This window comes from Dasypus novemcinctus, chromosome 3 (assembly GCF_030445035.2).
Source record: "Dasypus novemcinctus isolate mDasNov1 chromosome 3, mDasNov1.1.hap2, whole genome shotgun sequence".
NCBI lineage: Eukaryota > Metazoa > Chordata > Mammalia > Cingulata > Dasypodidae > Dasypus > Dasypus novemcinctus.
The window spans coordinates 170,853,718-170,922,881 of record NC_080675.1 but is presented as its reverse complement, the minus strand read 5'-3'; the positions used below and the strand labels follow the sequence as shown (position 1 = coordinate 170,922,881).

Genomic DNA, 69,164 nt, shown 5'->3' with positions numbered 1-69,164 from the left:
CTCCTCCATCCACACCTTCCCCTCTTTCCAATAGAACCTCGGTTTTGTTCCCACAGCTCCCTACCTTCTCCCCACAAAGGATTCTTGATTGAACCAGACCAGTGGTTTTTGAGAAGAGCAGCAGTATCCTTAGTGGGCATTTCCATTTTTGTGGGACATTTTTTCTTGTCACAATGTTGGGGCACCTTGGATACTTCATGAGCAGGGGTCAAGGGAGTTAGTTAGGAATCCTGACAGTCCCATGGATCAAAGCTTTAGCCTGAGCCTCACGTGACTTTCAAATGTCCAACTGGACAAATCTGTACCTAGAGCCTAATCCCATGTCACACATTAGCAGAAAGGTGTGGTTTTTTTTTTTAATTTGTTGTGGGTTTTTTTTGCACAGTTTTTATATATTTAATATATACTGCAGCATCGCAACTCCTGGGTAAATTGAGGAAGCTTGTGCTTGCTTTGTTTTGTTGAGAATCTTCCCAAGAGTTGCTCACCATTTCAACACAATCCCATCACAGATAGCAATGCTACCAGAGGCATTTTAGTCACCAAAGCAATCTGCCTGTATCTGTCTGCATTCACAGTTGTCATTTGTGGATATCGTATATGCAGGTGAAAGCGCCTGCCTGTTCATGATGTCTTCTAGAATATTAGTGCCTGAGACTGCGTCTTGAAATACCTATTATTTTATTATGCATTTCCTTTGTAGTTAGAGCATTGTATTGATATTTTTGTAATTATATGTGTAAATGGCTTCTATTTCCTATGAATTTAATTTCAGGTTAGTGGTATTTGTTATGGAAAGAGGGTGCAGAACCTGATGCGACTGAGAGCGGTTGAGCCGGTTGGCAGATGGCACCCCTTGGGGGATGGTTATTGGTGCACGGATAGGAGAGGAGGCTTTTCTCCATTTTCTCCCACCGCCTCTCTTTGGCATGAAGGCGGAGACAACCACACGGCCCTGAAGGCTGCTGGAATCCATCTCGTGACCACGAGGGGACCGTGCCTGAGGATAAAGCCAATGCGGAGGAGGAGATGGAGGCACGGGCCCTTGGCGACTTCGCCGAGCCCTGTTCATGGCGTCCGATGACTCTCTGCCCCTGAATTTCCAGCTCTGTGGGATGTGTCCCAACTGTTAGAGACAATGGCATGAGGGGTTTTGGTTAAACAGCCCTTCAGCTTGTTTCCCCTTCAGAAAGAGGGAACCCCTGTGAGCAGGGATGCATTGTCCTCCTATTGTTGTTGTTTTTTTAGATTTATTTATTTTTATTTATTTCTCCCCCTTTCCCCCCACCCTCCGTTGTCTGTTCTCTGTCCACTCGCTGTGCGTTCTTCTGTGACCGCTTCTATCCTTATCAGTGGCACCGGGAATCTGTATTTCTTTTTGTTGCATCATCTTGCTGTGTCAGCTCTCCGTGTGTGCGGCGCCATTCCTGGGCAGGCTGTGCTTTTTTCACGTGTGGCAGCTCTCCTTGCGGGGGCACGCTCCTTGCACATGGGGCTCCCCTACGCGGGGGACACCCCTGCATGGCAGGGCACTCCTTGCGCGCATCAGCACTGCGCAGGGGCTGGCTCATCACACGGGTCAGGGCTTGAACGCTGGGCCTCCCACATTAGGTAGGCAGATGCTCTATCTGTTGCCAAATCCACTTCCCTGTCCTCCTATTGTTGATGCCAACGTAGCTGTTCGTGTTTCCGACCCTTTAGAGGCCATCGGGAGCGGGTCTCGGAAGGGACAGCAGCACCTGTAGACCTCTCCCTGCCATAGGTTACTCTCCACCTCTGAGAAATGCTGTGGGGCTCAAAGTGGGTCTAGCAGAAAGGCCTTGAGTCCAGGTCTCCACACTAGCTCAAGGTCGAGTATCCACTGGACAAACCAACAGAGAACCCACACTCCCAAGCCACAGCAAGGCCCACCTGGCAGAATCCCAGCCCATGAGCACCTCTAAAAGGGACCTGGGAATTACCCTGGCCAGTCCCCTTGATCTAGGACTAGCTACAGGGTACATCGTGGGGGCAATGGAGAACACCATGAAGAGTGTGCTAATTTTGTTTCACACCTAGAATACCTCTGGACAGATACAAAAGAAACAAAGCAGCATTTGCCTCTGGGGTGGGGAACTAAGGGACAGGGGGACCCATGTGGGAAACTTACTTTTTTTTTTTAATTGTGCTTTGAAAATAGAGAAGAAGAAATGTAACACCCTGGAAATGCATTCAAGATATCCTGTTACCTTGATGTGATAAATTCAGGTACAAAAATCACAAGTACAATTTGACCGCTATATTTTTTAGGAAAAAAAAATGTATACTGCATATAAATGTATAAAAAATATTGCATTCTGTGCTAATTTAACTTGGTTTCATTTGACATCTTTTTTTTTTTACTGTGTAAAGTGTATTTTCATTATGTTTGCCATATTACACATTAATAAATTTACAGAATTCAGCATGTGATCATTCCATTGTTTAATTATCAAACGTTTTTTAAGAGATTTATGTTATTTATATCTGCCCCCACCCCATTCCCCCTGTTGTCTGCTCTCTGTGTTCATTCACTGTGTGTTCTTCTGTGCCTGCTTGTATTCTCATTAGGCAGCTCCAGGAATCAAACCTGGGACCTTCCAGAGTAGGAGAGAGGTGATTACTCTCTTGTGCCACCTCAGCTCCACTGTTCTGCTATGTCTTCTTATTTTCTCTCTTCTGTGTCTCTTATTGTGTCATCTTGCTGCACCAGCTCTGTGTCAGCTGGCATGCCTGCATGAGGTGGTTTCCCATGCTGGACAGCATTCCTGCAAGTGCTGGTGCTCCATGTGGGCCAGCTCGCCACGTGGGCCAGCTTGCCCTCACCAGGAAGCCGTGGGCATCAAACCCTGGACCTCCTATATGGTAGACGGGAGCCCAATTGGTTGAGCCATACCTGTTTCCCTAATTATCAAACATTTGACATTATCTGGATGAAAATTCAAGCAATGGAGAAGGGAATTATATTAGGCAGCCAAAGCGGTGCTGATGCAAAATACCAGAAATCTGTTGACTTTTATCAAGGGGATTTATGTGGGGTAGAAGCTTGCAGTTGCCAGGCCATAAAGTGTAAGTCACCAAAGTCTGTTGCCACGTGTTGGGGCAAGATGGCTGCTGACATCTGCGAGGGTTCAGCCTCCCTTTTCCTCTTAAGGCTTCATGGTCCCAGCTTCTTCCAGTATCAGCTGTAGGCTGGGACAAGTCACATCTCTCTCCCAGGGCTCGTTTCTCTCCAGTCTCAGCAGCTCGGGTCTCTCCACAAGGTCAGCTGTAGACTATCAGGCTCTCTCGCTTCCCAGGGCCTCTGCTGTATCTATGGAACCATCCCTATTCCTCTGTGTTCTTCTCCTGTGTGTTTACTTCCCAGGGCTCCAGCATCCAAGAACTCCAACTCTCTCTTCTGCCATGTAGTCCTCTGTGAGTCCCGCCCACCAAGGGGGTGGGAACTCAACATCCTACCAATGTGACTCAAAGCCTTAATCATAATTTAATCAAGTAAAAATGAAACCTCTGAATCCAACACAATCTAATATTCCCAGAGGAACAGACCATTTCACAAACATAATCCAATATCTATTTTTGGAATCCATAAACAATATCAAACTGCTACAGTGATAAAGGAAAAAATAGAAGCCTCCATTACCACTTTCCTCAATCTACCTCCCTGTGCCTAGCTTTTTAGCACATAAAAATATTGTCAGGGAAACAGATGTGGCTTAAGCAACTGGTCACTGGAAGGTCCCAGGTTCAGTTCCTGGTGCCTCTTAAAAAAGACGAACAAGACAGAAAGCAGATGTGATGGGCTGGCATGGTGAGCTGATGCAACAAGATGACAAAGTGAGATGACACAACAAAGAGACACAGTAAGGAGACAAAATGAGAGACACAACAAGCAGGGAGCAGAGGTGGCTCAAGTGGTTGGATGCCTTCTTCCCACATGGGAGTTCCCAGGTTCGGTTTCTGGTGCCTCCTAAAGAAGATGAGCAGACAGTGAGCACAAACAATGGGGCGGCAGGGTAAGGGGAGAAATAAATAAAACTAATCTTTTTTTAAAAAGGTCATCATGGGGAGCAGATGTAGGTCAGTGGTTGAGCACCTGCTTCACTGTACAAGGTCCTGGGTTCAATCTCTGGTACCTCCTTAAAAAAAAAAAAGAAGAAATTGTCATTATCTCTGGGGGTCTGTGGATGGGGTGAGACTGCCAGGGATGTTTTCTTTGTGCCTTTCTGAATTTCTTATTTTTCTCAATAAGTATATATTACTATGGAAATAAGAAAAAAATACAGAAAGTGCTCATAGTCAAGAGAGGCCTTGAGCCCCCTTCCCTCCTTCTTCAAATGCTGAAGGAACAGGCTCAGTGAGCCCCCATCCCACACTTCCTTCCATATATCCCCCCACTTCTCATTTTGGGAAGCAGAGTGGGTGCCAGAAGTGACATTTCCAAGTTCCAGGAAAGGCCTCCAGCTCCACTGTGAACAATCCCTCTTCTCACCTCCTGCTCTGACTTTGTCACCTCCCTCTCTGCCTCCTCTCTAAGCCTCCGCCACCCAGGCCTCCCCCTGCGGAGTGGGAGCAGCACCCGAGAGTAGAAACCTGTTGCCCAGATTCTTCAGAGGAACTAAACCCAGGAATTATTCTGTCTTGTTTCTCAACAGGAACTCTCTAGAAATGGCTCTGAAATAAAGAGAACCCGGAAAATCCCACTTTCACCTAAATCTGCGGTTAAAAACAATGGGCTTTGTTAAAACCCCACCCTAATGAGCCTCCTCCCGGGCCTAATTGTCACCATGGCAATGGCCCCTGGTGGCCATCTTTAATTAACTGGGAGTAAGAGTCGCTGAATGAGTTCCTCCAGTAAATTGCTGCCCAGCCCAGGCAGTCACGCCGCCCCTCCCCTGCCCCTGGCCTTCAGAATGGGTGATGGGGCAGAAAATTCTCCTCTCCAGCTTTCCTGTCTACCTGCTGGTTCTCTGTAGCATTGCCAGTGGAAGGGTTTATTATTACCATAATAATAGTAATAATAACAGCTACGATCCTAGCGCTTTATATGTATTATCTCACTTTATCTTCTCATTTAATCTTATAGTAATTCTACAAGAGGTGCAAATATATTATTATCTACATTTTTTTTTAATGAGGAAACAGGCTCAGAAAGACCTCTTCCAGGAGATGACCCAATTGCCACCAGTTTTAGAATAGATGGGCAACTGGTTTAGGAACAAATTAGTGTGGCAGATCACAAAACTCCATCTTGCCCTGGCCTTGCCCACTGAGCATGTGTTCTTCCACCTGATTAGACCAGGAGCTCCAGGGGCCACGCCCACATTCCAACCAGAAGGAAACAAGCAAGGCCAACAGGTGCCTCCCCGCCCTTTACGGACACTTTCTGGGAGGTGCACAAGATGCTTCTGCTTACACTCTCCTGGCCAGAACTTAGTCACATGTCCATACCAAGCTCCAAGAGAGGTTGGAAAGGCAGTTCTCATTTGGGGCAGCTGTGGGGAAAAAGGAGACAACCGGCAGTCTTTGCCAGAGGCTTTCAAATCCTTCTCCACACCACCTAACTGATATTCTAAACTGCAATGTCTGACCTTGTCTAGTCTTCAGTGGCTCCCCACTGCCCGAAGCCCACACTCCAAGTTCATGAGCATAGTTTTTAGGACCCTGCAGGAACTGACGCCTACAGCTTTCCCATGCGCTTCACTCCAGCCACCCCAAACCACTGGCCATTCTCTAAACCATATTTCCACGACTCTGTGCCTTTGCCCATGCTGGGAATGCCATTTTGTCTCTTCTCCACTCCGAGTGTCACTACCGGTAGAGTCTTCCCAGAGACAGAGAGGAGAAGGTGATGAGGCTGGATAGGAAGGAAAGTGCATTCAGGCTTGTGTTGGAGCTGGAGGAGACATTCTGCTGTCCTTGGCTTAAGAAAGGCCTGAGCTGTTGTGAATGTGCCAACCTTATGTGTAGCAGCATAAGGCAAGCTGGGCCTACTGCTGGGCTTTTGAGATGGGAAAGTACCACAGATTCCAATTTGTTCTTCCATCCCCCATTTGATAGATGAGGCAAATGAGGACAAGAGTAACTTGCTCAAGATCACCCAGCAACAGAGTAGGGATTCCTGTTCCCCTGGCCACACTTCCATCACCGGGCTGTAGTCTGTACATGGATGTTTTATGCAGTGAGGGGCAGTCCTGGGAATAACAGGCTGGGAGGCACAACCTGTGCAGGGGCAGTTCTGGCAAGGGACACTCAGTGGCCTCAGTCTTTCGGCAGCTTCTAGAACCTCCCCCCACTCCCCACAGGGCCTGGAGGCTGCACTAGCCTAGCCCCGCAGTTTCCTCGCACCACTGGGAGGGGGTGAGCACAGCCTGAGAGAGGCCACGCAAGCCAAGGAGCGTCCACGGGGATCTACACGAATCCATCTCTCCTCTAGGCCCTTCTCCAGGCCCCTAGGTGCCTGACAGAGTGTGACTTGCTCCTGTCCCTGCCCGTGGCACCTGAGATTGGGGTATCAACCACCCCACTAGACAGAACTGGCGGCCACTGTTCGAAAGCCTGGCACCGAGCCAGAAAGGCCACCTCTGCTCATCAGGCCTGCTTGTCGGGGCTGCGTGGGGATCCCTCACAGTGGCCCTAGGGTCCCCGCTGGTCACCCAGGGGACATGGTGCTTTCATTGAACCCAGGGTCTATGAGAGGACAGTCTGCTACCATAGACATAAATGACCAGCCAAGCAGAGCCAGGCTGCAGTTAGGGGCATTATGTCTTTCCCACCTTGAAACATAAGGTAAAAATAGATGTCCCATGTCCACCAGAGGCCTCGTGTCCAGGCGTGTGGTATGAGGTCCAAGGTCACTCCAATAGCAACGTGCTCATTCATGGGAGACAAGTGTGTGCCCCCGTGCCCCCAGGGCTGCCCCCAACCTGGTCCCAAGGCCAGGTGCTGTGAAAGCCTGGTTCCAGACAGGCGAGCGTCAAACGGTTCCACCTGCTGGGATTTGGGGCTAGAATGGGAAGGAAAAGAAAAAGGAAAACTCCCCTAAAGATGTGTGCGCCTTTGGTTAGGTTCTGGCCTGGACTTTCAGTGGAAAGTTGAGCACTTACATGCTGCAATATTCCTCTCACCCAGGGCTTCACCACCTTCTTCCAGATTCCTTTCCTTTGACCTTCCCACCAGCTCCCAGTCCATTTTTCTTTTCTTTAGCCTGTCTGGGTGTGTCAGGTAACACTGGTTACCATTTCATCCCATTCTCCTGGTCTTCCCTCTAACCACCCCCAACTCCCCCACACTCACACACACTCTCCCCCATCCCACCAGAGGTGTCAATTCTCAGTTCTCTCCTTATTTGGTGTGTCAGGATAGTGGACACTTTTAATCCCTCCTTCCTTCTTAAAGCACTTTTTTCTTTATTCTCTTCCTATAATACTTCAAAGACTTCTCCCTCATCTCCTTAGCTGGTTCTTCCTCATATCTTCTCAAGATCAAATCAAAGTACCCCAATGTTCAGCACTGGAATATTTTTCTTCTTTCTATACCTACTCCTTAGTGATCTACTCTAATCTCATGCTTTAAAATAAGACCCATATGTCGACAACCCCCAAGTGAATATCTCTAGCTGCGACCTCTCCCTTGAATACTGGGCTTATTTTATTTATTTATTTCTCCCCACGCCCTCGTTGTTTGCATTTGCTGTGTCTGTTTGTTGTGTGCTGGGTTTTTTAGGAGGCACCAGGACCCAAACCCGGGACTTCCTTTGTGGGAGGGAGGCACCTAATGGCTTGAGATACCTCCCTTCCCTTGAATACTGGGCTTATATATCCAGTTTCCTACTGGACCTCTCCCCTTGGCTTATCAGTTAGGCATCTCAAACTTAACATGTCAGAGAACCAAAACTCTGCTCTTGCTTCTGTCTTCCCCATCTCAAGAAATATTAACTCCATCCTTCCAGGAGAGCAGTCAAAACCCCTGTGTTGGGAAGTGGGTGTAGCTCTGTGGTTGAGCATCTCCTTCCCATGTATGAGGTCCCAGGTTCAATCCCTGGTACTTCCTTTAAAAAAAACAAAAACTAGTGGCCATTCTTGACTCCATAATTCTCTCACACCCCATTTACAATCCCTCAGCAAATCTTAGCAGCTCTATCTTCAAAATATATCAGAAACAAGCTAGTTTTCACCTCTCCATCAAGGCCACCTTGGTATGTATTTGAGACGGCAGGAGTAGGCAAGGGCTAGATCATTGGGGGGTTGGCTGTGGTAAGAACTTTAGGTCTTACTCCGAATTACATGGGAAATAAGAGGGAAAAAGCACAATCAGATTTGTCTTTTTAAAAGACTGCTCTGGATGCTGGGTGGAAAATGCATTGAGGGGCCAAAACTGGAAGTGGTGAGACTGTTAAGTGGCTATTGAGGTTTGGGGGCGAGACGATGATGGCCCCTACTACCTTCTTCCATGAGGAACCCCCCACTTCGACGTCCCAGGAGCCCGTCTCAGAGGCGGGAAGCCTGCCCGGGGTGTAGCTGAGCAAGCGCATCTAGACGAGGCCGCCGCGTTTCAGCACCACCGGGTGGACAGCGCCAGCCCCGCCGCGGAGCCCGGAGCCCCGCCCCTCTTCACTCACCAGTGTTGAGCTGCGGGGTTCAGCCCCGACCCAGCGCCCCCGCAAAGGCTGGCGGCTCGGGGAAGGGGTCTTGAACTCGGCGTAAGCGAAACATTTCCTTTGGGAACTCCCGTTGGCTACCTTCTAAAATGGAGTGACACCACCTCCCTGTGAACGCGGACCAGCCAGACGGGGACGCTGGCGTCAGGCGGTGCCCGGAGGTGAGGCTTCTGGAAAGAGTTCCCATCGCAGTCTCCGGAGTTTATTTCCCTGCCGCTGGAGAATTAAACGTAAAGCCACTCTGCGGCGGCTTGGGGGAAGGGGCTTTTCGCGAGCTAGCCGGGGGCGTTTCCCGAGCAGCCTCTGGGGGCCTGCACCGCGGTGGGCCCCGTCTATGCTGAAGAAACCCGGGAGAACCAAGCTACTTCTTGGAAAGCTGGACAGCCTGCTAAATGATTCCGGACCCAGTCCAGATTTCCCCGCTCCAAATGGCAGAGTTTCTCCAGGGTGGGGCAGCAAAGAGCCACGAACCCCCTTCCTGCCCGCCTGGGAGTGGCCGCGATGGCCAAATCTGAGCTCCCCTTGATCGCGTTCGAACCGGTTTAATTTTCTGAGCTGAAGCTCAACAGGGTTCCTCTTCCCGGAGTTTGGGGATTGCCACTTGGGATCTGCAGACTAAGGAGGGGCCTCCATGTTTTGACTCAAGCTCCTGAAGGTCTGGTCAGGGGGTCAGAGAAGGTGGGAGGAGCCGTGAGATTGCTCTCTTTGAAATGATCTCTGGGTTCCCCACCCCAAACTAGAGCTTTCTCCAGGCTTCCCTGCGAGGGGAGAAAAGGCGCTGGAGGTGGGGCCCTGGCCCTAAAGCTGCTGGCAAACCACAGCATGCTCTCACCCCAGGTGTCTGCGGGGGCCCCCACCCCCACCCCACCCCACCCCACCCCCACCCCACCCCACCCTGTCCCACTCCCAAAACCTGCAATGATCGGCTCTCTGCTCTCTCAGCCCCTGCCTAGGCCCACGCAGCCTCCCCGTACCTGCCTGACCCCCTCTCCTTCCCTTTCCTCCAGGGCTGAGGACCCGTTGTCCTCTGAGAGCCTCAGGCATCGGGCCGGGGCTTGGTCCTTAAGAAGTCAGCTCTGTCCCCAAAATGGAGTCTGAGTCCAGGTTCCAGCAGAACTCAGGTTCATGCCTCCGCAACCCCAGGGTCACCGCACTCTAAAGGGACAGTGAGGTGGATACAAAAATGGGGAGTGCCTGTGGCTAGGCTTCTTGGTGTGAAGGAGTGACCAAACTTCAGTTCAAATCCCAGCTCCTCTTTCTACTCACTCATTATGTGACCTTGGGCAGTCCCTTCAGTTATTTCTTTCTTGTGGTGATATATACACAACAAAAAATATATTCAATGCTGTAAGTCACTTTTCACTTCACTTCTCAGCCGCAGTTTCCCCACCTATGAAATGGGGATAAGTAACTCCCTCCAGGCAGCTGCTGGCAGGAGTCACTGAGACAAAAGCAACCCTCTTTTGATAAGGGCTGGATAACTGGAGATCTGTTATTAAAATATGGGTGCCCCCTCCCAATTTATGGGATGCCTGCCCCCCAATCACCAATTGCCCCATCTCTCTCAGACCTCTAGGACCACCACTGGAGATTGGGCAGATATATGTTCCTACCCATTTTACAGATGGGGACTGTGAGGCCTGGGAGGTGAGCTGCCCTGCCCAGGATCCCACTTGAGTTCCTGAGACTGGGGCCCTGGAGAGAAGGGGGCTTCTGCCTTCAGCCCCCATTGCCTTCCATGCTCCTCCTCCCTCCCTGTGAGCACCCCCTTTCAGGAACTTCTCCTAAAGGGGTCTAGGGAACAACAGGAAGCTTCTGGGATGGCTACCGCATGGAGAAGAGCATCCATCTCTCCCTCCATCAAGCCCTCAGCTTCCCTGCCTATAAAATGGGGAGAATGAGGCACCTCAGGTGAGCCTGGGGATTAAAAGAAAATAACCCAGCTGGGGTCCAGCACTCCATCCTGCCAGACATCTGTTGAGGGCTTTACAGACAGACATTCTACATGAAGGAAACCCCGCCCTCCTCAAGGGCTTGTATTTTGGCACCAAAGGAGTCAAAGAGATTAAATGACCCGGTGAAGGTCACACAGCTGGAAATGTGGAGCCCGGTGGTTTGGACTCAACTTTCTGAAGTCTCTGAGCGCCTGGAAACCAGGCTTAGGACAGCGTCCTGGGCCAAAAACTGCAGCAGCGGGTGGGGAGAAGGTGGGTAGAGCCTCCAGTCCGGTACCAAGTCGCACCCTCTCCAGATCCCACCACCCCAGGGAGCCCTAACCGCAGAAGCGCACTGCCCAGTGGCCACCTGCCCCGGGGCAAGGGGAAAAACGCCTCCAAATGATTGCTCTCAATGTCTTTCCAATTCTGGCATCTTTTAAGCAGAGAAGGGACTGGTTTTTAATTAGCCTCGAAGATGGACTGGTAGCAGCTCTGATATTTAAAAATATCTATTTAAAAACTTCTAAATACACATCCATACATACAAACATATATACCGGCTCCGGAATTAGCTCTTCTCTCAGCTGCGGACCCGCCACCGGGAGGATCGTGACAGAAGAAACGTGGTGCAGCCAGAAGCGAAATCACGACTGTCACGGTCCAGGCCAGGTCCCTCGTGGCGCCCCCGCCCGGTGCCAAGGCAGGCCCGGTCTGCCACTGTCTCCGAGGAAGGGGAATCGTGGACTTCACGTCTTCCTCAGCCTGCGCAGGGCTGGGTGAAAGGCGGGGGTATGTTGGTTTTCGCTCTGGACCCAGCCTCCTGATGGGACGCAAAACTTCCATCCAGCGAGTCGTATCCGGCGCCTCCTCCGAGCAAGTCCCGGGGACTGGGCGAAGCAGAGCGCTCGGCGGCCCTCCGCGAGCACGGGTCACCGCCAACTCGGGATCACGGCCGGGGGGCCGTCCTCTGCTCCACGTGCTTTCGCGTCCAGACCCCTCCAGGCTCCAAGCCCTGCCCACGCTGCAGCGAAGAGACCTTCGTGCTGAGGAAGTCGGGTCTCCACGTCTGCTTTCGTTCCAGGGCTTCGCACTGCGCCGCGCGCACGTCCAGCTTCGCGGGCGGCCTGCGGGTGCGGCGTGGCGCAGCGCCTGGCCGCCGCACGGCGCACAGTAGGTGCTCTGGCGAGGGCTATTCGCTCCGGCTCCCCCTGCTGCAGTCGGCTACGCTGCGGGGACTCGGGCTCCCCCTCCTGGCGATTGCGGTAACCACCTGAACCGGCATCTGATGGGAAAGCTTAATTTTTCAACGCGAGAGAAGCAACAAGGAACCCTCAACCACCCTCCGCCCACCCGCACGCCAAACCCGCCTTCCGCCAAAGTTACCCGCCAGAGGCTGTCGGGAAGATCTTATTTCCCATAACTTTATCCGAAATGCAAACGAAAGGGAAATGCACTCATTTGTCCAACAAATATTTACCGAGCACTGACTTTAATATTCATCACCTCGTCTAACACAGATTGAGCACTGAAAGTATGTGAAGCATTGCTGCGCTCTTCTACATGTATTAGCTCATTTAATCCCCACAACAACCCCAGCAGGGTTATACTGATACGATTCTCACTTTACAGTGGAAGATACCCAGGCCCAAAGAGACTCTGAATTGGGTTGTCTGACTCAGGATTCAAAGCCAGTAATTGCACTACTTCATGGATCAAACACAGTGGTTTAAAAACAAACAAATAAATAAATAAGCAAACAAACAAACAAATAAATAAGACATTTGAAGTGACTTCAATGTATCCCTGTTCTCTGATTTCCCCGGGTAAGTCTTCACAGAAAGAGAAACAGGTGAATGTTTTACCTAGAAAGGGATGCCGGTGTTGTTTTCCTGGCCAAGGCTATCATTGCCTGTTCAAGAACATGTGGCATCCATGTTTCCTTGGCCATGGCAGTTACAAAAAGAAGATGGTTTCCCCACATTTTGAAGGGGAGATAAGAGAATGAGGCCGCATAGGATTCAGTGGCCTGTTCTCCTCTAAGAACCAGGAACCATGGAGACCTACTGAGATCTCTTTGACACCCCCCCCTCGGCCCCGCCACCACCAAGCAGATTCATCACTCTTTATGAGCCTCTCCTCTGTGACCTTGAATGGGCCCCAGGTGCTGCCCTTACCATGGGCCCGGGCACAGTTTTGGCATGGGGTGTTAAGTGCCGTGATGGAGCTACACTGTGAGGAGTGTGTTGGGAAGAGAACACCCAAGGGGAAGGGCGCTACAGTAAGAGAGCCGTGGATCTCAACCAGGAGTCAAGAAACTCAGAGTGGAAGTGGCCTTGGAGACCAGCCGATCCATCATTTACCCAACATGGGACTTCCTAGTTTCCTCTGGCACATCTGTGCCTTGGGCCACTCCAGTCCAAAAATACCAAAACTCAAATGGGAAAACCAGAGGCCCATTATGCCACTTTCCATCCAGCCCCAGCCTTGCCCCTACACCCTTGTACAAATTTTGAGTGCCTGGACTCCCCTTTTAAGAATATGTTCCATCGAGGACAGGCTCCAAGTCCTGAGCACAGGGCCTGACACACAGTAGAGGGCGGATTAAATAAATTCCTGACTGAGTGATCACCTTGCCCCTATTTGAATGCTCCCAGAGATGGGACACTCACTACCTCTCCATGGGGCTGCATCCCCTGTGGGTCAGTTAGTAGGTTGAAGATGGCCTTTTGCAGCCTCCCAGACCTGGGGCCATCCTCAGAGACATTCCTGAGTCCTGGGGAAAGCTTCAGATTGTACCGTAAAGCCAAGGCACCTGGCATTTGTCCTTGGAATTCAAGGGTGGACATCTGGAAAAGGGAGATTTCTCTTCCCAAATGACATGGGAACCCACCTGAGCCCCAGTGGGGACTCCAGCCGACCTATGAGATGAGTTCACAGCATGGATGGGGGCATGCCCTTGAAATCCTCCTGCATGTCTGGTGATGTCCGGGAGAGGCTGGCCTGGAAAAAATGAAACACTGTAATGGCATGCTGGTTCCATGGTATTTCTTGAGTTTTCATGTGTCAGTGTGAGCCAGGGGATGTACATGCATCCGTGCATTTGGCATGTGCACGTTAATCTCTGCATTTGGAAGCATGCTGTTCGTGGACCCAGAAATGGAGACTGAAGCAAGTCTGTAATGGAGAAGGGGGAAAAGGAGTGGACTCATCACAGTGTACACAGCAGACCAGTGCCCTGTAGCCATAGAAGAATTGGGTCTGGATGACCCTGGAGCAGGTGATAGGTGTCTATGTGTGTCTGCAGGAGTGTGAGCGTGTTCACAAGCAAATCCCAGTCTGGGAGGTCCGTGTGTGTGTGTGTACGCACATGCCTGTGTGTATACAGCCACAAACTCCTGTCTGGCTCTGTGTCTCTGTGTGTATGGCATGCATATATATTTATCAGCATTTCCCAACGCAGTTGTGTGACAGTGTGATCTCACAGGTGAGTATGCATGTGCATGTACACATGTGCATTGTGTGTTTGCACTAACAACCCCAACCCTGAGTCTGTGTGTCTGCGTGTTTAGCTGCAGCCTCAGAGGCTCTCAGAGGTACACTCCAAGCTGGGCTGTGATCACAGAGCTGGGCCCAGGCCGGTGCTGAGGGTAGCTGAGCCGTGGGAGGACGTACACACAGGTGACCGGTGCCGGTGGACAGCCTCGCCGCTCCTTTGTCTGGTGCCCACTCCCCACGGCCTCTAAATCCCGCACTCTGGCAGGACCTCTGCCATCCTTGCTCACAGACTACTTTCTCCAAGGAGTCCCTTTAACTCCCAGCCCCTTTCCTGGCCAGGGGGCTGAGAGGTGGAGGATATTCATCTCGGAGAGTTTTTGTTCCGCCTCCTGAAAGGCCTCAATGGCTGGGAATACCATTCTAATTACGGGGAAGCCCGGCTTCTGTGGGGGACACAAAGGGCTGTGGTCTCATAGCAGCTCCTTCCATCCGTCAAATAAGGCCGTCTAATGACGGGGTGAGAGCTGTGAATGCCTAAAACAAACTCAAAAAGGAGGGAAAATAAAGCCGCCGGGGGCTTAAAATATATTAAATTACCCTGATTAGGAGTCGTGGCTTTGCAGGCGCTGGTTGGAGAGGCTGAGGGGGCTGCGAGCCCAGCTATTCACGTCGGGGGAGAGGGGTCAGCAGGTCGGGGGGGTTCACAGGGCCCCAGCCCATTCTCATGCTAACACCAGGGACACACTGCCAGCTTAGTGGGCTGGAAAATAGAAATGGATTTCCCGTAATCCTCCTCCTCCTTCCCCGTCTGCCTCACTCCCTTTCTCCGCAGTCCAGAAGCACTGCCTAATTGCGGCCCGTTAGAGCCTGCTGGGCAGTGGGGCAGGGCCACGCCCTGAGGCCGGTGTCCCTGGGCTCTCTCATCCCCTCACCCCTTCTTTGGGGGGAGGGCGAGCTCAGGGCCTGAGAGGCCCTAGGAAGGAGAACAGGCCCCAGGGCAGGCGTTGCTGAAGGGGCAGCGAACGCAGCCAGCGAACAGTGCGTGTGTGTCTGTAGGGGGAGGGTGTCGGTGTGCCTGTGCATGGGTGTGCACACACTCACACTCACCCCTTTTGAGGTCACAATTATTACTGCACAATCACCCCTTAGCACACAGGCCACCCCTTCATAGCACACATACACCTTCTCACACACCTCTTCAAAGCATGCACTCCGTCTTCACATAGTTTGCAGGTACATCCACCCCTGCAGAGGGGAATACACACAGCCCTCCTCCACTTCCGCAGGCACCCACACAGCCCTACAAGGCACCCATGCACGGACACGTCCCTTCTCAGATGCTCATACGCCCTCTGCGTGCACACATGCCCACATCCCTTCAGATGCACTGCGAGAACCAGAACCAGAAAGGCCCACACACCCATCCACTACAATTTCAGTATTTTATGTGGAGGAAACCGAAGCCCAGAAGCAGTCTCCTTGTTATTGAAAGGAAGGGCTTAGACTGAATGTTCTAGAAGACCCTCTCTAGCTCTGAAGTTAGGAAGGACCATGCCCCCCTGCTCCTCACGCCTTGCACACACAAACACACACACAGTGTTGACACACACACATCTCCACAGTGCATATAACAACGATACCCCAGAATGGTAAGGAAGCTCAGGTTCAAGGCGTGATTTCCAACTGGAGGGTCCACACCGTAGGTGGCACGCTGCCCCACCCACCTGCTCGCCCTTCAGCACGCACTCATCTGTGGCTCTGTCCGTGGAACTGTGCTGTTTTGAGACACGGGGGTGTCAGGTGTGGCTCTGAACCACGCGGGCCCTTACTGTGGCGCCCCAAACCCGGGAGGAGCCCCGACACGCTCCTTTAGGGCCCCGGGCGCCCCCTGCTGGCGGATCAGGCCCAGGCGCGCGAGAAGGCCAGACGAATGCCCGTGACCTGCGACCTCGAAACGTACTCCCCCGGGGTGGCCCGCCCAGCTGAGGAAGGAGCACGGGAACCGCCAGCCGGCCCAGGACGAAGCCTGCAAGAGTACACCCAGAAGAGGCAGGCGCGTGGAACCTGCAAGGCCCAGTCCTGCCGCTTCAGGGTGCCGCCCGCCCCTTTCCCCTCCCGGTCTTTGGGACCACCTCTCCCCTTCCAGAGCCTTCCAGAGAGCCAGCGGGCCGGGGGCCGGTGCACCTAGGGTCAGCTGCTGGCGAACCTGAACCAGTCGGCCTCGGTATTCCCATCTGTGACCGGGGCGAGAGGGGCCCCGACAGGCGAAGAGAGCCAGGAGGAGGCCCCAGTGAGCGCAAGAGCCTGCCACCCGCCCACCCTACTCAGCGAAGGCACCCACCCCGCGAGTCCCCAGACAACCGCTCTCGCGGGCACTGGGGCCAGCCGAGGCCGAGGCCGGCCCACCAAGGCTGAGCTACGCCAGGTGCTGAGAGTCGGGGCAGGGGGCCTGGGGCACCCAACTCGAGGGGCTTTGAGCTGGTGGCAGGTCCCCTTAGGGGGGGTAGTTTCAATGAATTGAAGGATTTCAGAAGGCGAGACAGGCTGGCGACTGCAGGCTCTCCCCGCCCCTCCAGCGGGTTGCAAGGCTTCTGCAACGGGCAACGGGACACATCCAGGGGCTACAGGGTGGCCTGGGGAGCCCCAGTCTCGCCGAAGTCCAGTAGTGCCGTGAAACAGGCTTCCCTGCTCGCTCCCCAGCCCCGGGCCTGCTCCGCTCCTCGCCGCCCGAGCTCTCATTTCAGCGTTGATCAAGACCAACCCCCGGGAGGCCTTCTCCCGCTTTCCAGCTCCAGGCCCCGCGGCCCGCACACGCCTGGCCCGGGGGCCGAGGAAATCTTGTGCGCCCTCGTCGGGAGTGGAAGGACCCAGCCCAAACGGGGAGAGGGGGCGGGAGAGGGGGCGGGGAGGTATTGGAGAAGCAGCCACCTTGTGTGCAGGCCGCCAGGCTTAAGCCCCGCGCCGGGTCCGCGCCAGATCCAGAGCCCAGCCCGGAGGGCCTCCCACGTGAACCCCGCATTTCCCAAGCGGCTACCCTAGGTGTGGGGCCTAACTGCCCATGAGGGTGGGGAACCAGTCCCGAAGCTGCCCGGCTCCTCGCAGACCGGATTCTGCTCCTCCCTCGACTTTTAGGGGAGTTGCATTGGGACTCGGAGGGGCAGCAGGGAAGTGACCCAACGGCGTGACTGAGAATGGTGACCACGGGGACCCCGCACCGGAGAGGGGGCCGAGCTGAAGCCCTTCATCCCCACGACGCTCCAGCTGCGCTCGGGGACTTGGGGAAGCCGCCCAGGTGCCCTCTCCTCCCAGCCCCCCCAAGCCCTTCGCTGCAGCCAGCAGCCCGGAAATCGGTAGGTGCGAACGAAAGCGTACACAACGAGCCGTTATCCACACAAACACACCTAGGAGCAACGAATTCGAATTTCTGCTTTTTTTCCAAAAAAGATAAACCAAGGCTCACGTGGTGACGCGGGGCCCTTAGACTCCGAGATGGAGCCAGGGGCTGGCGGGATGCCCCGCGGGCGTGGAGGGAGCCCCCGGACACCGCCTCCCCGCCCGAGGCCTGACCACCTCGTTCCCTGGCGAGGGGGGCACCGGGCGGATCCCGCAGCCACAAAACGAGCCCGCGTGGGCTGCAGACGGCCCACGAGCCGGGACGCAGAAACGCCTGGGTTCCCCCAACGCAGGACCCGCCCGAGTCCGATTTGCAGCCGGAAAAGCCCGGGACTGGGGCATTTCGAGCCCTTCCTAGTTTAAAGCTCATCACCGGAAGTCACCACCACCGTTCCCGAGTCTGCCATCACGTAAATGGCCCACCCCATCAATTACCTCCCTTTCACCATAAAGAGAAACGGAATCTTGTTGTTTTTTCTGGAATATTCCAAAAATGAGTCGCTGTGTTGGGGGAGAATTCCAGCTGGGCCAGGCTTATTTTCTTCGGCCCGATGACACGGCTGGGGCTCGGGGAGGATCTCCGCGGGTCTGGCAGGGGCACCGAAGTGAGTGCAGGGAGGGGATGGGGGCTCGGGGCCACCAGCGTTTCCGCCCGGGACCGCAGCCCGGCGTTCCGCCGCCCAGCCCCGCAGCAGTCCCGGGTTCTCGCTCCCGCACCCGGCGCGCGCGCACGCTTGCCAAGAGGCTCCATGTCTCGGGAAGACGGGCCTCTCGCGACCGGAGCCAGGCACACCCGCCGTAGGACCCCAAGGTCGTGGGTCTGGACCCCAAGGCAAGAGCCTGGAGGTGGGCTTTTCAGAGGCTGCCCGCGTCGGGCTCCTGGAACAGTGTAAAGGGACCGCGGTGGGAAAACCCGATCTGCAGCGATTTTCTAAACCTCCCGGATCCCTGAACCGCGAGCGGCCACCGCCCCGAGCCAGGCCAAGGGCTGGGCGGCGGAGTCGGGCTTTCGGCTGTGGCTTCTGGGATTCCATTTGTAAAACACAGAAAGAAACCAGGGGAGCCGCGTGAAGACAAAGCCGGTTAGAAACGTCTGATTGGCGAACTCCGCACACCTAGAAAACGCTTTCATTTTCAGAGCGAAGGCTTCTTCCGGCCGTGTGCAGGTCCAGGAAATCGATTGTTTCCGAGCAAATTTCACCCAGAGAACTGAGTCCCGGGAATGCAAGTCCGTGTACTGAGAAAGTGCAAGGTGTCCGAAGAAAATAATGGGTGATTGAGAAGAGAGCTCTCGGAAACCTTAGCGCCGCGGCCGGAAGCTGCGGTTCGGCCCATCCGGGGGCGCAGCCACAAGAGCCACTTTTCCTAGTACCGGTGTGGGGTTTTGCAGATGGAGTTCCCTGGGTCTTTATATAATGAGTATTTTAGGCTCGTGCCCTAAGAGCCAAGACGTGGGTGTGGGGCCCCACCGGAGGAAGGAAGCAGCCAGCGGGGAGAAGGAGTGTGGAACCGGGAAGAAGAGTGCTGCGGGCGCACCCGCCCAGGGCGCACAGGCTTCCGGGGCACCTTGGGCCACTGGTTCCAATGTTTTTCCGGCACGGAGGGCGGGGGAGAGACCCACGGGTCACACTGCGTGTTTGCGCAGGTGCGTTTACACGTCCCTGTGCCCAGAACCCGGGACAATACTTTCGGAAGGCCCTGCATTCCGCGCGCTGACTTTTCCCGTCAAGGAGAGATGCGGGCTATTGACCCAGGGGCCTTAGCCTCTCCGCCTATTGTCGCAGCTCAATCACGCACTTACCAGAAGAAAAGCGAGTTTATCTTAGCCTGGAGGAGCCTCGTGTTGCGAGCGTGTGTATGTGTATGTGTGTGTGCGCGCGCGTCTCAAGGGTGGGGGAAACTCTGCCACCACGACTGTGCAGATGGGTTGAGGAAAGACACTTTCAGAAAAGGGCCAATTTCCCCTGCACAATGAGCGCTAAGTACCTGATAAATGGGGCTGGTGTTTATTCATGAGCAGGTACTCTGGAACTGGCGATTAGAGCAGCCGGCCGCGCCGCCTCGTCAAGGTACTTAAAGGCGGGCAGGTGCAGCGCGGCGCGCCCGGTGCGCACAAAGCCCCCGGCGCCGGCGCGCGGGGCGGGGCGGGGCGGGAGCGGGGGCCGCGCCGGGCCCCGAGGGCGCGCGGCGCGCAGGCACCTTGGCCCTTTGTTCCTCAACTGAGGCCAAGGCCACTTCACCGAGGGGCGCCCGGGGAAAACCTCCCCTCTAATTACTGAGAATTCCCCCTTCCTTTCTCCTCCCTGGGCCCCGCCGCGCGAGCCTCGGTCTGGCGGACGCGGGGCCTCAGCGTGCGGCCAGGCTCGGCGTTGGCGGCAGTGCTGCTTGAGTGCCGGCTCCGGCTACCCAGCTAAGTTCCTAACTAACTCAACCACTAGGAAAGACACAGAACCCAGGCCTGGGGGCCTCGCGGCCACTCGGCCCTGGCCGACCCCGCCGCCGCGGCGCCACCTCTGGCGGTGCGGGTAACCTCGGGCTTTCAGGTTTTGTTTCAACTGCTAGGGGAGAAAATTGGAGTCTGTCTCTTTCTCCAGCTGCCTGGCGCCGAGGTCGTGGGACAAACCCGATCCCGCCCTCAGGGCGGCCCCGGAATCCCTAAGAAACCCTAGATTTTGCCCACGAGCGGCGGCCTCGGTCGAGCGCGCGGAGGGAACGCAGCCGGCGCCCGAGTCTTGGGGGACCGAGGGCCGTGTCCTCGGCGCGTATGGCTCGGAGCTGCCCAGGGAACCCGCGGGACCCGTACGGGCAACCCGCGAGGTTGGAGGGCACCAGAGAGTGTTTTGAGATGCCCTCGGGCCTGGCACCCTCCCGGCAGCTAGCGTGCTTCGTGTAAGTCATGTCCCGCGGTCTGAGGTGTCGCAGCGGGAGCAGCTCGGCCTGCCTTCCCAAGGCCACTGCCAGGTGCATCAGCCTCCTATGGCGTTCGCCCCGGTTGCCTCCCTCACCCACTTCCCACCCGTCCAGGGGCCTCATTTTTAAAATATTGTTTCGAAACACAGATCCGGATAATTTCTCTCCCGTCCACCGAGAGAGGGGGGTGGGGGCGGGGAATTTGTGTTTTAAACAAGTTGGATTGCTCTTAGGGAAAAAAGTCTTTCAGAATAACCGGAAACAGGGAACAGGGACCTGACATGACCCAAGCGGAGCAGTTTTTACGTTTTCCGCTCCCAAGAAGTCGATGGCTCTGCAGCCGAATATAGGTTGACCAGGAGGCTGTAGATATTAACGTTAAGTATAGAGTCTCGAAAATTCAGAGTTAGAAAAATACTAGAGATAAAATAATCCCGATTCTCGGGGAAACCCAACATCCCAGATCTAAGCGCAACCGAAAGCGATCACCGGGGACCGCGCGGCCACCCGCTCGCCGCCAGCCAGACGAGGCCGGGGGCTCGACGCGCCGGCGCCCGCGACAAATGAGGAGGGGTCGCAAGAGAAGCAAGGCTTCCGCTCGCGTCTTTCGCCAGGACCTAAGCTGGGGTTCGAAGGGGAGGCGCCCTTCGCGGTTACCGCCCGTGCGGCCTGCGCCCCGGCTCCGAGACCACACGGCGGGAGTCCTGGACAGGCCTCGGGGCGCCCGGGGACCCCAGACCGCGCGGCGCCCGCCGCTCTGCCCTCGCCCTGCAAATAGCCTCTTTGGCACGACGGCCTTGAGTGACAGGGCACGGGACCCCGCGCCAGTCTCTGCGTCCCCAAAGAACGGAGCCGGGACCTCGGGACTCGGTACCCCCGCCCCGCCGCACGGTGGCCGGGGACCCCGGCAGGGTCTCCCAGATTTAGGCAGTCAGTAGAGGACCGGTCGGAAACGGGGCGCCAAAGCTGCCATCTCACAAAGCAGTGCTTGTCTTTTCCCTTCCCGAAACCTTTCACACACCCAGACGGTGCGGGTGTGATCAGGGCAGAGGATCGTCACTACTAAGGACCATGAGGGATTTCCCTTCGCAGGATTCAGCATCGGTAAAAATGGAACGAGTCCGATTCCTGATATGCCCGGATGTAGTCCTAGGCCCTGATTCCTCGGGTCTACGCCCCCCGCTAGCTGAAAGTTTGTTTTCTTTCTGTTTCTAACAAGGCGTTTCGGTAAATATCTTTTGCACCCGCATGAGTATCCCGGCCTCTGCCTTCTACCGCCTTCAACCGGCTTCTACCGGCTCCAACCCGCTTCTGCCCCGCCACTCCCTCGGCGCAGCCCCGCTAAGTGCTGGTGCTCCTGGGACACCCCAGTGGATTAGGGCGTGAGGATTGCCAGGCAGGAGCCTTGGGTGTAGGGCATTTGTACAACCGGCCCCCGTGCCCCCATTTCCAGCATAAGACCCTCCGGGGGTGGGGGGACTCTTTCACCCAGGAAGTGCCTCAATGCCTCATTTTTCAATTGTTTGGTGATGGAACCTATCTCCACCAGGAAACAGGCAGGGATATCCACGAACCTGGCGCCCTCCTCCTCCCCGGCCTGGTGGCTGGTATGAAGTCAGCACTAGTGAATGTCAAATTTGAACTGGAAGGCACCTTGCCCTGCTGGCTGGTGTGTGGTGGCCCCTCCTGGGCCCGTCCTCCTCACCGCAGCAAGCCCCTCAATGGGGCAGGCCAGAGGGACTTCTCAAGACGGAGCTGAGCTGGGGAACTCAGGGCAAGTCCACTGGTCCCCTGTGTCCTGACGGTCCATCCTCCCTCTGGGTTTGTGATTGAAGGTCTAAGGTTTCTTTGATCCAGAACCAATCCCCGCCCATCTCACCCTTTGCAAAGCACCTTCACACGCAGTGTCTCCGTTCCTCCACCTGCCAGGTGTGCCAGGAAGACCTCTCAGCAACCTCAACAGACCAGGAAACTGGAGCTCGAGGAGGGATGCGACATGATGACGCAGGGAAGCAGAGCCAGGACGCCTCCTGGGTTCTGATTCCAACCCAGGGTGGTCCTTGACATCCCCCAGCCCCCAAAATGCCCAGGAGGGTGGGATGATCATTCAGGGGCCTCCTGGGCAAATGTGGAAGGGACTAGTTCTATGTCCCTGCTTCCCATCATCTTCTGTTTTTCCCGGACCTGTCTTGGCACCCGGAGGTGGAGACATTCAACCGAATGCCGCCCCCACGGCTTCCCCACTTCCATGCAAGGCACATGCCGGGAGAGTGGGGGTGTCGCAAAGGTGACGCTCATGGCCTCTGACTCAGGGAAGTCAACAGAGAACATTTCCCAAAAAGCTGTCAGGAAACCTCACCCTCACAGAAGTGGTGCCCAGAGGGTGGGCGGGGCTCCGTAAGGGCAGATCCAAGTCCCCGGGGGCCGGACATGGCACGTGGGCAGGCCTGCGGGTGTGGGGCCCTTGGAGACCATTCGGGACTGTGGGGGGAAAGCGGGTGTTGCCCTCCACTGCTGGGATGATGATGAGATGGAGGTGACTGGGACCCTGAGGCATCTCCCCTTAAGGGAGCCCCCTTTCACCCCAAAACCTTGAAACGCTACCCTGCTGTGGCAGCAAGTAACCAAATGCTGGTTCTGGTGTCCATTTCGGCCGTGACCTCAGGCAAGTCCCTCACCATCTTCACTTTCTTCGGGTGCAAAGCAAGGGGGCTCCTAACACCTCCAATCTGAGCCTCCAAGAAGTGAGGGCGGGGAATGGGATCCCCCCACCCCGAGGTAAGTGGACATTTCTTTCTGAAACGTGATCCCTCAGTAAGCAGTTTGGTAGTCGGGTTAGGGTGTAGACCCTGGAGCTCCCCGCCTGGGTTCACATCTGACCCAGTTCCGCCACTTATGATCTACCCAGGCCCTCTGTGCCTCGATGTCCTCTCCTCCAACGTAGATTGATAACAGTACCTCCTTCATAGTCTTGTGGTGAAGGCTAACTGGACAAACAGAAAAATATACAGCACTTAGCAGCATGCCTGAGGCTGTCCCCACACCACGGCCAGGGCAGCTGTCCCTGGGTCCCAGCATCCGGGTCGGGAATGGCGTGGAGAGGGACAGGAGGCCTGAGCGTCTCTTTGTCTCAGTACTGTACTTATTTTCCCTCATGGAAAGAAGTTGAGTCCGTCTCTCTTTCCCCCTTTCTCTCCTTAATTCCATTCACAGACCGACCCTGACAGCTGTGTGAAAACATGTGTCCTTGGCCTGAAGAGGTGAGATAGTAAGTGGGGGAAGGGGCGAGTGTGCCCAGGAGACCCCTCCCCACGATGAGGGATCCCGCCCGGGACAGGCAGCTCTGCACTGCACAGAACTATAGGCATTTTCTCTACACACTCCACGTCCACACATGCACACCCGTGTGCACGCGAATGCCAGCTGTCCCAGGGCAGGGTTTTCTGGTTTTGTTCTCTTCTGTATCCCCAGTGCCTGAAACAATTCCTGGCAGAGAGCAGGCATTCAATAAATAAATATTAATTGAATGAAAGGAGGAAGAGATGTCTGCTTCCGTAGCAAGGTCTAGCTTTAATTTACTTTCTTCCTTGAGAGGGATGGTCTTGAGATCATATGGTTAAGAAAGAAAAAATGGACATGCCTGCGGTTTATGTCCTTAATAGTCATCTCAGCCTCAAATTCTCTGCTATCCACAGGGTTCTTCTTCCAGACCCCACCCCCACCCCCCGCTTACACACACACATCCTCCTCACTGGTTAGGGCCCAAGAGGTCCAAGAGTTCAACGCACCATCTTCAGAGATGCTGGGGATTCTGGTGACTTCCCGGGGCTTTGGGTGACCTGCCTGCAAAGTGGAGCTACTGTTACCCCACAGTCCTGACGCCCCCTTGATGCTTGGCTTAAGCACTTGGATACCTATTGGCCTGTTTTTTTTTTTCTTCCCGAGGGATGGGAGGAGTGTTGGTCTTAAAAATGCAAAGTGACAGTCACATTACCATTAAAGGTGATAGCTGCTAAAATAATGGCTGTCATGCACGGCTACCTCTACAAGGTCTCGGGCACTAGTTCTAGACCGCACACAGCCTGCGTTTTATTTCTTCTCCAGCGTTTTATTTCTTCTCCACAACAAGTGCATTCGACCCATTTACAAGCCCATTTTACAGATGAGGAATGGAAGTGGCAAAGGTCGTAGGATTTTTAGGGGAAAGACCCAGGCTGACTGTTCACACACGCTCGCCCCACCCCACCCCATTCCTGTCCCTAACTCCTTTTTTCATAATGAAAGCGAGGGAATCCATGTGAAACGTGTTTGGTGGTGCGGGGCAGGTGGGTGGGGGGAGCATTTTCAGCAACTACCTTAAGAACAAAGCTAGCATGTTCGTCGTATGGTCAAGCATGTCTAACCCAGCCCGTGTGCACAGCCCTCCTTGATCCCTTTCTAGCTGTGAGGCTGACGGCAAGTTACTTAACCACTTCACACCTCAGTTTTGTCATCTGTACAAAGGGCTAATAATGAGACCTACTTCCTAGGGTTGCTGGGAGAACAAATGCTGGGAGGCAATTTCCGCCTATTGCACTGTTCATCTGAAAACTGCGCGGGTTTAGAGTCCCTTGCTCCACACATCCATAAACTGGGGATCCTTGGATATTGGTATGAAACGTAGTGACTAGTCCAAGCTGTCACAATGACCCAGGGAGAATCAGATTACCGCTCAGGCCGGAAGTTCACATGAGGAAGAGGAAGGGTCTAGAGCAGAATTTTGCACATGGTTTCCAGAAAAACTTCCCTGTCTCCCTTTTTAAAAAGATGTGCATGTCTTCCCAGGCTCCTCTGATATCAGCGTGTCAGTGACAAATCACTGGGAGCCGAAAGACTGAGTAGGTCACGGTCTCCACCTGGGGCAAGTGTCTGGTGGCCACACTGAGGTCCAGCAGGAGGACCCAAGGTGGATTCGATGGGTGAAACCCCAGCCCCTCCAAGTCCTCAGGGGACTCAGTTGGCCAGAAAGCAGAGCTTTCTCCCTTCTAGCCTTTCTTCTTTTATTAAAGTTAAAGCAATCTGCACGGAATTCTTTCTTTTTAACAGAGCTCGTGGAGCCTTTTCCTGCTGGTTCTTGTTGCTGAATGAGACCTTGTCTGTGACTGAACAGAGCCCGAGGGTTGTTTTGAGCCAAAGTGCAAAAACAAAAACAAAACTTAAAAAAACCCTTCCATCTTCGATGCTTAAGTTTATGTGTGTGTCTGATTTTTTTTTTTAATCCATTCATCCAGACACTTATTTCATTTATTGAAGTGCAGCAGATAACAAAGATGTCTCCGTTAGACCTTGTACCTGGCCTGGGGGAAATCCCATTACCGTGTGGGAGGTCAGACCGTGCTAAACCAAGGTGGAAAGAGAGCGGGTGTTGAGAGCAGGTCAGCCCCTCTGCTGAAGCTGTTAACAGAGGGAGAGATGTGTAGGGAATCTGAGCAGGCTGCGGGGAGGAGACAAGCTTGGCCAAGTGGAGGTGGCAAGGAGTTGTACCTTGGAGGCAGGAACTTCAGTATGAGTAAGAGCCCAGGTGTGAGAAATTTGGGAACAACACAGAGAAGAGGGGGAAGAAACACAGCCGAGGAGCAGTGTCGGCTGGGAGAAGTCCTCCCCCTCTCTCATTTGCTGTGAATTTAGGAACCAACTATCAGGGCCATCGGAACTGTGTACAACCTCAAAGCCAGCCCCTGGGAAGGAAGGCAGGGTCGGGGTGGGGGAGACCTGGTTTGGGCCATTCAAAAGTAGCCCCCTCTGTGCTTTTCAGCTTGGCCTGCTGGTTGGGTGACACAAGCTCACCCCCGTCCCTGCACACAATCCAGGCACACAGCAACAGCCCTGGGCGCTACTGCAAGAAACGGGAACGCTTAGCACCTCTGCTCTGCTGCTGAATCCCCCTCCCTCCACCCCCAGTCCAGGCCCGAGACCTCGACTTGGGAGTGAGGGCAGACGCAGCCACAGCGGATTCCCCCAGGAACTGAGCTCCACTCAGCCCCCTCTAGCCGTCCAAGAGGGGTCTCCGGGTCTGGGGAGCTATGCCCTAACCGGAGGCCCCTCCGGCCAGAGTCTGAGAGGAGGCGAGGAAGAGCCAGAAGGAGCGGAGTCCCAGAGGCGCCCGATGGGATAGAGGTGAGCCAGAGCCCTTGGAAAAGGCGGGAGGCCTCCCCGGGCGCGTCGCAGGTCGCCCGGGCCCGCTGTGCGCATCCCCACCCTCCTCGCAGCCCTGCAGCGGCAGCGCTCCCCCCGGAGGCCCGGCGGGGGGCCTAGTCTCCCAGGCCCTTTGCGGCCCACGCCCCTCCGCTCTGCTCCTCCAGGTCGCCTAGTCCCGGGCCGGGTGCGGGGCACGGGGGGTGCGGGGCGAACCCCGCCAAGGGCTCTTACCTGCGCGCGGGCGTCGGTCCGCAGGAGCGTGGTTTGCGCTTGGGACTGCGGGGCTGGGAGGCTCCCACGGGCTCGGAGCGCGCCGTCCCCCGCCTCGAGCCCCCAGACCCTTCGGTGGTCCCGAGCCGAGGCGCCGGGACCAGGGGACAGGCGCCGCGCGGGCGGGAGGAGGCGGCTCCTGCGGGGCGCGGTGGGGCGGGGCGGGGGCATCTGCCCGGCCCCGCCTGGGAGGGGACGTGGGAGCGATTATCCCGGAGAACAAAGGCGACCGGGGAAGGCGCCCCCCCCCCCCCCCCGGGGCCTGGCCCTGAACTTGAACTTGTACTTGACACTTTGTCCGGAAGGTGGCGAGGGAGCTCGTCTGAGCTGGGACGCGACTCGTCTGTCACCTCCCGGCTCGGGAAGGGGGTGAGCCCGCCGGACCCCGCGACCCGAGGGGCCTGGCCATCCCCAAGCGCCCCCAGGCCCCAGCGTGCCTCAAACCGCCCGGGCGTCGAGGGTCCCGGGGACCCCGCCTCCCCCGGGGGGCCGAGCATTGACGAGGCTGCTGGATCTTCACCCCGAGGGCGATGCCTGGGCCCCGAAGCCCCCCTCGCTCCCACCCCACCGGGGCCGCCCGCCGCCGTCGCAGCGCCGGGCCCGCCGGATTCTCTGCACGTCGCGTCGGCCGCCGCTATTCAGCCGCTAATTGAACGTTAATGGCAGGTGCGGATGAGGTCACCGGAGCTGGCTTTTCTCACACATTTTTCATGCAAATCTGCGAAACTCTAAACAAATTTGAATAAAAAGCTCTTTGTGCCGCGCACCCCCGCCCCAGTCCTCTCCCGCCCGCCTGGGCTCCAGGCTCCTCCCCCGGCCTTGGGGCCCGAGCCGGCTGCCGGGCGGAGTGCGGACCGCAGGGGGAGCCGGGCGCCCGAATAGCGCCGCCTGCCGGCCGGGGGCGCATACCCCGTCCATACGCGGCCGGGGCTGCTGTGGTGTGGGGTGCCGTGTGGTGTGAGGGCTGGTATCGGGGCTCGGCCTGCCTGTGCCGGCGTTCTGGCCACACGCCGTCTCCCCGCACCTGCGCCACATTGGGCAGCTTACTCGGCCTCACTCACTGCGCAAATGAGGAATAAAGATAGTGCTTGGCGACGCATAGGGATGTCCGCGGATGAAGTGATTTAGGACGGGAAAAAGCATAGACCCAGATCAAAAAGGTGCTGATTATCATCCTGGGTGGAAGGGGCTTGTGCAAACTGATCAATGCTGGGATGAAAGCATGATTGTGACTTTTAAGATTTTTTTTTATCTATTTATTCCCGTTGGTCGTTCACACTGTATGCTGTCTGTTCGTTGTGTGCTCTGTTTCTGCTCATTGTCTTTTTTTTGGAGACACAGGACCTCTCCCATGTGGGAGGGAGGTTGCCCAACTACTTGAGCCACATCTGCTTCCCAGTGATGGTGATTTTGCAGCATACATGAAGAAATTTGCTAGGGCCTTTCAGGAGATGCCTGACCCCTTGAATCCCATTCCGGGCTTCCAGATTAAGAACCCCTTGGGTGACTGGAGCTCAACCCCGCTGCTTCCAGCTGCAAGGCTTTGCATAGTTCTTAGCCTTTCTGAGCCTCCATTTCCCAGTCTGTAAAATGGGATTAAGTGTTATGGGGTCATTGTGCGAATTAAATGAGAAGATGCTAGCGGAGGTTTATGAGGGGAGTATTCGTTCAGTCCAAAACCTCCACGACCCCTCTCCTGGAGGGCAGCACTTACGAGCCTCACCCTCAAGTTCAGAGGTCGGTCTTGGGCTGGCCTTCCTTGTCTTACCTGGAGCTTCCAGTAATTGGGAGACAGGCCTTCCAAGGCCTCCGCGGGACCCATCACAGCCCCAAGACACATGAGTTGTCTTTGCAAGTGGCTGTGCCTCCCTTTCCTCACCCATGCCCCCCAGGAAAAACTGACCAGAGACATGGCAGGCTTTGCAAAGTCCCTTTATTGAAGCAGTGGGCTGGGGAGAGAGGCGGGGGGCTCACAAGACACGAAGAGGCCCTTCTCCCAAGACATGCCCTAGTCCTGCCTCAGGACCACCCCAGAAGATCCACTGGCCTTGGGAGAATCCCAGGCACTCGAGCTACTTCCATGCAATCTCCCATTTCTGTGTCTCCGGGCCTCGGCCTGCGCAGTGGCCCTCCTCAGGCCAGCCTCTGGGAAGCACTGGGGCAGACTTGGGGGCATTCTCCTCTTCCTAACAGGCCTGTTCAGATTTGGGACCCCAAAGAAGTGGAGTCTGCAGGAGAGCAGGTTATCAGCAGGCCCCATGGGCGGGCTGCACCCCGTGTCCCACCTCCCACCAGGTGGAGACCCAGCCCCGCCTCCAGGGCTCACCCGGGCTTGTCTGGACTGCCAGGACTACATCCTTGCCTCCAGGCCTCCACCTCCAGGAAGGCATCTGAGAAAGGCATCTGCACCCGGGGAACCCCAAAGACAAAGTCCCCCATCTGTATGAGGCTCTGGAATCCCCCTGCCCAGTGCATGGCTGGGCACACAGCAGGAGAGAGATGACAGGCCCCAGGAGGGGGATTATTTGAGGTGACTTTACAGGGGAGGGTTAATGTCATATGTGAGGACTGGCAAGAAGGGGTTTACAGGTTTGGGGACTTCCTTTAAGTGGCCAAACCAAAACTGGATGGTGTTGGGTTAGGAGTAGAGACTTGAGAGTTAGAGACTTGGTTTGGAATCTCGGTTCTGGCACTTACCAGCTGTGTGACTTGAGAATGTAAGTTAGCTTTTCTGGGTCTCAGTGTCCTCATCTGTAAAATGGGGGTACCAGTGGCCCCACAGTCCTTGAAGTTATGAGGCATCGCTTGATAAAGCCCAGAGCCCTCTGCACATGCTCTGATGTAATGTCTCTTTCGTCTTCTCCAGCAGTCCCACAGCTGACTTGGGGTGACTGTCGCAGCCACCCAGATTTCCAAGGCCTTTCTCAGGCCGACAGGTGGTGCTCACCTGCCTACCCCCACCTCTGAGCCTGCAATGGGTATAGTCCAACCCCACCCCTCCCCTCTCTGAGGCCCCGTGTCACCCCTCAAAGACACTTTCCAGGCCGTTTCCTCTCGGGGGTGGAGCAGGCAGGGGCTGCAGTTGGCGCTCTGTGCACTGGGCAGGGCATTCAGCCGTGATGGCTCTCTCCACACGCCCCCTGCTTATGCAAACAGAGCCTTTCCCAGGCCGGCCCCCAAAACAATAACGCCTCCCTGCCCACCTTGGCCCGCTGCCCCATGCCACCCTCGGGCTGGCTCCAGCTTCCGAGGGCCCCTCCCCCAAGTAGGCAGCTCCCAAAGACAGAGGGCCAACACCCACCCTGTGGGAACAGGGAGCCGAGCCCCCTCAACCCTTCCCACCAGGGCCCTTTCTCTGCCCATCACCTGCCTAGGGGCCCTGGCCAGCCAATCTCTCCCACTTTGGTGCTGGAGAAATTGGAATGATGATACCCACCCAAGCGAGATCCAGAGTTACGAAGCCTGCTCCTTGGTAGGTTTTTAATTAACCATAGCAGCCACGAGGATGCTGATATGTGATGATTAGGCCCGAAAATGGCCAAAGGCAGAGATCCCCGGTGTTTCTGGAATGCTTTTCCCTGCGACATCATCACCGTTCTCTAGGAGCTCTTCCCCCAAGTTGCTTAAGAGAAGTTAAACCTATGAAATTAAACAGCCTCTTTAAATTTTTAAATTAAAGTATTTCACAAGCATGGAAAAAAACACGTAACAGTACAGCAGAGTGCCTCCCTCCATCCCCACTCCCCAGAGGGAGGCTTCTAGTACATCCTTCCAGAAACCCTCCAGAGACAAGCATACTTATGGCTTTTAAATACCCCAGATAGATTAAGCTCTATTGCCTATTCACCCACCAATATACACCAGCCAGCCTTCCACACCAGTGTACAGAGCTACATTAAATTACAGCTGCATAGTATTCCACAGCAGGAATGGACCATAGGCTCGCCCCAATTTCTTTACTCTTAAAAAGAAGTGCTCCAATGAACATCCTTGCACTTACTTCTTTAGAAACTTACAAATACCACCATAGAGTAAATTCCTAGCAGTGTGAATCATTTGTGACAAAGTAAACATGCCTTTTACATTCTGACATTGCCACACTTTAGCAAATGTTGCATAACAGTGATCAGGAGTGTCCAAAAAAAGATGCACGATGGTGCAGGGGCATGAAGACAGCAAGGCAGGAGAGCGTACGGGCCCATCCGTGGAGCCTGCCGAGAACAGCACTGGATTGGCCTGTTGCCGAGGGCAGTGCCCAGTGGTTTCCTCCTGTCTGGGCCTGTGCAGGCTGGTGGCCTAGGGATGCCCTGGGCCAGAGGGGAGTGGGGGGGCTGATGGGGTGCTGGGAGTAGAGGGCGGGCCAGCAAGGCTGGGGCGCCGCCTGAATGGCTTCCTCTGCCCTGCCCGGTCTCCTTGGCGGGAGCTTATTCAGGGGTCCTTGGGGAGGAGGTTGGGCAAGAGGAGAGAGAGGGTGTGCGGTCCTCACCAAAGGCACCCGGGAATGTGCAGCAGGAGGGAAAGCGAGCAGGGGAGGGACTCATCCCCGGGAGAGATGGGACGTCAAGAACCCCTGACTTCTGAATAGGGAGTCTGCCCTTGAACCTCGCTGGGCTGCACCATTCTCAGGCACAGAACAAGGGCTGAGGCTCGCCCGAGCCCAGCTGCACAGGGCCGGCGGTGGATCATCTCGGCCGCGTTGACAGCCGGGGCCTTTTCCCTGCATAGCTCAGCTCTGCCTCCTGGCTCCCCTGGCAACAGCACAGCGGCCTGGCTCCTGGGTCCGGGCCCTGCCTGCTGTGAGCCGGAGGAGGGAGCAAGAGGAGCACCGTCGGGGACGACAGCTGGGACAGGGCGGCGTTAACTCCTGGAAGCCTGGAGCGCCAGCTCTGGCAGCCTCCCCGCATCCTGCCCCACTGCCTCTGGGGTGGAAATGTGGACAGCGAAGAGGTTCTGCTTGCCAGAGGCCTGGCCGGAGCATCCCACAGGCCGGCGAGGTGAGGACGGCGCAAACGGCGGAGGGGCCCTTCGCCAACCGGCCAAAGGCGTGGGCCCCTGCAGGAAGGAGAGGGAGGGCAGCCGCCTCCATCCTGGTCCCTGGCTTCCACGGCCGCAGGATGGTGACCGCATTCTCCTGTCCACGCGACTTCCCTCTTCTGACCGCGCTTGTCCTAGGCCAGCTCCGGTCTGTATTCCAGGCAGTGACCTTGGCAAGACCCGTGATTCCGGAGTGTCTCCATTTTCAGAAAAGCTGAAAAGAGGCTGTCCCGTCACGCTTCCCAGGGCCATCTAAAGATAAGAGAAAGAATGCGTGAGCAGCAGCGCTGCACTCTGGGGAGGGTGGTGGCCTATAAATCTCATTCAGGTATTATTAGGCCTGGAACCAGGTACTGCTGCTCCCTGGAGATGGAAGGGGCTATGCTGGGGGAGGAGCATGCCCGAGGCTGTCTCAGAACCTCCAGGGCAGCGCAGCCCTCAACCCCAACACAAGAGGAGGAAGCACAGCGGTTTATGTCTGGGGCCTCTGAGCCCTCGGGGTTCAGGTAGTACCAGCAGGTGCGAGAGTGAGACCAAATAAATTCAAGGCACTTTACCGATATTATTTCTATGACTTACTGCCACTTTATGAGAAAGGCGTGGTTGCCCTCATTTTAGAAATATAGAAACTGAGGCTCAGAGAGGTCAAGGACCTGCCCATGGCCTGCACTTGTGTCAGCTGTATGGGTGGCTGGCAGGGGGTGCCAGGGAGTGGGGCCAGGCACCAAGAAATAGCATTTCCCCCATGAGATGGCTTTTCAGAGCTTGGAGCTTTTGAGTCTAAAGGACCTGGCCTGAGGGCGAAGGACAATGGAAAAGAAGGCAACCAGAGCTGGGGCTGGGGGCAGACCAAGCTAAGACTGATGCCCTCTGGCCAAGTCTTGCTCCAGAGCAGGTCACTTCCCAGTCTGTGTCACTTGCCAGCAGCAAACTGGGTTTTCGTTTTTGTGGCCAGGGCAACTCCAGGTGAAGGTGCCTCCTTGCTTCCCAGGGCAGCTTGCAGGGGACAAAACTGGTTGGGTTTCCCATGAGCCGGGAGGAGGAGGGGGGCGGTTCCCTGGCAGGTGATGGAGGAGGAAAATCAGGAAGAGCTCTCCGATCATAAAACGGCAGAGCCAAGGGGAACCTCGGGCACCAGCTCAGCACTGCTCTCCTTCCAGGTCCAGAGGAGGGGGTGGCTGCCCAAGACCACTCAACAGGGCAGGGCTGGGGGCAGGTCCCTGATGCCCAGCTAGGTGGGGGGGGTTGCCTCCCGTGCCCTTTTCCAGGCACCTTGGGCCCTCGGGGGCAGGGCCTTCACCCAGAAAGGCAGAGAGAGAGGCCAGGGAGAGGAAGCCACTGTCGGCACAGGGCCCTGTGTACCGAGGGGTGTCCAGCGGAGGTCTCTGGAGGCCTGGCCTTGAGACCAGCGGCGCCTTCCTCGCTGGCACACTGCACGCCCATGCTCATATCCACGGCCACACGGCGGGAACTACACACTTCTCTGGCGGATGGAGAAATGGAGATATGGGGTGGGGGAGCAGAGAAGGGATGGGCCCCTGGTCCCGATTCACAGGGATTTTGTGAGGAGCCAGGAAGGAGGGGCAGCTCCAGGGCACGTGGGGAGGGGAGAGCCCCCAGGAGAACCCCACCCCACGGAGCCTAGTGCGCTGAGCTGCAGCCGGGCCGGGCTGGCCTGGAGGAGGCGGACCTCAGCTCCCTGCCCTCTGCTGCCAGGACCTCTGCCGGGCCATGCCGAGGTGCCCAGGCCAGGCAGACCTGACCCTCTCCAGATGCAAAGGAGATCCCCGCCCCCTGAGATCTCACCAGAAACTGCCCTCAAGGGAAGCCCAGCGGCTTGTTGACAGACAGACACGTGATAGAGCAGAGAGACACAGAGACAAGTGAACTTATTTTCCGCCCAGCTGTGCCCTCCTCCCTGGGATGATGGTTTGGGCCAACGGCCATGCTGCCGGGTGGGTGCCCGGGTTGGACCAGTGTTAAATCAAAGTATCACCCCGGTTCCCACACCCCAAACAACAGCCTTATTAAATGACCTTAAGAGGTTCAGCTCCTTCCTACCTAAGGAGAAGAAAGGGACAATGTACCCTTATTTAGTGCTTTCTGCCGGCCCCACACTCTTCCCAGCAACTAAGCGGGGTTATGACTCCCCTTTACAGATGAGGGTTTAGAGGCTCCATGCCATGCAGGGCCTACTGCCAAGTGATGCCAAAGCAGACCCTGCTCTGGGCCCCGGCCCACAGCTCCTCCTCTACCCCTCCTCCCCAGCCAAGACCACCCCATCCTGGTGCACGAGAGAAGCCTTGGGACCACCGAGGCTCGATATCCCACCTCTCAGGTGCTCTCAGGGCCCTGTCTGGCACACTCACTTAGTTCTAGAACCATCCCCACCCCCAGCCTGCCCCGAGTGCCTTTCTCCAGCTGACCAACTCACAGTTCGGCAGGACGGGCAGCCAGAGGGCCAGGGGCAGGGGGCGGTCAGGCAATAAAACCCCAGCCAGGCAGAAAGGGCTGGGAAGCCGTCATTTCGGGAACTCTCCTTCCCACAAAGAGCAAGGTGGCGCCCCAGCCCTCGATCGGGGAACCCCCACAATGGGCTGGGCCAGCCAGGCCGCCTCAGGCCCGGAACCGCGCCTGGAATGCGATTCCCCGGCTTTGCGTGACGCTCGGTTAGCCGAGTGCGACTCCTGAGATCCCCTGTCACCTCCTAAAGCCTCTGCCAGCCGCCCCCAGCACCATACTGATCGCCAGATTAAGGAGCTGAGCTCCAGCTGAGGCAGCTGCAACCCCGGGAGGAGCAGGCCGGGCGCTCCTGCCCGCCTGCCCCGCACCCGCCAGCCTGCCCCTGGCCGCCCTGCCCTGCCAGGCGCACGCTCTCACTCTGCCCTGCCCCGAAGCTCCAGCCTCTATACTTGTCTTCACTGTGCTTCAGGCCTCCCCTCCAGGAACCCAGCCTGGGAGACCAGCAGCCTGGGAGACCAGGAAGGAAAAGAGGTCCTGGAAAGAGAGGCAGAAGGATGGAGAAGGGGGACGGGAGAGGCGGCCAAGGTGGAAGGAGTGAGGGCACGGGGTGGGCCGGCTGGAGAGGAAGGTCGGTGCCTCGGCAAAGCCCAGGTCTCTCCTGCCTGTGCTGGTGTGCCGAGGTTAGGCTCCAGGGAGCAAGGCCTTCCTCTACCCCAGGAGGGAGCGCGAGACGGGGCAGGCGGGCCTAGGAGGCACAGAAGGAACCTAGGCTTAAAAGCTGCTCCCTCAGCAGTCCCTGAGCCAGAGGCACCCCAAATCGCTGCAAGCAGACACAGGAAATGCAGCTCTCTTCTGTCTGTGTGGGGTCACCAGGACTGTAGGAAAGGAGATGCCCTCATTTCTTCTGTGACGGAGACCCACGGGGCAAGAACTGAAGTTTTTGCACAGGACCTTTTTTGGACGGCAAATGGTCCCGCGCTTGGGCTTGGATTAACCCGGAAGCCAGGAGGAGAGGGAAGGGACAGTGGGGCTGCGCAGGGGAAGGCCGACAGCTAGACCCCTGGTCACTGAATCCCAAAGCCCCGGCCCCTGTGTGAGAGGGGTGACGCCCCAGGCCTCCGGCCCTCCGGAGGGGCTCTGGAGAAGTGGCGACTCTTAAGGCACAGCCCCCACCTTGGCAGGCATCCTGCCCCTTCCCTGCCCCCCACCCCAGGGCCCGCAGGGGGCGGCCAGGACATACCCAGGTCCCCGGCCAGCAGCTGCTCTTTCAGCTTCTCCTCTGTGGCCACTGCCAAACTCCCTTCTGCTGCACCCGGGTCTGCTTCCCACCACTGCAGGGGCGGGGGCAGGAGAAGCGCCCTGGCTGCGGGAGGGGGGCTCTGTAAGGATTCGGCCACCTGCGCTGTTTCTCCTTCCTCTGAAAACACAGGCCTGCACTCTGCAGTTGCAGGTGATGAACTCCTTCCTATAGCACTCCCTCTCCCCCTAACCTCAATTCACTGGCCCCATTCCTGCCATCGAGCTAAATCAACACAGGTTTGAAAGGGGCACCGTCACAAGTCAGGATCACGGACTTTCAGCACCACGAAGGAGCAAGAGAGCCATGACTTTCAACTCACTCATCTTGCCAATGCGAAAACTGAGGTTCGGGCCGGGGCCTCGGCTTTCCCGGGGGTCACGTGGCAAGCCAGTGGCAAGCGCGCTGTCTACCAGGCCCCTGTCCTGTTCAGGGGCTCTGCAAGGGCCTACAAGGTGGGCTTCTCCATCATATCCCCAACAGGAGCCTGGCCCGACGGTGGGCGGCAGGGGTCTGGGGCCAGGGGAGGCCGTAATGCGATCAGCAGACTGGCCATCTGGCTCGGGGACGGAGCGGAGCCCAGACTGGCCGCTTCTGCTGCCCTGTCCCGGGGGGCCCAGTGTCGCGAGAGACAGACTGCCAGATGGACAGGCACTGGCCTGGGTCTGGGTGGGAGCCAGTGAGTTGCCCCAAGTCGAAGCTCACCAACTTTCAGGCACAGAGGGTGGGAGTGGAGAGGGGAGGGGGCAAAGCCAAGGCGCCCCGACGGGCAGAGCAGCGGAGCGGCGGGACGGGCCAGCCCAGGTGTCCCCCCCCAGGGTCACAGCCTACCTGGGGGCCCAGCTGCTCGGCTCCGCAGACCCCAGGCCGCTGGCCAGCCACAAGCAGAGCTCCTCCCTGCAGCGGAAAGGCAAACACATCTCCACTGGCACCTTCTCAGACATGCATGCAGAACTAATTAACATGGGAGCCGGGCGGGCAGCCGCCAGCTCCACACCCTCGAGCCCACGCAAACAAGGCGAGCCCTTGTCCAGGGGACGTGCACAAAGCTTTGTTGCTAATTTAGGCATCTGTCTCTGTCTGGTCTGGTCCTCCTGCCTGTGCTGGGGTTTTTCCCAGCCCCTCGGACAATGCTGGGAACAGGGCCGCCCGATCCCTTATTCAAATCACACTGGGGACAATGGGCTCATTGTACAGGCCACAGAAAAGGGATGCTGGGGGGGGCGGTGTAACAGGGCATGGGGGGAGTGGAGAAGGGGGTGTGTGTGTGCAGGAAACAGGAACCCAGGAGAGTGTTTACTAACACAGCCCCTGCAGCTGCCTTGGGCCCCTTCCCTGCCTGGCTGGGAGCTGGGGAGACGAAGGCGGGGACTTGGCAGTAGGGAGGGGACCCCGAGTGGATGGGGGGACTTTTTAGGCTCAGCAGATACCAACTCTAGCTCTAACCTTCGTCCTGTTGATCTCTCCCACCTTCAACCGTCCACAGTCACCTGATTTTCAGAGATTGGTTTGGGGGTGGTTCTTTCCTGGGCCTTAGCAGCCTTGGGTGCAGACCCGGCTTGCAGCCGAGGCGGGGCTGCGCAGGGTGGGACCTGCTGTCTCAGCCATTGTCTTCAGGCTGCGTTTCATTCTCTCCTCCTTCCCAGCTAATAAATTAGAGGGGAGATGGTGAGCTGCGGAGGGACAGGCTCCCCACGGACGGTGGGCGGGCGGGCAAGTCTGCGCGCCCGTGGCAGATGGGGCTCTCCCGGCGGCTGCTCACACCACACCTGGTCAGACACGCGCATGTAGCCCCGCACAATGGACAGTGGGGAAAAAATAATACATAAATAGATATAAATTTCCCGAGGTGCCCGAGGGGGAAGAGCTGGGGCTCTGATGTGCCCTCCCTCCTCCCAGCTCCCCGGCCCCCCACCCCTGCGCCTTGTCGCACCGAGCGCGCCTAGACAGGCCGACCTAAACAGACACACACAGCCTGACAGTGACACGCAGACACAAAAAGAAACACACACCCCCAGAGGCAGCCCCAGACACACACTGCGACAATGGTGTAATGAATGCAGGACGCTGAGAGCATTCAGGCCCAAGCCCGCCCCGCTGGCCGCCCGGCCTGGGGTGGCTGAAAGGTTACGGAGGGGCTGTGAGCCGGCCCCCCCAGCAACCCCCTGCTCCCGCCCATCCTCCAGAACGGCTGATGTCTACACAGGAGGTGAGGCCAAACACCACTTCAGGCACCCGGATGGAAGCAAATGCCTCCTGGGACAGAAAACTTTGCCTGAGACTTTTTTTTTCTTAATATTTGAAAGAAAATGTGCTCAAAAGCCACCTTAATTGCCCTGCATTGCGAGGGGACGTGTCCGAAAGTTGGGGCAGAGTGGAGCCTTGCTGGGGTGGTTTCCCCTTGCAGCAGAATCCAGAGATTGGGGTGATTTCCTCCTGTTGTTGAAACAACTTGGAGAACAGCAGCATAGGATGAAGAGGAACAAGATGATTAAAATCTCAGAGCCTTTAAAAGGTGCTTATGGGGATAAAGGAAAAGAGGAGGCTCCCTCTCCACTGTCCCAGGAGTGGAAATGCATTAGGCTGAACCATGTGAAATTACTGGTATCTGACTGTTTTGGCCCTCCAAGAAAGGAATTTCATGTGGTTCAACTTAACAGGCAGCTGGTTCCAAGAACTACCAGGGGTATTTTCCCTTTTTTGGTAATATCCTCCTCAAAGGTTACTTTCTTCCTGAAGAAGACGAAGAAAAGAGTAAGCAAAGACCCAAACCTCCGCTGACCGTCCATCGCGGCCACGTCCCATGGACAGACCTGTGAACAGCGCACACGTGGCACGCAGCAGGGATGGGCCCAGGACCCACCTGTGGACTCCTGCCGCCAGGGCCTCCTGCTTCTGCCTTCCCCATCTTCTGACCCGGGAGCCCGTCCTGGAGAGACAGAAGGAACGTGAGAGCAAGAAGAGCATGGGAAGTGGGGCAAACACGCTCCTGGCGCCTCTGGAGGAAGTCTCTCCCGGGCAGTCCCTTGGTTACCATACTTACAGCCAAGCCGAGTCAATGCAGCTGACATTTATCCAGTAAGCCTCCTCCAGGAGATCCAAGCCCGAGAAGCCAGAAGGGGGTGGAGGGCCCCAGCACTGGGAGGACCCACTCCCCACCAGCATCTGCTCATTCATTTGTCCCATGGCTCACTGAGGACAGGCAGGGTGTGCTATAGAACTCGGAGTGCGCTGTATCTTCTTGGCCATCACCCTCGTTGACCTAGCAAGGGTTTCCCAGGGAAGGAAAGGTCCCAGGTCTCAGAAGCAGAGGGCAGAGCTGCTGTCTTGCTGCCTGCTTCTCACGGTCCACGCATGCTCACCTCGCCCATGGACGACAGTGGGCCGGCCCATAAAGAGGCTGCGAAGAGGACTTCCCAAGTGTCTCCTGGTGGCTGAGGACCTGAGGCTCCCTTCAAAGGTCTGGAGCCACCGTCCATGCGGCTGGGGGTGGCGCAGCCCCTCCTGTGTCCCTGATAAGTACTTGACCCACAAATGCTAGGTAACTTCTAGAGTTTAATGCCTTAAAAAGAATCACATAGGGAAACGGACTTGGCCCAGTGGTTAGGGCGTCCGTCTACCATATGGGAGGTCCGCGGTTCGGACCCCGGGCCTCCTTGACCCGTGTGGAGCTGGCCCATGTGCAGTGCTGATGCACGCAGGGGGTGCCGCGCCGCGCAGGGCTGTCCCCCGCGTGGGGGAGCCCCACGCGCAAGGAGTGTGCCCTGTAAGGAGAGCCGCCCAGCGCGAAAGAAAGTGCAGCCTGCCCAGGAATGGCGCCGCCCACACTTCCCCTGCTGCTGACGACAACAGAAGCGGACAAAAGAAACAAGACGCAGTGGGTGGACATAGAGAACAGACAACCGGGGGAGGGGGGGGGGGATTAAATAAATAAATAAATCTTAAAAAAAAAAAGAATCACATAGACCTCCATGTGAAGAGTCAACTGAGCAGTAGTAACAAGATGAAATCTGCTCAGCCTTCCCATTCTGGAAGGTTAGCGGGGGCATAAGGCCTGCAGCCTCGCGTCCGACAGCTCTCCAAAACTCCAGCTCTGTTGAGGGAAGGCGGCTGGACCCCCCCCCACCGCTAGCGTACATGCAGGCCGGCCTGCCAAGCGCTGCGTTCGCGATGCAGGCTGAGCAGGGCCAGGCGAAACTCTAGTCGTGGTGCCCCAAGTAGGAGAAACTTCTGTACATCCAGACGTAAATTATTATTTGATTGCATTTAAGATGTTCCCTCCCAATAGCACACGCGAATAGTGTGTAACTGCTCTTGATTCCTAAGAGCAAAGCTGTTTTCTGTGTTGTTGTTTTTTCAACGAAGAAAATCAAAGTGAGATGTCACAGTTCTATGTAGAACCAATGGAATCTGGAAGCATTAAAGCTCTAGCTGAGGCTAAATGACAACTTAAGGTCACCATAGGCAGAGCATGAAATGCCCTCTGACCCCTTCTCCCAGGCTCTTGGGCATGGAGAGGGGCTGGGAGAGCAGGAAGCCCCCAAACTGATGCTGTCGCACCCCCAGTGCCCACCACCCCCTCCTCCCTCCACCTGGCCTTCCCATTCTGGATGGACAGAGGAAATCCCCATGTCCGCATTACACAGGCTTACAGCCCCGGGCAAGGAACTGTGGTTTTATTCTGTGTCCCTAAGGCCTATGTCCCGTGCCTGACACAGAGTGAGCGGTCAATGAAGGCTGAATTAATAAATGGATGTGGTAGGAAAAAAATACCGCCTGGCACGGGAACCCGTCCAATTCCTGAGCGCCACGGTTCCCTCGCAAACTGAGAAGCGGCTCCACGGCAGAGCCTGGGGATGCCCAAGTCCAGGCCGAGTGCCATAAGAGGTCTGAGGGCCTGGGGCAGGTGTGCCTGCTCAACTCAGGTGGCTGGCCAGCTGCCTACCCGGCCCACCCATCTTGCATGTGGTGGCCTGACCAGTCCCCTTTGCCTACCCCCCACCTCCATCATTCTCAGCCTCCACCATCCCACCTGACCTTCTGGTCCCAAATCTCTGTCCCAGCCCGAGGATCCCTCCCTGCCCTTCCCTCCCCACCTGGGGGCCTGTGCTCAGGAGTGCTCCCCCGGGGCGGGGATGCTGTGTCCCCCCTCTTCCCAGCCCAGAAGTCCTAGGATTGACATAGGAAGCCTCCTCTGACGACTCCACCCCAAACCACTTCCTTCCCCCTTGGCTCCCATGGCCCGAGTCAGACAATTTACTCCTTGGATGTGTGCTGCCTCCGGCTGGTCAATAGCTGGTAGAATTCTCTGCTTCTGGGGCCAGGGAGCAGGTCAGGGCTTTCTCTCCACCGTGCAATATATGGATGGTCCATAAACCATGACTTATGGTCGAGGGACTGACGAGCGGAGAGCTGAGTCCAGTCCTTTGCTCTCCACCGGCGCTGGGCCTCCCCGCACCTGAGAGACGCAGCTCGTCCACGAGACAGTCAACTGTGGCACAGCCTGTCTGGGTCATACATCCTCAGGTGAGGGCAGTGGGCCCTCTAATGCTGGGAGCAAATTGCTATTTCTTGAGGGCCACAGGGAGATAGTACTATCTTCAATTTTACAGATGAGAAAGCTGGCTTAGAAAGAGAGGTGGGGTGGTATGCCCCTGGGCAGACAGACCCCAGGCCCACTAGGGCCGCTGGCCTCTGCCTCATGCCACCACCATCTCAGAGCTGCTCTAGTAGCAGAAGGGAGAAGAGGGGACTAGCAATGGGTAAAGGAAGCTGGAAGCTAAGGGGGAAGGAGTGCCCATAAACCTGAGACCTCCTTCTCTTTCCTCTTGGTCTTCCCAGTGCTCCCTGAGGCAATGACGCCTCCTGAGTACCACTTACTACCTCTCCTGATGCAGAGAGAGCAGGGCTGTACAACCAAACTGGGCAGACAGGAAGAAGGCCTAACATTCTCTGCTATAGGGCAAGACAAGGTAGCACGAAGGGGGTGGGCCACCCACTGCTCCTCCAGAGGACTGGGCACAAGCTCGGGGGACAGACATTACAGAAAGCAAAGGCCTGATGTCACCCTGCGCAGCTGCAATCCTTTGGCTCCACAGGCAGGCTGGTAGGCTTGGGCCAGGCCTGTGGCACACAGCACAGCTGTGATACGGACAATTAAGAGCCAAGCCAGGACTTGCCTTCTCACCTGATCCCAGCATCCCGCCGAAGCTACTTGGGGCCCAGTATAAGGCCATCCCACCTGCATTCTACCAGGCGTACTGACGGCCCAAAGCAGGAGATGCCACAGAGGCATCTTCTGGGATCCCCAATGAGTTTATGCTGCTCCCCAAAGCCCAGGCTGACTCCTTGGAAGACAAGGACCCACTGGGAACTCAGACTCCCACCTACCCAAGGGGATGTCGCTTCTGAGACAAACCCATGCAATCACTGAAAGGGCATTTGGCTGGGAAAAGAAGAGCAGACCCTAGATTACATCTGCCACTCTTCTGGCTCCCCAAGAGAAGGATCTCCAAGGAGATGGAGCAGGCAAAGTATCAGCACAGAGCTGGGCACAGCTATGTGGACAGTGCACGGTTCCGTCACCACGGCTGATCCTGACCTCCTGGCTGCCCGTGCCCACCTCCCAGGGCCATGTGAGGAACCACCATTTCAGAAATTCAAGATATACTGGAGCTGGATGGCTCTTAATCCAATCCAGTCCCTGGTTTCCACAGCAGGACCCTGGAGCTCCTGAGAGGGGCCGGGGGCTGAAGGCAGAGCTGGACCTGCAGCCAGGTGTGGTGGGGGCGAGAAGGGCTGAGCAACGTCCCTGTACCCTCTGGCAGCAGGACGAGCCCAACGCCTCCCCAGAGAATCTCTCAGAAGACCCAGGCTTGGCAGGGAGCCAGGGCAGGAGGCTGCTCCAAGAAGACGCTGGCCCCGAGCCAGCGCGCATCCCAGAAGTTCCAGCTTGCAGAGAGCAGCAGAGGCCGAGGGGAGGAGGGGCAGCCAGGAGAGGGGTGCCAACGAGCAGCCCCGGGAGGGAACCTGCTTCCAGTGGGTTCAGCGCAAACCTGGGAGGCACGGCTGGCACCCTATGCCTGGTGGCTTTTGTACATCCAGGTGGACTACGAGATCACTGCCGGGACACGGGGTAGGCGTCCCACCCTCGAGACAGCCCTGCCACCCACAGCTGTGCCCATAAAAACACCCCTGGGGCAGTGCTCAGCCTTCATCCGCCACTCTACGGGCTGAAAATGGCTTCAGGGCCTGGTCATCCCCCCAAGGCCTGAGCTGGGGACCCCACTTAGAGGGCTGGATGTGGCACCCCTATAGGCCCCTGAAGGCCTGAGGCTCCCCACCTGCAGCTCCGTGACCACAGCAGTCCGAGTGGCCGCGTGGCAGGGCTGGGATCTCCTAGGATCTTGACCAGCACGAACAGAACATGAGTCCAGCAGGAACATCACGGGAGCAGCGTGTGGAATTTTTAAATGTTCTAGGAGCCACATGAAAAAGTAAGGAGAAACAGGTCGAACTAGCCGTAACGGTATCTTTTATTTAAGCCAATACTGTCATTTCAAGGTAGCGCGTGAACCACATTCCATGAGACTTACAGACAAGGAGGGGGCCCAAGTGTCTGCGAAGAGGAAACCGGGGTAGAAAGGGAAGCCCCAGACTCCATCCTCACAGCGGGCCCATCAGCCTCGCCTTCCAGCCTCCGGAAAATTCCTTTTGGCGTGGTACGAGATAGATTATTTTATGATTAGTCCATTTCATGGCAGCTGCAACATAAACCTATTAGAAAGAGACAAACTGGAGAAGAGCAGAAATGGATAGACTTGACATTCCAAGGCTAAGGAACAAAGAAAGGCTCAGGCAGGCGGTTGGGGGAGACCACCATGTCACACCCAGAGTCCCAGCGAGGACCTGTTTGCGCCGCCCCAGATCGGGGCCGCCTGGCTCCCGCAGGCCGTAAAGACCCAGGCCCCAAAGACCCAGGCCCCAGCACCCGAGCTGGTGAATTTTCCGCCACGTCTCCCTGGAGGAACTACCCACAAAAGCTCCTCTCTGCTTTAGAAGGCAAGAACAAGTCGTGCATTTACCCAGTGCCTCCAGTCTCCTTACTCCGAGTCGCCATGCCAACACACAGTCATAATTACCGAGGAGCGCGTCGAGAGTGGCAGCATTGACAAAGCCACTACATCAGGGCCTGTGAGCTAAGCAAGGTCAGGCTCCTCGCAGCCCCCAGCTTCCTGCCCACTTCCTTTATTCCACTCCGAGCCATCTCTTCCCCTTCATTCTCTCTCTCCCACCCAGATGGTCTCTGATTATATTTTCTCTGCAGAGAAAGGCACCACTGCTCCGCGTATAAAACACTTTTATAGCAATTAGGAGACAGGTTCTCCTTTGAGTCCCAATTTTAAGTTGTGGGAAAAGTCACTTGAACATCCAGGCCTCAGTTATTTCGCTGTGAATGGAGAGAATATTTTGGACACTGCCTATTCAGCAAGTGGTTGCCTGCATTTAATTTGCCCTCTAAATTCAGGGGCTGACGTGTTGTCTCGTTGACTCTGAGCTCTTCTTTATGATCAGCACCGGCGGTACCAGAAGCTCAGGGAAACAAAAGAAGGTTCAGCTCAGAGAGGGATTGGTTCTAATACCCCAAGAACAGCAGGGCCTGTATCTACCCGCCCCCCTCCCCAGGAAGGAGAGAAATCTCAGAAAGGGAGCCAGGAACAGCTGAATGGTGGGCTCTATCAGATTATAAAAAGATGAGTGGGATGGATGAGAACTATCTGGCTAAGTGACAAGCATCCTGAGGCCCCCAGCGAGAGACAGGACATGCACCCATTTAAAATGAGAGGTCAGAAAAAGGCAGCAGACAGCCATCACCGGAGCCCTACACAACAGCGCCCCAATTTCAAAACACCCAGTGCACCAACATCTGAACTTACAAAGGAGATAAATTGGAGGCTGATGATTAGCATCACAAAATGATTATTCCCTTTGTAAAAGGCTTCACTGCAGGACTGCTTTAAATAGTGCATTTAAACCATGATCTGATTTGCTAAATTCGATTTATACACATCTACTGCCTAAGCTGGCGTGCGGCTGTATTTACATGTCTCCCCCTGGCACAGAGGAGGGGAGAGGCCAGCCATTATTTGGGGCCTTTAATCCTTACAGACAGTAACTAATCTGGGGAGCTGAACCCTGTTTTTCTTCCCCAGCTGGGGCTTTAGCTGCAAACCGGCCTCAGCTCCCCACCCTGCTCTGCCCCGGCAGATCCTGCCCACAGATGAAAGTCAGAATTTGGATGGGATCTGTTGAAGCCTTTCGAACAATAGGGGCTCCCCACCAAGAGGCAGACCCCCACCCCCACCCCCAGGGACAGCACCCTTTTGGTACAAATCTCCAGAGTTACCTGGTGAGTGACAGGGTGACTAAATTTATTCAGCACCTACTGGAATCATTGCCAGAGGTTCACAGGCTATGCTGGGAGCCATGGAAATTTACTCATCTGAGCCACATTCTGGAACTTGTACTGAAGCAACAAGAAACAAACCTGGGCAGGCACAGAACAGCTGGCTCTCCAGCCCAAGAAGAAAACAGGAGAACGGGTCCACCAGGTCTAATGGCAACTGTGCAGGTGCACTAGGAAATCCACTTTTAGTTCACCCGAAGGGACCTGCAGGTCTTAAGGACAGCATGGACCACTGCCCAAGGGAGAAACCCACGACCCAGCCTGCACCTTTGCCAAAAGAGGGCAGTCTGGGGAACGCATGGGCTCAGGGGGCCAACATTTGAAAAAGGTGAAGTCACCCCACAGAACTGTGGCCAGGGCCTCCTGCATCACCATGCCAGTCTCCTCAATATCGGAGATTTAGCCTTGAAGACAGGGCCACTCGTTTATCATATTTACAGATACCCACGATGATACGCCCAGCCCAGCAGTAGGAACTGGGCGCATCAGGTCTGAGGTGTTTAAGAATGGGGGACGGAGGGGATCCCTAGGCCACAATCAAACCACATCCCTGCTGCGAAGCCCACGAAAGCCTGGGCATGAGAGGATGGGAATGAGCCCAGGAGTCAGGACACTTGGGTCCCAGTCCTTGCTCAATTAGTTAACTGTGTGACCTGGGGAAAAATCACGTACCCTCTCTGGGCCTGATTCCTCATCTGTGATATGAAGCAAGTGACCTACATAATCACCCAGCTTTGAATATTTTCTATAAATCTTACACAGGAAATACATTCCACCTCAAAAAATCCTGACAAGCTTCCTTTTCAGAATAAGGTTATAAAACAAACCACCATGTTTTCTTCTTTGTCTTGGCTGCCAGGAAGCTCAGGACAACCACAATATTCAACCGTAACATCTATTTTAGGCCTGGGCTTTGGGCTAGGAGTTGAGAGGGGCTGAGTACGTGGATGGGTGACGGAGGGTCCTTATAGGTGAGGTAGGACTGTGCTCGCTTCGGCAGCACATATACTAAAACAGGTGAGGTAGGACAGTGGGGGCTTAGCTTCAGGAAGGGCTGAGGATAATCTTAGCCCTTTTTGATGGGTGAGACCACAGCGATGCACGTGTGTTTGTGTGTGTATAGGCATGTGCGGAGCCTGTGGCTAAGAACTCAGGCTTTGGGGTAGAGAGCCTGGAGTCCCCATCCTGGCTCTGCCACATCCTCGCTGTGGCCAAAGTTACAATACAGTAGTCATCACCCTACTTGTCGAGGTGAGGCCCAAGGCAGGCATGCGTGTGAAGGGCCTAGCACCCAGCCTGGCACCCAGTGGACACTCAACACAAACTGGCCATACTGGAGTTTCTAGGTCACGCTCTACAAATGCAAGTGCATGGGACCTGCCTTAGGGCAGCGGTGGGGCAACTGGGCAGGTAGAAGCAGAGGAGGCAGCGGTGACTGAGGTGAGGGGAGAGTTGTGGAGACTGTTGAGTGGGAAGAGAGCCTGGAGGCACGTGCTCAGCCTCAGCACCCTGGCCTCGCACGCCCTGCTAACCTTGCTCAGGGACCACACCCAGCCCAGGGGAGCCACAGCAGGCTCGGGCCTTGAGGTTTCCAAAAACAAAAAAGCGGGCATTAGCCGCGCCCCTGACTTGCCTGGGAAATAAAAGGCCAGACTCCAGAATAATGTCATTGTTCTCGTCTCAGGCCCAGTCGAGGGAGGCGGCCACCGCCCGACGCCCCTTTCCGCGCCGGGGACGCGCGGGCCTCGGCGACGGAGGGTCCGGGAGGGAGGCGGGAAGGGGGACGCGGGCGGCCGCTCGCCGGGCCTCCCGTGGTCATTAAGGCCCCGAGGGCCCGCCCGCGGCGCGCGGCCGCACGGAGGCCACCGGGCCCGGCGCGCTCGACGCGCGTCCCGCCCCCGTGGGCCGCGCGGCGGGGAGAGCTCGAGGCGGGGCTCGGGGCCCGGCGACGCCGCGACCTACCTCGTGCCCACGCAGCCATCTTGCAGCCGCAACGCGCTCCTCTCAAAATGGCCTCCCGGCCCCGCAGCGCGCCCCGCCCGGGCCGCGGGCCCCGCTCTCGCCGCCCGCCCCGGGCGTGCCAAGCGCGCGGCGCTCGGTGGCGCGGCGGCCCCCGGGCTGTGGTCCCTTCTGGGTCCGCAGGCCGCGGGCCCGGCCTGGGGTGGACGAGGAGTGCATGCTTAAGAAGTCTTCTCGCGGGGCCTGGGCTCGCGCTACCCCGCGGCCGCCGAGGCGGTGCCCGGTGCGCCACTTTCAGGGGCCCGTGAAGTGGGGCGCGCGGGCCCGCGCCCCGAGTCCCTCGGAGGGCAGCCGGCGAGCCTGGGTGGAGGGGACGGCGACTCCGCGCCTGCGGCTTCTGCGAAGCGCCCTCGGGGAGAGCCTGGGTGGCCCAGCAGCAGCTCGGCAGCCGGAGCCAAGAGCCAGCGTCCCCTGGGCGCCTCCTGCGCGCTCCACGCCGGGTCCTGCCGGATGAGTTCACAAAGCACAGGCTCATAGGTAGACTGTTCCCCCATTTCACAGATTGGGGGTGGGGGTGACACTGGTGGGCGGCCTGGGGAAGACTGGAGTCGCCCTTCGGGTGATCTAGTTGTGATCCTGGAATCTCCCAACCTCCTGGCCGCGGGCCCGCCCTGTGAGACGCCTCGGCTCATCGTGGGGTGCAGGCAGCCAGCTCTTCGTCGCGCACCCGGGCTCCGATACTCACCTCTCCCACGGCGCGCCCTCCTACGAGCCGGTGCCCACGGCGAGTTCGTGCCCGCGAAGCACGCGCCGAGCGCGGGCGGGCATCGCGCAGAGGAGGGCGCTGTCTGCGGGGGGAGTCACTGTAAAACAGAGCGAAGGCATCAGGCGCCCCCCACGCCCGCCGGCAAGCGCGCCGCGGGCCCCTCCAAGGTGATCCCGCGGTCCCGGGGCCGTGGGGGCGGGGCGCCGCGTCCTTCAGGTCACGACCACGGCCCGGCCTCCCGGAGGCTGCTTTGCCCTCCGGGCGAGTCAGTCCTGCCGCCCAGGACTCAGGAAGGAAAACAGGTGGTGGCTGAGGGGCGAGGAGGTACTCCAGCCTGGCGGGGAGTTCCGGGGCCAACGGGCCAGGCGTCCAGCCACCCATATTGAGCCGCCCGGGGCCGGCGCCAGCACCCTGGTGTCCCGGCCCACTGGCGTGAGTGACCTTCCCGTAGCTCTAAGCCCGAGCTCGGCGAGATGGGGCACCTGGACGCACCCGGTGCTTCACAGAGAGCCGCCGGTGACCGCCCCTGGACGTCAGTGACTCCATTCCACAGCGCCGCTGGAGCCTGCCGGAACCCGGACCCTGGGCCATTTTTCTGGGAGTGCCGGCTGTTGGAAACCCCACGGGCCTCGTGGCGGCGCCAAGCCCATCCTGATTCTGGTTCCTTCAAGTAGCTAAAGACTCGTCCCCTACCCCAGACCCTCCGTGCCCGTCACCCCCCTGCCTTCCCTCCCTGGGCGCTCCTGGTTCTCCCACTGTGGAACCCAGCAGGCATGGTCCCCCTGGGGGAAGAAGACAAGCCGGTCCTCCCTTCCATGAGACGAGCACTGGTGCTTTCATTTCGTCTCCAGCGGGTGGAGTTTTGAACTTCAGCTCCAGACATACACACGACATACCCAGCTTGGAGAACAAGCTGCGCTTTTCTCAGCGCCCACTACATGCAAGGCACTGTGATTTGTGTATTTTACTTAAGTCTCTCATGACCCCTGGGAGTGCTGGTATTATTATCCCCATTTCACAGATGGAGAAATAGACGCCTAGAGAGGTGGTATAACTTGTCAAGGATACGCTGAGTTGTAAAGACCAAAGCCTCAGAACCCGCTGCCCAGCAGGCGGGGGCACCCCGCCCCCCAGCTACTGTCCCTGCTGGAATTGGGTTGCTGGTTTGTTAATTCAGTCCAGGACAGTCGGGGGTCTCCCAGCCTAGTGCCTCAAGTCAGGAATTGTTACTGCTAGTGGAGAGGCCACGGAGGTGAGCCTCCTGCCCCCCAGTTTCCTGGGAGGCGCCTGGGGAAATTTCTTTCTCCAGCCTTTCTGGACACCCCAGAGACATTTCCATCACTCTTTACTCTGGTTCCGCGGCCTTGGGGGAAACTGATGGAGGCTCACACCAGCCAATAATCCCTTCCTGATTTTTAAAACCCAAGTCTACGCAATCCAAGAAGCAGGCAGCCTGTGTTATTATCAGGATAATTCCAAGAAGGAGAGAATGGGATGCCGGGGCACAACCCCAGGGACGACCCGAGGGGAGTCAGGAGCTGGGAAGGAGAGCTTTGCAAGGAAACGCCCCTCTCTCTGGTTCCCTGGCAGGAATTTCATCCCAACTGCTAGGCTCTTAGCTCTCCCAACCTTCAGGCTGAGAGGTGCTTTCTCTTTAAATGACGTTAATGTGACGTTAATCTTTCTTTTTTTTTTCAATGAAACCTTTATAAGAGACAGCCTCCATTTAAAAAATTATGTACACTGGACCCGAGGTGAAAGGAAAAAGAAAAAGGAAAATGGGGGGAAAAAATGTTTGGGCTTTTTCACCTCCCCAGACTGCCTGTAACCGCCAAGCAGACTTGACCCTATAGGTTGGGATGGGGATGGTACAGCCAGCCGGGGGAGGCACGTGGGAGTGATGAGGTGGGGGTGGGGGCAAAGGTCTGAAGCCAACTCTTCAGAGGGCAGGAGAGGCCTTTTTCCAAATACACCCAAGTTGAAAGTGTGAGTGCAGCTTACCCGGGAGGGCGGCCACGGTGCCCTAACCACCGTCCAACCCGTCTCCACCGGGTCAGTCCCCACCCCAACAGGAGCCAGAAGGCCTGAGAAATGTCACCCGGTGCAGAAGAGAACAGTGACACACAAAGAGCCAGGTCTGGCCAGAAATGGAGGCAGGCAGCTCCACTCACAGCAAGCCCCTCCCTGTTCAGGGTGGTGGGGGCGGGGGCGGGACAAAAACTAGGTTGCAAGCCGAGGCTGGGGGTGAGGCTGACCGCTCTGGCGGCACCTGCACAGATGGAAAGGGAAAGGAAGTTCTAATTAGCACGGAGCCGTCACCTTCCATTAATAGCTCACCACCCCGCTCCTTGCTCCTGCCGGAAGCCTCCGAAGGCAGCCAAGTTGGAATGTGTAAGGCTCACCTGTCCCTGGCTCATTAACAGAGCTTGGGGGAGAAGGGGGGCTGTTCAGGGGGAAGCCCAGCCCAAGCCAGGACCCCCAACCCCACACCCAGTTTAATTACAGGTCAGACTTCTGGGCCCACCCAAGAGGAGGGGCAAGTATTGAATGCAGGTCCAATCCCACTGTCAGCCGCCGCCATCTCCTGGACCCACCTCCGCCAGGCCTCCAGAGACACTGTTCCCTCCAGACGCAAAATAAATTCTTGAAAAGAAAAGGGTCCTGATGTATATTCCATTTACATGGAGCTCTCTGTAGGGAAAACGGGTCTCTAGAGAGAAACATTAGAATGGTGGGGTGCAGGGACTGACTGGGAAGAAGCAGGAGAGAACTTTCTGGAGTGAAGGAAATGCTATAGGATTTGGGTGTTGGGTACCTAGGTGTGAATGCATTTGTCAGAACCTATTAAAGAACTGTACGCCTAATTTCCATTTCTCTATGTAAGTTAGACCTCTGCTAATATATATGGGGGGGGGTGCACACCTACACACGAGGTTCTTGGCCCATGACTGATATCTCTTAGCCTGCCATCGTGCTGGGGTTAAGTAAGGTTCACACCCTTTTCCTGGGTCACCGTGGAGAATGGGGGCCAGAGCAGATGGGGGAGTGGGGCTGTGCACCTCACCAGCACAGGCCGGCTGGGTGGGGGTGGAGGTGGGGAAGGGCTGAATTGAATCAATTAGCCGCAGAAAACTTCAGAAAAGAAGCCAGGCGCCTCCTAAAAACAAAGCTCACATCTTAATCCCCACAGGCAATCCTCTCCATTCCCCTGGCCATTCCTCAGTCAACAAAGAAATCCCTCCTACTCCGTCCACACCTCAATATTCATTACGAGCCTGCATTCCAGTCTCCCCAGTGCGCTAAGGACTGGGAACCCAAGCGCAGATCCTGGAAGGTTTTCTCTTTCTCTCCACATCTCTTCTCCCTCTCCCAGGGCAGTCTATTCTTTCTCTCTCCTTTTCTTCAAATCAGTGAATAAGCAAAGCCAAAGCAAGCAAACCAAGGCCAAGAGATCGCTAACTCTACTTTGTTCATTTATTTTGACATGTGCAGTTTAGTTTTAATTATTTATGATAATACTTCATAGTAGACGAGTAAATGTGCCGGGGTATATTTGGTAACAGTAATGAAGTCTGCCTAATAGGAACCTTCACTCAGCACCCCCTGCCTGGAGAGCTGCCTGCTGGAGAAGTGGGGTGAGACCACCAGTCTGTGGTAGGGGTTGCAATTTTTTGTAGGGGCGGGGGGTGGGGAGCTTAATGGCTTTGAGGATTAGCAAAGGGGAAATCAGCCCGATTCTAGAGAAGAGGCACACATGCAAGCCCATAATCGTGTGTCAGTGTGGAATGTGTGTATTTAAAACACTGAAGAGAGCACGCTTTGTGATAAGGAGGCCCGGACATGCACACCCCACATGCATATTTACACAGGAATCTCAAATGTGCACATCAGCAGAGGCCCAAAGAAATTAGGCTCTGGGCAATTAAAAATGGAAAGAAAAATGGAAAATGTGATATACAGGGTCCTGTAACTCTTCAAAGTACCTTCCCCCTATTTAGCATGTGCCTCAAATGGGCAAACATGGGGTAAAATCTGGAAGATAATAAAAAAGGGTTTCTTTAGCTGATGATTACATAGCAATGTGCCCTTCACCACACACTGAAGCATGAAAAACAGGTGTCAGTCAATGCCCTGTCTTCTTCAAATGGGGGCTGCTTATTAACAGCCCCCTTTCCCCACCATCCTTACCATGACATATGTAACATAAGCATATGGTTCTGTATACACACATCGTATATGTGTATAAAAGAATGGGTATGCTACGAATACGAATGTGCAATCATTTGGTCCACATACATTGGGGGGGGGGTCTGGTGCCCTTCTGGATCCATCTCCAAAGCAGTTACCAATTATCTACAATAATGATGGTCTTGTCCTAATAAAGCATATTGAGACATAGTTTATTAGGACATTGAGTCCTAATAAAGCATATTGAAACATAGTTGGCCCTTTTATTCTTTAAAAAAGGAAAAAGACAGAAAAGGACCCAGGTCTCCTGTGTTCATCTCTGCCTTGCCGCCAGGCTCCGAGATACTTAGGGACATTCCTAGAGACGGGTATGGGTTAGCTTGGCACCGGCTGTCCTGCCTGCCTCCAGATAAGAGTCCAGGATTCTCCCCGAGTCTAGAAGCCCAGGTTTGGTCTAGCTGCTGGGCCGAGGCCTATTAACTTGGCCACTGCCGGTTTCTTCTACTGGACAGCAGCAGTGGGCGAAAGTGAGGCCTCTTCACTTTTACACCTACAAGCAGGGTGCACAACTGATTCGGAGGAGGGGGCCTTGCCCATGAGAGCTAGTCGCCCACCGAGCCGAGTCTCTAGAATCTGCCTGCTCTGAGCACCCAAACAGGAGTGCACTGGCGATGCTTCACGACCACTCCTCACCCTCCATGCGCCGGGATGCCTTTGCCATTAGAGCGGGGTCATCCGCTCCCCCGCCTGGCCCCAAGCTCCCCGAACCCTTCTCCTCAAAGCTGTGGCCTGGCTCTGGCGTGGGAAAGACGGTTTGGAGCGTTTCACAAATCCAGTATCCCCTTGAACCAAAACCAATTAGCCTGGCCCAAGGTCCTGTCATTGAGGCCCTGGCCCTCTTTTCAAACCCCTGCGGCTCAATGGCGGTGAGGGGCCGGCCAGTGAATGCCGGGCCCACTTAAAGTGGTGCTTAAGCCGGACCCGGCTGGAAGGAAGGAGCCAGCGCTGTGGGAGCCACAGCGGCCCCTTCTCAGAGCCACTGACCGAGGTTTTGTTCCAGCCGCGGCCCCCACCCTGGCTCTGGTTGTAAGAACTCTCCCTCCTCTGCGGTTCCCAGCTGTCTGGCACCGAGCTGAAAAGCTGGCTCTAGGAGGCGGTGAGACGCCTCAACTTGGCTGCCCCGGACAGAACGGGCACCCCGGGGCTCAGAGACTTGCCCTGGCAGTCCTGCCCTCCCTGATGGGGGGGAGTGCTCACATGGCCAGAGCATCCACTGGGCGCCCTTTCCACAATGAACCAATCCATGCAGCCCATCTTACGGACAAGACTACTAAGACTCAGAGGGGATGTGCCTTGCCCAACGTCACAGCACTGAAGAGCAAGGCCGCTGGGGACGGCCTCTGGGGGCTCTTGAACATCCCTTTCAGACGGTGAGAGACATAGAAGAGGGTGAGAGGTAAGAAGGTGGAGGAGTCCTTGAGCCCGGAGCAGAAAGAGTCCGCCGGAACTCCCCTGGCCTCCAAGACCGGAGGGAGCCCGTCTTCAGGGACTGGAAACTGGTGGCAGAGCAGTGCCCCGGACTAGCCCAGGTCCCCACCCAGGCCCCGCCCCCGCCATCCCTTCTCCCCTCGCCCACCCAGCGGGAAAGCCCCTGGACAGAATGGGTGGGAGCGGGCACGAGGAGCCACCTCCGCCCTCCAACTCTCCCCCAGCTGTCCCCACCTCCCCTTCACACCCGACCAGGCGGAGGGAAGGCTCGCCCTCGGTGATGGGCGGCACTGCCAAGGCGCCCTGGCCGTCGCCATGGTGACGCGCATCCCACCCTAGGCTAGAGCTGATTGGTCACTCTAAATAGGACAGCGGCGAGGGGGCTAAAGTCCGCGTGGGATGGGGCTCGGAGGTACCCTGCCCCACACGCGCGCTCGAGAGATGCCAAGGGGGAGAGGAAAGCTGTTAAAATGGCGCCGTGGCCTCCCCGGGGCGCGGGCCTGGGGTGCGCACGCCGAAGCCAGGGCAGGCTCGGCTGCGTTCCCGGCCGCCCCGCCCGGCCCCCCGAATCCCCCCCGAGCTGCCCCCGCGGACCAGGGCCCACCTCCTCCACTGCCTGGGCCCTGGGCGCCCCTCGCCCCAGCTGGCCCCGCCGTCCCCGCCGCACGTTCGGGCTGGCCGAGCGCGGCGCGGCGGATTAGCCCCGCGCCCGCAGGCCCGAGGGCGCGGGGCGGGCGCGTTTCGGGGGTGCGAGCGCGGGGCGAGTCGGCGGCGTCGCCTCTAATCCCGGCGCTGCGTGTGGGAGCGGCCGGATCAGAGAATTAGCGCTGTAATTTCGGATTAGTAACGCTTGCTAAATGAGCGTCTAATTCCGACCCTGCATGCTTTTAAGCGTCGCCACCGGGCCCTGGGAGGCCTCCCGGCCTTGCGCCCTCCGCGCTGCGGCCCCATTTCCCTGGAGGTCAGGCCTAGGAGAGTGCCACTTGCCAACCGAGATGAGGCCTCTGGTCCACGCTGCCTGATTTTCAGCGGCGCCCGCTGATGCCAGCTCTTCATTCGCCCGGGGAAGAGGCCCACCTGGCCGTGCAGGGTTAGCAGATCGCACACGACAGCTAAGGAAACAACGATGCCTCACCCAGCCCTGCGGCTGCCCTCATCTCCGCCCTGTCGGCGGCTTGCTGGGCGACCTTTGGCGAGCCCCTGGGCCTTTCTGAACACGATATTTCTAGATGTAAAAGGAAAGAGGTTGGGTGAGGGGCATCGCGGAGATCCCAACCTATTCTGGCTTCCGTGCTGCAGCTGCCTGGGATCCCCAAGCCTTATTGGCAGAGGAGTGCAAACTGGGGGCAAAGGTGAAGTCCAGATATGAGGGGCTGAGTGAGCAGAGGAAGCTTGGAGGGGAGGAAGAATTCCAGGCCCCAGGAGGCCAGACTACTCCTCCAGGTGGGCAAGCCACGATGGGGGTGGATGGGGTAAGGTACCAATTTGGGTCCTGGAAATGGCCAGAAGAGCTTTGAGCATCGCTGGGTTAGGGACTTGGGGGGGAGGGGCAGGTGTTGAGTTTTGCACCCAGAGTGCAGGGTCATTCATACCAGAGGTCGAAACTGGGTGGGTTGTGCTCGCTCTGGGGGCCTTTTTTTTTTTTTTTTGGTGCGTGTGTGTTGGGGAGTGTCTTGGGAAATTAGAAGTCAGGCGCTCTCCACCTGCCCCAGCCCTGCCGCCGTGATCTTTACCTGACACGGGAGGTTTGCATCAACGGATTTTTGCAGAAAGCAGAAAGAAACCCGTGTTCTCACCCATGCAGGCTGTTTCTCCATCGGACCCCCCAACCTGGTTTCAGGCCTTTCCAGATGGTTTGGAACCCTGGTTTTTAAAAAGAAGGAAGGAGGGAAGGAAACGAGAGAAAAGGAAAACCCCAGCTCACTTGAACCGTGAACAGCCGTGAGGCTGCTCAGTCTCCGGCCTACTGAAGGACTAGTTCTTGCAAAACAGCAAAGGGGTGATGGTGATGGGAAAGGAAGATGGGGTCCATGGCCTGCCCACTGCCCAGACTGGAAGCCCAGGCCTGGCCTGGCAGGCGAGGGGGCAGGCGGGGAGCGCAGGGTGGGCAAGCCAGCGGGAAGAACTGCTCTGATTTCCCCGAAATGAGGTCAGGCTAGGCGCCCAGGCTCCCAGGTGCCCCGGGAAGGGAGGGTGGCCTGGGGATGCTGCCGGGGCCTCCCGGAGCCAGGAATGCCCATAGTCACCCTTCCCCAGCCTCTTGCCAAGGAAAAGGGAGAGTGGCCTTTAAAAATGCAGGAAAGGGACCCGCAGGAGTCGCACAAACCCTTTTACCTCGTGATTATCTCTGGAGAGAACTGAGGACAGAAGCAAGAGGGGCACTGACTTCCCTGCCTGGTCTTTGTTTTTTTCTTCTTGTAATTTTCTTTCGAATAAATATCCCATTCACCGTGGTTAAAAATTCCAAAGGCGATGTGGTGGAAAGCCTCCCTCTACCACCGACCTCAGCCATGCAGTTTCCGTTCCCTGAGCCAATGGGTTTCCTTTTTGTACGGTTTGGATTTTTATCTTTTTCAGATATAACCTATTTTCAAAATAATTTTGTTAAGCAAAGACAAAAAGGTTTTTTTTTTTAAAAAAAATGGAATGAAGATGGAAAAGGTACCTATTATTAGCAATCTATAAAGATTTCTATTATTACCGAGAGACTGGGCAGGATCTGGTAGAGGCCGCTGAACACGGGCCTTATAAATAACTGAAGGAGAGGCTCTGGGGAATGGAGTGGGCCCGGTAGGGGGGCGGGGGGGCCAAACTGGAACCCAGATCTGGGCTTGGGAGCCTTGCCCCTGGAAGTGTCCCTTTAGGCCTCGGGGTTGTTTCCGTCTGTGGAAAAGGGAAAGGGGGTGTGGGCCCAGGTCAGGGTGCAGCCTAGTGTCTGAGCGCTACCAAGCCCACACACCAGGTACGCTCCCTGGGGGGGGGGGGGGGAAGGGGGGCTGGGCCCACTTTCTTCCCTTTGCCAGGCAGGGTTCAGGGCTGGGTTGACAGTGGCTCATTCGGGGTGGGCGGCCAAGTTGCAAGAAAAGCTGAGGTATCAGGGCAGACAGTGACCCTGGAGGCAGATGAGGACCTCAACCACCGAGAGAGCTTCACCCAGGGTGCAGGGGAGCGTCCCACGTCCCCGGGCACGGCTAAGAGGGGCCGGGAGGGAGCCTGAGTGGCCGGGTGTGCTGCCTTGGGTTGCCATGGGAACGCAATGCAGATTTCCCCCAATTGCTTTTTTATTTGCCAGACGTTGTAATACATCTTATGTAGCGACTTCGCCGGGGCGGCGAGAGCAGGGGGCACCGGGAGTCTGGCTGCACCGTAACCATTCCGGCAAGTTGGGGAGGCGCAAGCGGGAGTGGCCCGGCCAGAGCCCGAGCGGAGGCTGCGCGGGGCCCGGCTGGGTCCCTCCCACCCGCCGCGCTTGGTTTGTATGCAGGGCAGGGCCGGCCGGTCCGGGAGGGAGGCCCCCGCTCCGGCCCCTCGCTATTGAGCGCACTCCCCGCCAGTTCTGCTCCGCTTCACGCTGCACGCAGACCCCCCAACAGCACACAAAGGCAGCTGCCAGAGCCCGTGAAAAGTGATCAAATTATCAAGAACTTGACCTCACCGAGGGGCGAAGCTCCGGCAACCCCCCAGCCGTATGCTAATGGTGCTCAGGGGCTGACTCGTCGAATAATTCGATAAAGGCCGCATTGTTAGCGGCGGGGCAGCCCCCTGCCCACCCCTCACTCCCCTCTCACCCCCACCCCCTACCGGCCTCTGTCTCTCTCCCATCTCATTTGCATCCCAAAATCCCCGTCCGCAGCTCCGGGAGCGGATTGTTCCAGCCTGATTTATGGGGCGAAGGCGAAGGCTGGCGCCTTAGCCGCCAGCGACCCCTCTGCAACCCCGGCCCCCCTCCCTCCTCCCGGCCCCCTTCACTTTGGGGTTCCTGCTCCCGCACTCGGGGCAGAGGGCGGGAGGAGGGCCAGGGGAACGCTGGCGGGGTCCTCCAGGGTGGTGAGGTGCCTACGGAGGGAGCCGAGGGCAGGTACCTGGTCCGGGCGCGGCCGCTCCGCCGAGCTGGGCTCCGCCGGGGCCGCCGCGGGCTACCCGTGGCTCCTCGGGCTCGTGTGGGCTGGGCCGGCGGGCCGGGCGCTCCCACGCAGAAGTTGTGAGATTCATTTCTACTTTCGGTTATCTAGCTTTATGACGGCTCTGTGGCACTCATACAGCTAGATAACCAAAGAGAGAAACGGGCCTCCCTTCGCCACCGCGGCGACCGCGTCCTGGACCCCACGTGCCGCTGCCCGCCCGGCGCCGAGGCCTGAGCGGGCGCCGCTGCCGGAGCCCTGGGCTCACGCGGAGAGCCGGGGGTGGGGTGCGGCGGGGGTGGGGGACCGACGGACACCCAGACACACGGACTCCCGCACCAAGGCCGGCGGCCCCAGCCCGGCGCCCTCCTTCCCTCGCCCGCCCGGCCTGTCTTCCCCGGCTCCCCGCGGCGGGCGTGCGGGTGCCGGCTGCCCGCTCCGACGGCAGCCCGGGGCGCACGGAGGGCCCCGGCGCCGCGCACTCCCGCAGCCTCGGGCGCCCCGGCCGCCCCCCGCGCACTGGACCGCCAGCCCTCCTCTTGCAGGCTAATCGCCCCGCGGGGAAGTGACGTCAGTCCGGGGCTCGGCCAATCACAGGCTCCCATTCAAATCCCAGCCCCCTTCCCGCGCTCCGCGCCACCCAGCCTTACAATGGCCTCGGCGTTCACGGCTTCCCCGCGGCTGGGGCAGGGGAGCCCCGGCGGCCTCCTGGGGCACCAGGTCGGAGCGCCTGGGTGCGCGCCGTCTGGCCTTGCCTCCAAACTCCTCTGTCTTCCCCCAAGCCCAAGGGAACCCGGCCGCGACCGCGGACCATCCGAGATAGGGAGCCCAGTGAGCTCCGATGACCAGGTTTGGGGACGGGAATGATGGGGCGTGGTGATGGTGGCTCCAGGGCGGCCGAGAGCGCGCCGGGGAGGCTGAGCGCAGGAGCTGTCCAAGCTTTAACTCCGCTCTCCTCTCCCCATGCCCAGCCCCTTGCAGCAGATCCAGCCCACGTGCCGAGGCTGGCAGTGGGGACTAAAAGTCTGGGGGCGCACGGGTCGGTGAAACGACAGCGCAGGGTTCCACCCACGGCGCCTGAAGGGCGCAGGTGCCCGAGCAGAGCTACCCTCGGGCCAGGCATCCCAGTACAGGCCTCGGGGTCCCTCCTCCTTCACCGTTTCTAGGCACGACCGGAAAGGCACAACCCATTTGTGCCTGGCGCTCTTGGAGTTATTTTAGGCCCGACCTCGGCAGCAGGTTAAATTTATGTTCTACCGAAAAATGAAAGCCAGAGGCGCCTCGCCCTCCTGTTCCGCAGTCAGCACACACCTGGCCCACTCGCTGGAAGCAGCCGTGGCAAGAGCCAAGGGCTACCACCCTGACGGCACTGAGCGTGGCAGGATGGGCGGCTCCGTTGGTGCCTTCCAGATGTGAGGGGCCCATGGGCACTCCTTGTCCCTTACCCTGGCGGTCACCCCCCTTCTTTTTGCGGCTGCCTCCAGCCTTGGGCCCTCGGACTCACCCTTGCCTGCCAGCCATTCCTGGGAGGTGAAAGATAAAATATGAGAGGGAGAGAGAAAATTTGGGTCCCACGCACCGCCAGAAAACCCTTCAGGCCAAAAACTAGGGAAAGAGTCATCTGCGGAACGGGCGGGAGATTTCCCGGCTTCCAGCGGTCAAGGCGCCAGCTTGCTCACCCAGCTTCCCGTGGCTGAGACACCGAGCTCGACCGGGTTGGACATGGGGTGTCCAGGGGGGTCCACATTAATGGAACCAGGGGTACTGGGCACTCTCGGCCAGGCAAACCTCTGCAGGATGGATTCCAAAGAGGTGGAAAGTGGGTGATTTGGAAAGGATTTCATTCTTTTTCTAAATAGCCCTTTCTCCCCCCAGTCTCCCCTTAAAATGACACGTTCCGATTTCATCAAGTTCCCGATTTTGTAAAGTGCCTGTTTCTCCAACGTGGGTCTCAGGTGTATTCTAGTTTCTCCTGACCTTTATGTCCACGGTGCACCTCGTCCAGTTCCCTTCCCCGCCAGCTCGTGGCCCACCAGCCCTAGCATCGCCACGCTTCCTTCCAAATCCCATTTTGCAGACAAATCCCTTTTTCCAGAAGGAAAGCAAAGGCCAGACAGGACAGGAACAGTAGAGAAACAGAGCAGGCAGCAGCGAGGCTGGGAAAGGAACCACGAGAATTTGGGCCCGAGACAGTTAATTCTAAAGGATTTCCATAATTGGGAGCCTCCTCGTGCTTCCCCCTCCTCCTGCAGCTCCAGGAACCCACACTGTCTCCCCTCCTTGGTGCTATGTGGGGGCGGCCTCCCAAGCCCGGGTCCTTCTGGGCCACCCCGGGGTGGTAAGGGCGGGGCTGCGGAGGCCGGGAGGGGCGGCAAAGGCCCGTTCACCTGCCAGAGGCAAGGGAAGGAAGGGAGCGAGATGGGAGAGGGAAGGAAGAACGAGTCCCTCGGAGTGTGATTTAAGCAGGATGCTGCACAAAATGGCTCCTCAGCGAGGCTCAGGGTAACAGCGCGCCAATGGCCCCGCTGGCAAGCCGAGGGCGGTGGGGCCTCTGGGAGAAGAATTCAAAGCCCGGTTTGGATTCAGTTCCAGTGTGGAAGACCTCTGTGCACAGGGCTGCACCTCTGCTGTCCTTTTTGGGAAACCGAGGCCCTTGGTTAGGAGCCGGGAAGGGCGGTTGGGGAAAGGCTCCCACCCTTGCCTGCTGCAGGCGGGCTGGGCTGGCCGAGCATCATTCCCCGCACCGCCCTCAGCCTCGGGCACCCGGGCATCTTAACCGCACTCTCAGGAGGGAGGTCATCGTGAGAGCGGCCTCGAGGACTGGGCAGCTGCAAGGAGGGAGTTGGGGTGGGCCGGGCTCGCGCTGCGGTCTCCCGTGGCCGGCGGCCTTCTGAGCAGGGTCACAGCGGGCTCGGGTGAGCCCAGGATGCTCTACCCACCTCTCAGACTGAACGCCCTCCCCGTGGCTCTGCCACGCTCAAGACACCGGACTTTCCAGCACTTGCAGCCGGACCTGGGCCTTGGGGGTCCCGCTGGGTCGGGCTCCACACACAGGTCAGACAGGGGCCCGGGAAGTGGTCCAGGTCAGTGCGGGGCGGAGGCGCCTGGTGTGGCCCGAGCTCTGCCAGCCGAGGGTGGTCGGTGGCCAGGCAAGCTGATTCTCAGCCCGGGGGCGCCGAGAACGACACCAGCCCTTGCCGCCATCGCCCCGTCGCCTGCCGGTGGGACTGTCTGGGTTCTATACTCCTCACCCCAGGCCAAGGCCCTCGCCCTAAGGTGGCCAGAGATTCAGCGTCACCTGGCTGGGCGCGGAAGCCGGGACCTGGCCATGGTACTGAGAACCGCCCGCGGCCCCGCTCCCTTCCTCCCCACTTGCGCCCAGAACTTCCTGCGCCTCCTCTCCGCGGTCCTGAACCCGAGCTCCAGGGCACTTGCAGCTACCAGGAGATGCGAACAGAGGGAGGGAGAGCCCCTGTGGCAGGTGGCTGCTCAAGAGAGGGCCTCCCTCTAAGGCGTCTCCACTGAGAATGAGACATTCCATCTTCCACATTCAGACCTCTACCAAGAACCAGAGACGCTCCGGGGCGTGAATTCCCATACCCCGATTGACAGAAATATCCATTCACACTGCAACTACCCGAGAGTCCTGTGCCCGTGTGGATCCAACAACCTGCACCTCCACCCTTGGTCCATCCAGCCATCTAGCACCGAGCCTAAGGCAAGGGGCAGCACCCTCGCCCGAATGCACACGTGTACCCAAGAGCTCTTGTACCCATTGGTGGCGGTTGCTTTGGCTCCAAGCTGGCTTTGGCTAAAGTTCCTGTTTCAGTTAGTGATTACACATCTCACTGTAGGGGCCCTGATTCCAGTCCATGGTGAGTAAGGAGGTTAAATGGAAGGAGAGGGGGCGATTCTGAGCTTAGCCGACAATCCCGTGTAGATACCCACGTCCTGCCGGAGGTCATCGGAACTCTGAGTTTCAGGCCAGGTCCATTTGGCTTCCTTCCCGAGCCCCTCTGGACCTAACATCTGGGTCTTAATCTCTAACCACAACCCAGGTGAAGGCTAAGGTGCCCGCCCTTTTCCCATTGTCCCCTCCCTCCCTTGCTCTTTTTTCCGGTCCAAGCTTTAAGTTCATCTCCCTATTGTCTGGAGACTGGACAGACTGTCAGCCCAGAGGTCCAGCGCTAGGCGGCTCAGAGGTGCCTAGCTCCAGGGAGGCCTGCAGTCTCCATACCCACCTTCGTGGATATGTGGGCAACTGGGCTAGAGTGACCTCTCACCACTCTCTTAGGGCCTCCTTCTGCTCAGGAGCTGAGGCCTGGGCAGCCAGGTTATGGGCTCCAGGGAGGCCCAGGCCAGGCAGAAACGCCCAAAATGCCCCTCCTGAAAAGGCCTGGGTAGAGCAGCACCCCCTCCTCCCAGGGTCTCCGGCAGCTGGCTTGCTGATGAAGTCTCCTGCCATGGATACTGCATGACGCCCACCTCCCGCAGTAACCACCTAGCTTACCCTCTGTCCCTGGTTTCAAGGCCAGACACTCAAAACTCTGTCCTCTCCCTCTCAGCTGTAGAAACCACCTCCTCCAGTATGGGGGCTCAAAAAGGTGCTACCCTTATGCCGCAGCACAATTTCTCCCCAGCCACAAAGACTTAGACGCGTGCTTCCCTCTCCTGACCTGACCTCGGGACGTCTCCCAGCTTCTGCTACCTCTGTGCTCTCCTGGGGGGTTGGGGGGGCAGCCTGGCCCCCCCCTTCTTCCACCACTGCCTTCTTCCAGAAAAGATCTTCACCAGAACCTCAACTTCCACCACCATCCTCATTCTTCCACAGCTCACTCCTGAAGCTGAGCTGGAGGAGGCTACTGAGACACCCACAGACAGATCCAAGAGGCCTGTTCTGGGGCAAGGAAATGGGGCAGAGCAGAAAGGATCTTCCAACAACTTCCCATTTCAGAGAAGAAAAATGCCATACCATAAATCTTGTCTAGAGTGGGTGTTGTATGATGCAGTATTTGTTTAAAAAAATTTTTTTTCCCTGAAAGCCACCTTCTAGGTTATTTTCTGTGGGGGAGGGGTGAAAAGGAAGTAGGGTGCCAAGGAGAGGGGCGAGAGGGGCGAGAGGGGAGCCAACCCAGAGAGTCCCCAGAAAGCTCATTTCAGAAGCATTCCCTTCTTTCTTCTAAACCGGCCTGCGGTCTCACAACTTCCAAACGGCCCTGCGCCTCTCCCCTCTCTGCACACTCTTAAGTCCACACCTCCCAGACACCACCCCACGACCCTTGACCTTGGCCTTGAAGATGTGCCAGGGTTGACCGTTCAGGCCCCAGAGGCCGAGACCCGCCTCCCAACCGCAGTCCGAGCGCACCGCACCTCCCGCGCCGGCGGCCCAAGGGGGCCGAGCTGGGGTGCCCCAGAGCGACGCAGCTCCCTGACCCTTCCCCAGCCGAAGCCATCGCCCTCGCGCCTTAGTCCCCGCTTCCCAGCCTCGCCGAGACACGGCGGGCAGAGGCACTTACGGACCGGGAAGGGGGCCGGGGCTCCGCGAGATGGTGGCGGGGGTGGGGCGGCTGCTGGGACCGCGGCCCCGATCAGGCGCATGCTTGGGCTCAGGCTCGGCTGCGGTCGTTGTCCAGGCGCCCCTGCCCCGGAAGGCGCACGGCCCGGAGCCGCGGGAGGCAGGCATGGCAGCGGCGGCGCGGGGGCTCCTGGCAGCGCGCCTCTTCTCGGGCTCTGAGCGGCTCCCAGCGCCGCCTTCTCCGGCGGGCACAGCCCGCAGTGACGTCAGCGCGGCTCCCCCCGCCCCCCAGCTCTCCTCTCACCCGGACCAGTGCGGAATGGAGCGCCTGGGAGGCTGCGGAGGCAGGCGGCGAGGGGCTCCGTGTCCTGCGCCCCGACCCTTCGTTCCCCCTCCCGGCTTGCCTCCCTGCTTTTCCCGGAGAGTGGGAGCTCCATTCACCTCCCCCCACCCTCCTCCCAGCGCCTCCAGGCTCGCCCAGAGCCACCAACCACCTCGGAGAGTGCGGCGAGCAGCGGCGTGGAAGCTTCGCTGGCAGCTCCAGGCTCAGGATCTGGGATGCTTTGGGGAGAATGGAGCGCAGAAGGCATGGAGGGCGTCTCCCCTCGCGGTGGAACCGGGGCGTCCTGTCTTTCCCCCACATCTGTAGTGGTTAGGCTGGATTGGCCGGTCCCGGAGTCCCCAAGTGAGATCCGAAGGCATTTTTTTTTTTTTTTTTTTTTTTTTTAGCTCGGGGAATGCGTCCCGCTCGGGGCTGGGGATGCCCTGCAGGATGGGTCCTGCTCGTCCAAGACCCAGCGCAGTCCGGGTCCCAGCCCTGGGTTGTGCACCTGCAAACTCCCCGCGCGCTGGGCCCGGGGCGCCCAGGCGCCGCTGTCCAAATGCTGAACTCGGACTCTTCTAGGTCGGCTCCAGACTCCCAGGTTTCGCGTTGCCTGCGGGGACTGGCATGTTATTCTGGGCCGCATAGCTCCAAGCCCCGGGAAACTTTGGTGTTCCGGGACGTTTTTGGAGAGCGCCAGGAGAGGGGGAGAGCGACCGAGGGGGAGTGGGAACCGAGAGGGCAGGGCGGAGCGGCGCGCCTTGCAGGTCGCCGAGCGGAGCTGATCCACCGCCTTTCCCCGCGCCCCAGCCTCTCTCCGCGTCGCCAGTGTGTGTTTCTCTCGCCGCCACAGCAGGGGAGGTCCCTCCGGCTGAACTTGTCAGCGGATCTCACCATCCATCACGAGCCAGACAGACAGGCCAAGTTCACGAGCAACGCTGTTAACCCCTTGCAAACCAAGCGCCACCCACAGGAGGGAGCCGCTTGGCCGGAGAGCGCGAGCTCCGGCTCCGGAGGCACCGCTTCCCAGAAGCCCTGGCTGCCGCGTCTCGTCTCTTCTTCCCGGCTTCGCTCCTTCCTCAACAACTCCGGGGTGAGGGCTCCAAGACGGAAGGAGGGTTTATCCGCCTTCCACGCATTTTCCGACTATTCCGTAATTTTATTTACTCTTTCAGTCTCCACAACCTCTCTGGTTCCTCCCCTTCTAAATTAGACACCGGTGTAACCGATAGCTTTTCCAAACGTCTTTCTTTCCCCCATTTTTGGGGGGAAAATTGGAAAAATTGCAAAGTGCAGAAAAATATGAGATTAAATAATAATAATCACGCTTAATTTCTAGACCTAGCGGCCTAACAGTAAAAAAAAAATGTATCTTTAGAAAAAACCAGCAGTTGTCGATTGTGTGGGGAAGGGTGGGCAGAGGGAAAGAGAAGGCACCCTGCCTTTTGGAACTGGATGGGGAAAGAAAAACAAGCCGTGAAAAAGGAATCAGAGAGGACAAGAGGTGTCCAGAGAGATCCTGCTAGAGGGGCCATGGGGGTCGCGGTGAAGGGCTGGACACAGCAGCCCAGAGTCAGACCGTAGTGGGAATCTCTGGCTGGGACCCAGGGCAGGGTCCAGACCCCCCCTCTCCTCTTCCCCCTCCCCCTGCAACCACCACCACCCATCTGTGTGTCTCCACTGCTGGCCGTTTGGAGAAGCCCCCAAAACCCGCTGGAAGCTTTTCCAGGCCTGGGGGCCCTTTCCTGCAGGTCAGAGGCTTGGCTCTACTCCGGAACCCCAGCCATCTCCCAGAGAGCTTTCTCAGCCTTTCCCTTTGGGTGCCAAGGGTCGTGGGCCGCTTCCACCCCCCACCCCCGCCACCCCCGCCACCCCAGCCCCAATTTCCTATTGAAGTCTGGCGTCTGGTAGCTGGCGCTCCTAGCACGACCTACCAACTTTTCCTCGGGCATTTTCTCACCCTCTCCACCCCCCCCCCCTCCCCAGTGCTTTCTTTTCTTCCCCTCGGCTCCTTTTGAAAGGAGGCACCCAGGCCGAGAACGTGTTCTGCAGTTTAACTACTTCCAAATTCTTTGTTCAGGTCACCCCGGGACTCCATTGTCCGCTATTGAGCGCGCGGGCGGGCGGGCGCGCCTCCGCGGGCCCGGCCTGAATCCATTAGGCCGCCGCTCCGGCCCGCGCGGCCCATTGACTCGCCCGCCTCGGGCGCCGCCGGCGCCCCCCTGCCCCCCGCCCGGTCCTCTCCACTCCCACCCTCAGCTGACTTTTTTCTGGACGGTGCTGCGTAGTCGCAGGACGCTGCAGGTCCGGAGGGGGTTGTCTGGCTCTCGGCCTGTCCGGGAGGGACTGGCCACGCAGCAGGTCTGGTGCCATTCTTGCCGACTCCATCCCAGCCTGCACGGCCTCACCCGCGACCCTGCTCAGACCCGGGTGCTGGGCGGGGCGCTGAGTACTCTGGGTTCCAGGGCACCCCTTGGGGAGGCTGCAGCCTGAAACTCTCCGTGGGGGCACGGGGGATGGGGGGTAGCCCGCGGCAGAGCTCCTCCTGAACTCCTGGCGCCTCCCCGCGGTATTTCAAAACCCTACAGCCAGCCCCAGCTTCCTCGCTCTTCTCCTTCCTCCCTGCCCAGAACCCCAGGCTTCCAGTGTGCTCAGGCTTCTTCTGAGTTGAGGCAGTGAAAGGAAGGGATCTCTGCGGTCCAATTTTAGAGAGAAGCACACTTGAGAAGAGCCAGCCCCGACTTGTGCCCAATGTAAGCTCCACATCGCCCTCAAAGACCTGTCTCCCCCACGTGGTGCCTCTTCCCCAGCTTATGGGGAGAGGGGTAAGCGGTATGGCTCCAGGCATGCCTTCCAGGGCACAGGTGGGGGGTGGCTAACCCTTACTTGCCTAAGGCGCGGGAAGCCTGAGAGCCTTTGCTCCCCGAGGGAACTCAGCTCTGTGGTGCACACCTGGTAACAGGCTTCTGGGGCCTGCCAAGCACCCCAGCGAGCATCCCTCAAGCCTCACCTGGAGGTGAAAGCGCACCCCGAGCCTGGGAAAGGCTTGGGAGAGGCTGTGTTGGTCCTGAGCCCACGAAACAGCATCGAGGTTCAGAGGGGCTGGTTCACAGGGAGGGAGGGCCCAGTAATGGGTTGGTTGCTCTTAGGTTTCTGTGCCCGGCGCCCGAAGGTTTCATCCACCCAGCCTCCAGCTCTGGGGTTATCAGGTCACTGGGTCCGGGGCACACCTGGTGGCCCAGCCCCGAGGCTCCCCGCCTCTCCGGTCAAGCCCGCCCGGGCCGCCCCCAGGAGCGGCCAAGCCCTTCCAGGGAGCCGAGTTCAGGCGAGAGCGGTGCAGAGGCCCAGTGGGGCGCTGGGGTGCCAGGCGCAAAGAGGCCCCAGCGAAGGGCCGCGGGAGGGGGCGCAGAACCCAAGAGGAAGAGCCTTGGCCGGTGGGCGCCGCTCACGCAGGCCGGGGAGGGACGGCTGGAGGCCGGGACCGCGGGGAAGCAGAGCGCGGCGATTTCCCGGAAAGGACCCAGGTCTGGCTGGTCTCGGAGGAGCCGCCCTGGGGAGCTCGCGCCGGCCACCTTCCTGGTGGGTGCCAGCCCTGAAGCTGGGGAGGAGGGAGGCGCGCGCCTTCGAGCCCCGGCCGGACTAAATGAAGGTCCCGGCCGGAAAAAGGAGCTCCTGAGAGTCTCTGCGGCTCCAACCCCACCCCGACCTCCTCCCGGCTGCCGGGTGCTCGGCTCTGTGGTCCGGACGGCGCCGCTCCCCAGCCCGCGAGCGCGGCTCCGCGCGCTGTCCGACAGCGCCCTCTGGCCCGGATTCCCGGGAGATGCAGGGGCGCGCGGCTGCGGGAGCCGCAGGGCCGGGCGGCGCCTCGACGCCGCGTGCTTGCAGGTTTGGGGCCTTGATAGAGGGAACAGAGAAGCAGAAGCTGAACCGAGCTGGGCTCCTCTTTCTCCTCCGGGCTCCTCTCTGCATTTCAAACTCCGCGCAGAACGTCTGCTCAGGGGCATGCCCCCCAATCCCCCCCCACCAGAAAACAGTTACCAGTGCACACCCAGGATGGGGTTTTGTGGGGGCAACGGGACTCCAGGTTTAAAGCCACCCCTCCCGTCTACCTGGGACAGAAGCCTTTGCTATCCTGGCCCTGGGGCACGTCCCTGCAGCCTCCGGGGGATGGGGCAGGCTCAGCACAGTGCCTAAGCTTCCTGCAGCCAGGCCAGCTGTGCCCTCCACCCCCCCCCATTTCCAGCCCCCCCTCCCCTCCTCAGCTCAGCGGCTTCCCTTTCAGCCATGCTCCTCTCCTCCTTGTAGGACCTCAGAAAATTAAGAAAGAAAAGCTCCTTCTCACTAGGAGGCTGGGGATCTTCCGGTGTTCCCAGGGTGGTGGGCAATAGGCAAGAAGAAATGATGCGGTGTGCAGGCAGGGGCTGGGATTTGGAGGGGAGAGGGCCTTGAGGTTTGCCCAGGCTTACACTTCCGGGGGCAGGAGGGTCTCCCGCTGCCAGACTTGGTGTTCTGCTTTCAGTCTGGCTTTTTTTGTGTGTGTGTGTGTGTGAAGGTACTGGGGCTGGGGATTGAATCCAGGAACTCACATAGGGCACCCCCCGAGCTGTTTTTTTTTAAATTGTTTCTGTTTTTGTTGTTCTTGTTGTTTTTAGGAGGCACTGGGGATGGAACCTGGGACCTCCCATGTGGGAAGCAGGCACTCAACGGCTTGAGTCACATTCACTCCCCTTGCTGGGTTCTTGACATTTGTTCAATCAGCAAATAAGTGCTGAGCTCTTACCATGTGCCAGACACTGCTGTGGACAAAGCCCAAGAAAGTGAGTCACTGGCTGGGCCACACAGCTGGAAATCGCTGGGCTCAGGGTTCAGCCTCAGGCCTGGGCCCCCCACCCCCACCCTCTTCTCTTACTTGGAGGATGACAGAGGTCTCCTCACTGGCGCTCCAGCACAGGAGGCAGCCCCCTCCGGTGTGTCTTCCACCTCGCTGAGCAGGGCCCTTCCTCAAGTGCTGATCCGGTGATGTCCCCTCCCTGCCTAAGACTCTTAGGGACCTCCCCTGCCTCCTGGACAACACTGACGCCCCCTCATAGGCACAGGCATTCCCGGGCTCCTGTCTGCGACCCTCCAACTCCCACCATCTCAGGCGTCTTCTGCTGGCCCGAGGCCCAGACTGTCGCAGCACCCCCCGCCTTCATGTGGCCCTGCGGTTCCCCCACCAGACACTCCTCCCGCAGGTATCGTTAAGACTCCAAGTGGGGAAGTGAACTTGGCCCAGTGGTTAGAGCGTCCGCCTACCACATGGGAGGTCCTTGGTTCAAACCCCAGGCCTCCTTGACCCGTGTGGAGATGGCCCATGCGCAGTGCTGACGCGCGCAAGGAGCGCCCTGCCATGCGGGGGTATCCCCGCGCAGGGGTGTCCCCCGCGTAGGGAGCCCCACGTGCAAGGAGCACGCCTCATAAGGAGAGCTGCCCAGCGCGAAAGAAAGTGCAGCCTGCCTAGGAATGGTGCCGCACACACAGAGAGCTGTCACAACAAGATGACGCAACAAAAAGAAACACATTTTCCCGGTGCTGCTGATAAGGATAGAAGTGGTCACAGAAGAACACAGTGAATGGACACAGAGAGCAGACAACTGGGGGGAAGGGAAGGGGAGAGAAATAAATAAAAAATGAAATCTTGAAAAAA

At 57.8% G+C, this 69,164-nt stretch overlaps 1 protein-coding gene across 5 annotated transcripts; it reads right to left on the bottom strand.

Annotated features, from left to right (window-relative positions):
• Nucleotides 1-28,775: 28,775 nt before the first annotated feature.
• Nucleotides 28,776-64,357, bottom strand: LOC101417831 (uncharacterized). Of its 5 annotated transcripts, none has more exons than XR_009185186.2 (5): nucleotides 36,485-36,815; nucleotides 35,597-35,719; nucleotides 33,256-33,376; nucleotides 29,186-32,145; nucleotides 28,776-29,087 (listed from the first exon to the last, which is right to left on the bottom strand). XR_009185186.2 is itself a non-coding variant. In XM_071214367.1 (5 exons), the coding sequence occupies exons 2-5, from the start codon at nucleotides 38,837-38,839 to the stop codon at nucleotides 31,717-31,719; spliced, it is 759 nt and encodes a 252-aa protein (XP_071070468.1). In that variant the 5' UTR covers nucleotides 38,840-38,915; nucleotides 39,016-40,831; the 3' UTR covers nucleotides 28,776-31,716. The 5 variants fall into 5 exon arrangements, 4 of the variants coding, with proteins under 4 accessions (XP_071070468.1, XP_071070466.1, XP_071070467.1 ...); XM_071214367.1 differs by lacking the exons at nucleotides 35,597-35,719; nucleotides 36,485-36,815 and adding exons at nucleotides 38,517-38,582; nucleotides 38,697-38,915; nucleotides 39,016-40,831 and having other exon boundaries at nucleotides 28,776-32,145; XM_071214365.1 differs by lacking the exons at nucleotides 35,597-35,719; nucleotides 36,485-36,815 and adding exons at nucleotides 38,517-38,582; nucleotides 63,651-64,357 and having other exon boundaries at nucleotides 28,776-32,145.
• Between the last annotated feature and the right edge of the window lie 4,807 nt (nucleotides 64,358-69,164).

What these genes read in the sequence shown, in the direction of transcription:
- LOC101417831 (XM_004455210.3), bottom strand. Translation starts at nt 36,723, where the DNA reads ATGCCTAAATTAGCAACAAAGCTTTGTGCACGTCCCCTGGACAAGGGC. An exon ending in GCTGCTGGCCGGGGACCTGG is followed by an intron (nt 33,377 to 35,596) that starts GTATGTCCTGGC and finishes TCCATCCGCCAG; the next exon opens with AGAAGTGTGTAGTTCCCGCC. An exon ending in CCTCCGCTGGACACCCCTCG is followed by an intron (nt 32,146 to 33,255) that starts GTACACAGGGCC and finishes TCTTATCTTTAG; the next exon opens with ATGGCCCTGGGAAGCGTGAC.